The 72,089-nt window shown below is 35.7% G+C and overlaps 1 protein-coding gene and 1 long non-coding RNA gene across 5 annotated transcripts; both read right to left on the bottom strand.

The window, feature by feature from the left end:
- Nucleotides 1-16,156: 16,156 nt before the first annotated feature.
- Nucleotides 16,157-19,305, bottom strand: LOC111056261. The gene is made up of 3 exons (XR_005571737.1): nt 19,249-19,305; nt 16,879-16,993; nt 16,157-16,210 (listed from the first exon to the last, which is right to left on the bottom strand). It is a non-coding gene; the product is annotated as an uncharacterized LOC111056261 (long non-coding RNA).
- Nucleotides 19,306-21,633: 2,328 nt separating this feature from the next.
- LOC111057530 (protein gooseberry-like) lies at nt 21,634-67,348 on the bottom strand. Of its 4 annotated transcripts, none has more exons than XM_039431791.1 (7): nt 67,141-67,348; nt 57,484-57,797; nt 54,104-54,224; nt 44,346-44,535; nt 42,695-42,864; nt 26,741-26,936; nt 21,634-22,064 (listed from the first exon to the last, which is right to left on the bottom strand). In XM_039431791.1, the coding sequence occupies exons 1-7, from the start codon at nt 67,193-67,195 to the stop codon at nt 21,923-21,925; spliced, it is 1,188 nt and encodes a 395-aa protein (XP_039287725.1). In that variant the 5' UTR covers nt 67,196-67,348; the 3' UTR covers nt 21,634-21,922. The 4 variants fall into 4 exon arrangements, with proteins under 4 accessions (XP_039287725.1, XP_039287727.1, XP_039287726.1 ...); XM_039431793.1 differs by having other exon boundaries at nt 44,346-44,520; XM_039431792.1 differs by having other exon boundaries at nt 54,104-54,221.
- Nucleotides 67,349-72,089: the final 4,741 nt, after the last annotated feature.

The raw sequence follows: 72,089 nt of genomic DNA, 5'->3' as shown, positions 1-72,089 counted from the left end.
CTTGATATTTGTACATTTTAGAAATCACCCTCAATCCTATGCAACTGCACAAAGCATTAGGAGCAGTAGCATAACGTTTTTCACATATTATTTTGTCATTTTGATTTGGCCTTTCTCCTGTTTGCTTCACTTTGTATCCTCATGTATAGAAATATAACCAAGTTATTCCACAAAATCCTATAAATATCAAAAAAGACTAGGAAAATCTGTAACAACTAGACCATGAGGATGTAGACAATTTTGCTTTGAACATTCATCGGGCATGAGAATAAAATTGAATGGTTGTTATTTTTGGTTCTGAGGAAATTATTCTCGATTTCCTTTTTATTCTCTAGTTTGGAGATTTCTGTGGGGAGAGCATTCAAAATCGTTTCGATCATATTTTGTCTACTGAGGAAGTGTCTCATAGAATGTAGTTCTATGGGCCTGAATTCTCAATTTCCTTTTATTTTTAGTAGACAATAATTGAATTTACTGAGATAAGAAACTGGGTAATAGTGTGGCGCTGGTGAGACAATATTTATGTATCATCATATTTTTGCCCATTTTGATACCAAGTTCTGAACTGGTAGTCTGGTAGACATGATTCTACACATCGAAGGTTACATTAGACAAGAATCAAAATCTATCAATGAACGAAAATATAAGATGAAATGAAAATAACAATAATCCATAACTGTTTTTTTAATTGATATACAATAGGCTATCATAAATATATAGGAGATCCTAACTTATGATATTAACATCATAATATTCTCTAGTCTCAAAGACTAATATCACTTATGACAAAGTGCATATCCTATTACCGTTGTTCAACTCCATTGAAATTGAATATATGTAAAATTCAATTACCATCAAGCTGGCAACACCGAGCAAAGTCCAAAGTCTAAGCAAAGGATCTCAAGAACGATGACGCTACACACAAGCTATGCACAAAAACTATAATAAACTACCTCAGCTCGTCCGTTTGGCTCGTTCCTGGGACTGTATCGCTTCTCAACCTTTTCCAATAGCAGTCAGCAAACAAATGGAAATGGCTATTATGTTCTGCCGCTGAAATTACTTTCTTTAACACTTGGAGTCATTACAGACTCAAATTGAATGTGTTTTACTGACTAATAGATTCTTATCTGAGTCGTTTGTTGGCTTCAAAGTGCGCCGCTCGACGATCTCTGATGAAGTGGAGAATAAAGTCTAATTACTGTGTTGAAGGTGGGCTGCTTTCCACGTAAATCTCGACTTACCTTCGAATAATACGAGGGAGGTTTTCAATTTAAATGTTCCATCCATCTGTTCTATTGAATTATTATCAATCTTAATGTAATTATGATGGTTCTAGTTGCAATTCAGCCAATGAAGAAAATGAAGTCATGTCGGCTATTCGTTGGTAATGAATTTCAAAAAAAATTTAAAAAAAATATATAACCGAAATATTTTTCGTCAAAAAATGTCCAGAACTTTCAAATTCCAACAATTACGCCAACATATACGGTAAGCTGTCCAATATATCACAGTTATTTTATTGTTCAATTCATCTCGAAGTTGATAAGAGGCTACGAGAGGACATCTAAAGGTGCGTACAGATATACGCACTGCGAACATGAGCAATTCACTTTTAATCAGCTGATTATATCTTTATTTCTACAGAAACGGTAAGATACAGATATAAAAAGCTTGGCATCAGCTGATCAAAAGTGAATTGCTCATGTTCGCGGCGAGTAAATCTGTACGCACCTTAACAAATACATATTTACGTCTCTAATTTTATAATGTTCATCAATATACTTACAAATTAATATGAACAACAAATTCACATATATACAATTCTGAACACACAATTTAAAAATTTTCATCCAATATTCGATGTTAATAATTTCATAAGTTTGGCTGATCTTCATATTATCAAACGCATGAGAGTAAGGACGGGGTCAAACAGAATGTCCCAGTTAAGGGTTCTTTATTTTTCAAAAAAGTGAGCTCTAGCTTGAAATTGCTTTATTTGTGATATGTTAGTAGAATCCAAAAGTTCCATTGTTTCATCCATCATAATGATCAATTTAATGTTAATCAATAATTCGATTGAAATAGAGTAACATCTCTTCAGTCAAGTCTTAAGCTCCAATACTGTGGTTCATTGAATACCACAAAACGGGAGTAATGTTAGAAAAAAAGATTGGTAAAAATAATTCAGTATTATTAGAAATGTGGTGTCAACTTCACAAGTGGGGACGATTCGGTTTCTGGAACATTTTAGTAAATGAGTTGGAGAGACACATGCCACTCAAACATATTGGAATCTTCTTCATTAAGATAAACATCCAGATTGACATGACAAGTTGAAGTGGTAGGATACCAACATCAGGTAGACACTTTCCCTTCTCAACAGAGTGACACAATAAACCACGACCACAGACGAAGAATACAGGACACACACTTCACTGAAAACGATTTCGGACATCGGTAGGCTTTAGAAACCTTGTCCTGTTGTTTACAGCAAGGTGTTGTTCGCAACGTTATAAGTTGTCCCTATGTTGTCCCTGGACTCTCACTTTACATAAGAATGCCTAAGAATATTTCCTCCACTTTCATTCTTGCTGGTCAGATTGAAAAGTCGAAGTTGGAAATTTTCTTTCAGAATGTCTCAATTATTGAGAAGTGGTTCGAGGGTTGAGTTGACAGATCTCAAGCCTTTGTGATTGACGGGTTCATTTTGGTGCATGTTTTGAGATGTGGCTCGCTCCAAATTTATTCACATACTGACGTTTGACCACTCAATGGGGGAAATGAATTTCCACTTGACACGGCCCAATGATCACAAGTCACTCCTGAACACTGTATTTCCATGACAGACCCATGTCACTAAATGACATTATAAAAACAATCATAGTCAATACATTTTTTCCACATATATAATTTATCTAGTTACATTTGACAACTGCTATTTGAAGCTCATTATTAATTATCAGGTATCCAGCCTTCATACGATGCAATAATTTAATCTTAAGATCTGTATGATGATTATCGTTTTTCGTCTAATCTCTTCATCATAAATAAACTTTCAAATTCATTTAAGAGTGTGTGAGACACCAGGAACCTATAACAACTGATATTATATGTTTGGAATCGGAATTGGAGCACACCTAACATTTCCCGCTAGTAAGACAATTACGAGTACAATAATAACAAATGGAGCTTTTGTTAGTGCTGTAGTTGATTAGCGAAAATACCGCGAATAATTCTGTTGTTAATTTACTTTTGATACAGTTCATCTTGGAGTCGGCTTCCGAATGGCTGAAGAAAAGCGGAACCGAGGAAGAGGAGGAGGTGGAGGGGAGTGGAGAACAAAGTGATTTAAGTATAATAGAAATTAAGAAGGCGGTGAACGTCAGCGATTGGACGCAGATTAGGAGCATAGAAAGTCTATTGTGCGTTCTGCGGCGCGATTGGCCACGCTATCGCCAGACCGTGACGTCACAGTCGCGCAAAACTGAAACACGTGCGTTATTACACAGCATCGCATCAGACGCCGCTCAGATCAATTTAAGGTCTCACTTAAGACGGTAGCAATCGTTCGGAAATTAATGTGGGACTCGGCATCTCGGCAACGCCTATTTCAATTTAATTCTCTTCTCGCTGTTGTCTTATATGCTGACGCTTCGCTCTAGGCAGGCCAACAGCAATTCAATGACCAATAAAATAAGTAATAGAGAAGAAATTGCTTACTTGTATAATACTCTTTAGAATTAAGTCGCTACTGGGGTGAAATTGAAATTACATGCATTAGTTTCCGATTTTTAATTCTGAGAAATGTTGTGATGGTAAATAATTAACAATTTTGTGTGGAAGATTCTGGGTCTGGAAATGCTATTTGTCCACCATGTGCTTGAAAGTAGAATGAAATTAAGAGTTCGGTTTTCTCTATTTTCCAGGAAAGTACTACTTAGCCTTTTGAAATTCATGAAAAATGAAATTTTCTGTTTTTATTATACAAATCATTTCTCACTTATTCTCAATTAGCACAGGTCGTATTCGACTATAAGCTATTCCAGGGAAGTATTGGAAATTTTCAATATGAATAGGAAATTCAGAGCCAATATTATACTTCAATTATGTAATTCCACGTCATATTGAAATAGACAATGTCACTAGAATTAACACGTTAACAAGCATTTTTTTGAAAATATGATATAATACGAAAATGTTTAACGAATAAACTTTATTACTTCATAGACGTATCATTGAGTAACGATACTGGGATCTTAATACAGTATTATGTGGAAAATCATTTTGTAGCTCAACTCGTAGAATCGTTTGATCTCGAGATTGATACCAATATAGAAGTTCATACGAATTTTGATAATAATTTGGATATGAATGTTCAAATCCAACTTAATTCAAACTCAGAGTTTGAGAAAACCCCATGACTTCTAATCCCAACTTCAATAATATGGGATTATGAAAGATTATACAAATAACATAAAACTAGATGATGAGTAAAAATTACATTATTACTCAACAAGTCTTCAAGTTCTTCTATCCATAATGACACAAAGGAATCGAAGCATGATGGAAAAACATTAATTGCTTTACAAACCACATCCTAAAGAGAAATTGGATTTCGTTCGTAATCATTTATTAGACAGATGAGTTGGTTAGAGAGGTGCATAAAGAGCGTATTGAAGCGTAAAGGCAGTAAAAGTTGGTCATTTGGTAGGATGGTAGCTGAGTAGAGAAGGGTGCAGAGAGTCTCTGTTTCACTTGAGACAGGACCGGCGTATGAGTTTAGTACCAGCCGACAAAGCCTTAGATGGTGTTTCATTACTGGTGACGGCGAATGGTCTAATACAGCCGTGGCTGAAGCGGGGGCACGTTTCTTGCAACCGATTCAACTTCGGACATCCGCGAGACAATGTGGAAACGAGTAAACTTTTATTTCTACTCTGGGAGCTCTGTGCCCAGCTGGCTGTACTATATGGTGAACTTCACATACCACCAAGAGTAACAGCACCTATCCGCTAAACACAATATGGAAAAATGGTTTTAATGATCTCCCAGTATGTGAAATGGTTTTCCAATGATCCGCAGAGTCTGTATCATTGATAAAACTACTATTGGAATTTAGGAAATAAATACTCACCAAAGATGAGAAAAGCGTGAGGTATATTTCAAAATTCATCGTGAAATTCCATTCCATCCTTATCAGATCTTACTCATTTATTCATTAATTCATATGAAAATAATAAAATTATAATCGGGTGTGTATATTATTATAGTAACGTTTTCTAAGAAGACTTCTCATCTAAATCTTTATGTATTTCTCAGAATATTATTGCTTCCATGTATTATCATAAATTGGAATGATGTTTACCTTATCTATTGAAAATTCAAGTCATATTACAAGCGGAATATGACAGACCAGGCAGGAGTCACACTAGAGAGAAAAATGAACAATCAAGTTACTGATCTCATTTAGTGAAGAGCTTGTCAGTGGAGCGGGAAGAATTCAATTGAGCTTATCGTAAGCAAGTGAAATACATTCAAAACACGTGAATACATTTAAAGCATGCATTGAAGAATACATTTTACATGTTGAAAATACAGCACATTTAGGAGATCTTAAGGGCCCCATACACTAAGAAACTTAGATTGGCGAACTTGGTTCGGGGAACCAAGTTCATGTAGGATTTGTCCCACACACTGTAGTGGGGAGAGCGAACAACCGTTCGTTATTTGAGTGTCTTTAGGGATCTAGAGATGAGTGTGTCAAAGTTTGCAGCTGATGTGTGAAGAAAATAAATTGAATATATATAGATAGAATATTAGTCCGGGCGCAAATGTTATTCCGTGGTCATTTCAGGGTAACAGCCGTGGAAGATGTCTCAATTTCTTCGTTAGGTCTAGCATAATAAGGATCGTGATGATGATAAGTCGAAATCACAGGTAAACACTTCGGAATCAAGATGGCCGCCAAAATTTTCAGGGTTTTGCTATATCGCTTGTATTTCAATAACCGTTCAAGATATTCAACCGTTTCTCTAGACGAAAATATTTTTAAAAATCTTCATGTACAATGTTTGTGGATAAAATTTTCCTCTAAAACGCATATTTTTCTAGTTATAACTTTCAAAACCCCAAAAAAAAACTTTTCTCCAATTCTTTTTAAATTTCATTCCATTATAACCTTTTTTGTGACGATTTCTTGAAAATATACATATTTTGGCCGCCATCTTGTATTTTAATGATGACAAACATTTTTGAGATTGCCATCATAGATAATCTCTTCCTACACATCATTACAAAGAGATTGATACCATTCCCAAGTCTGTTCCTTCAAGGAGTCAAGAGTTACACGGTTTTCTAATTGTTGGTATTAGCATTTGGTGGGAAAAGCGTGTTTTCCGCTGCAAACAGAACGTTTCTCTCTTTTTCCGATGACGCTCCAGCCGTGGAATATGGACTTACAGCCTCCAACCAGATGTCATTTTGAAGATTTGGAAATATTCTAAAACACTGTACTAATGTATGTCTACGTATGTCTAATGTATGTCTATGTACTAGTGTATGTCTACTGCGAATACATTTACAGGGTGGAAAGTGAAATATTGTCCCCGAAAAATGTATGTTTCAAGTTTTTGAAGTTGGATAGAGCATGAAAAGAGTGGTCAAAATGAGACGATTCTTTCGAACATCATAGTTTGGTTAATTCTAAACACTTTGATTGTAAAACCAAACCGATATCTCCCACAATAGCTGTATAGCAAGCGATATGAACATTTCTGTCAATAATGATCGCCATCTAGAATTTTTCAATTATTTCGAATATTTTTGTTGTTTCCATCAGCAATATTCTTATCCGGCTTGTTGTAACGAAGAGATTGAGACCATTTGCAAGTCTCTATCTTGAAGTAGTCATGAAAAAATCGATTTTATAGTTCTAGCTTGTTACCTCATGCGTATGGAAAAACGCACCAGAAATCATGCAGGGTTTTCTTTGGAGGGCGCTGGAGAACTCATTTTTTGACTTACAGCGCATGAAGATATATCGTTACAAAGATGATAAAAAGCTCTAATTTACATAGATTTCAAATTTCTCTGTATCTCTCGCACAAAAAAGGTTATAATGAAATGAAATTCTAAAAAAATTAGAAAAAGTTTTTTTGGGGGTTTTGAAAGTTATAACTAGAAAAATATGCGTTTTAGAGGAAAATTTTAAAAATATTTTCGTCTTGAGAAACGATTGAATATCTTGAACGGTTATTGAAATACAAGCGATATAGAAAAACCCTGAAAATTTTGGCGGCCATTTTGTTTCCGAGGTGTTTGCCTGTGATTTCGACTTATCATCACGATCCTTATTATGCTAGACCTAACGAAGAAATTGAGACATCTTCCACGACTGTTACCCTAAAATGATCACGGAGTGCCATAAGGGCCCCACACACTAGGGAACTTGGATCGGCGAACTTGGAAAATTGCCGAACCGCGAACCAAATTATTGACGAATTTGGTCTTCAATCTGTATTAAAAACTTTGTTCGGTTCGTCCGCCAGGGCGATATATTCTATCTATATATATTCAATATATTTTATTCCCACATCAGCTGCAAACTGTGACACACTCATCTCTAGACCCCTAAAGACACTGAAATAACGAACGGTTGTTCGCTCTCCCCACTACAGTGTGTGGGCAAATCTACACGAACTTGGTTTCCCGAACCAAGTTGGCCGATCCAAGTTCCATAGTGCAAGGGGCCCTTTATTCATGACATTTGCGCCCGGACTATATATCGCCCTGGCGGACGAACCGAACAAAGTTTTCAATTCAGACAAATTTGTTACGAAATTGGTTCGCGGTTCGCCAATTTTCCACATTCATTGCAGAACTTGGTTCGCAAGACCAAGTTCGCCGATCCAAGTTCCCCAGTGTAGGGGGCCGTGTATGGGGCCCTTTAGCCGTAGACAAACTACTGTAATTACTATTAGATAGAGATTCATGTTATAAAGTCGGTGTGTATGATAAGAGCTATCTGCTTTGTCCAATGACAAACAAGGATAGCAAACCAATGTTAATCAAGTGCTGACTTTATAACATGCATCTCACTACTGAAACTAACTTGTTGGCCCTACAGTGAATGTTACCTACAATATAAACAATTACTGTAGTTGGTCCTAGCTTTTCTGATGCGATCACTTTTATTCTTTCTCCCTGACGTAATGATACAACACAACACATTTCTGTCGCACAAAAAGACGAAATGATACTATAATATTATGAAAAATCAAACTCCTTTTTTCAGTGCAACCACTTCCCGGCTGTTTGAAAATTACCTAGGAGCTCAAATCTATGAATCATCAACCTCCACAGTTTATCACAACCATTCATAGTTTACTGGTCTTCACCAGACCATCCAATGAAAATAGCTAGTGGATGAAGTAGAGTAATATCAATAAACTCGTAATAATATTGAGTAACCTGGCTGACTAATGTCTGGTATCTAGTAATTAGGTCTGACCAGTCTGACTGAGTTTTCAGGTCTTGACGACTGCATTCAAATAGCTGAGATACATCTCGTAATAGTAATACATCATCATATCTATTAAAATATGAAGAGTTCACGAGTGATCAGAATTAGTTAGAATTTTCTACAAGATGTCGATAATAATATATTTCAGCAACTGAAACTTTACTATTTTCTCAATTATTTTATGGAATGATTTAGTTGAAACAATATCAATTTTTCTATTCAAGAAAAATCACAAAGGAAAGAAGGATTCTATAATGTGCATTACTGTGCTTTTGAGGTAAGATTCACACCAACAGCAAGTATTCACATTTGAGTTGGTGGGAATATGAACATTACAATTTAGTATATTGTAATTATTACTTACCTTGCCCTATTACCATAGGTAAGGAAAGTATTGCTTTCCAAAAAAAAAAATTAAGATTCCCCAATTTCTAAATTTCTATACGTTTCAAGGTCCCCTGAGTCTAAAAAAGTGGTTTTTGGGTATTGGTCTGTATGTGTGCGTGTTTGTGTGTGTGTGTGTGTGTGTGTTGTGTGTGTGTGTGTGGTGTGTGTGTGTGTGTGTGTGTGTGTATGAGTGTATGTGCTTCTGTGTACACGATATCTCATCTCCCAATTAACGGAATGACTTGAAATTTGGAACTTAAAGTCCTTTCACTATGAGGATCCGACGCGAACAAATGTTGTCAAAGACAGGGTTTGTCGCAATTTTCTCGAAAACGGCTCTAACGATTTCGATCTAATTTATACCTAAAATAGTAATTGGAAAGCTCTATCAACTGCTATAAGTTCCATATCTCTAAAAATTTCAGGAGCTCCGCCCCATCTATGCAAAGTTTGATTTTAGATTCCCAATTATCAGGCTTCAATTTAAACAAAAAAATTCAAAAGATTGAGCATGAAAATCTCTACAATTATTGTTCAGTAGCATTTTCACCTAAAATTGAAAATAAGCTCAAAATTTGAGAAAATGTGACTATTCAATTGCAAACTGTTGGCAACTGTTGATTCTATTAAATCATTCACTATGAAGAGATAGCAGACCTCGTGTGTCTCCAGCGTTATTACCCTGTCACCAGCTGGCTCTAATCTTTGAATAGTAGACTTGAGATGCGCGGGAACACTACCGTAGCGTCAGGTGATCAATTTTCATAACGGCAAGGAAAGTTGTGTGTATGAGTGTATGTGCGTGTGTACACGATATTATCTCATCTCCCAATTAACGGAATGACTTTAAATTTGGAACGTAAGGCCCTTACAATATAAGGATCCGACACGAACAATTTCGGTCAAATGCAATTCAAGATGGCGGCTAAAATGGCGAAAATGTTGTCAAAAACAGGGTTTTTCGCGATTTTCTCAAAAACGACTCCAACGATTTTGATCAAAGGTATACCTGAAATAGTCATCGATAAGCTCTATCAACTGCCATGAGTCCTATATCTGTAAAAATTTCAGGAGCTCCACCCCATCTATGCAAAGTTTGATTTTAGATTCTCAATTATCAGGCTTCAGATACAATTCAAACAAAACATTTCGAGTGGAAAAGATTCAGCATGAGAATCTCTACAACTAATGTTCAGTAACATTTTCACCTAAAATTAAAAATAAGCTCGAAATTCGAGAAAATGTGATTATCCAATTGCAAACTATTGGCAACTGTTGATTCTTTTAAATGATTCACTATGAATATTTGGACTGTAAATTTTTGTGATCTTTATAAAAGTGTTCTCATAACCTCATTTGGACTATTCTTATCAAAATTAGGGAGAGGAACAGTTTTGGGTTTATCCTGTTGATTCTCTCCCAATCATTAATTTGATGTTGTGACTAAGGAATGTAATAAATGAAATGAAATAAATGAAGAGATAGCAGACCTCGTGTGTCTCCAGCGTTATTGTCCTGTCACCAACTGGCTCAGATCTTTGAATAGTATACTGTCTTGAGATGCGCGGGAACACTAGCGTCAGGTGATCAATTTTCATAACGGCAAGAAAAGTTGTGTGAGTGCGCCACACCAGACTTTTTATATCATAGTCCAAAGTCTTGAATAGTACCATCCAATAAATCTGGTACGAGAATAAAATCAGGATGCATAATATGAAGTTTGATCGTTTGCTTTTAAAATCAATTTGGATGCTCATCCCTGTAAAATAGCTAGACTCTTCCTAACTCAATATGAATACTGAGAGTTAGTTGATGAAAAATAATACTATTGAACGTCTTTCAGTTATACTCTGAGGACCATAGTGCACCTTTTTATTTCAACTCTAAACTAGGTTTTCATGCATGTAAGCTAGCATTTATTATAATACATCATATTCCAGGCTTCAACCTACAGCTGATCTCCGTTCAAACTGAGCTGGTGCATATTATGTTATGGCCCACATTATAAAGCAAGTTGAGACTTCGGCAAAATAACCGCGTTGCCAAATTGTGCGAGCTCATCCATGATATCCTTGCAACGACTGTGTTGTCAAATTAAATATATTAAATCAAATGGGCTTTGATGAGGTCAGGGGTTTGCACAATTTGGCAACAAGAATATTTTGTCCAAGTCTCAACTTGTTTTATTCAGGAGATAATAGTGTTGTTAAGGAGTATTATTTTCAACTTTACAAAAACCTTTTGACTGTTGAAATTTATTATTCTTGCAGTATATTATTCCAATCTTATCATCACTAGAAAAAGGTAATCCACATTTGATATGATATTATCCGTCTTATGATTCTATCATCTATTAGTAAAATAATGCACATGAATCAGCCTCCATACTCTATTAGCGGCTGCTCATACTAGCTATTTAAAGCAGCCATAGAAAGCTAGCTAAGAACTGAGAAGTCAATAAATATTCATATTGATAAGTGAATGGTGCTACTTGCTTAAATGAACTCATGTCAACAATATAGATTTTGAATTGAAATCATCAAATATCATTCTTCAGATTATGCCATTGAGACCAAATTCAGCAATAAAAAAAGTTGAGGGCAATTTCCTGTCTTTCTGCTCTAAATACTCTTTGCTATACCGTATTCAAATGGACAATTATAGATCCTTATTGATTACACATTGTGTTCATAGAGTCAGAAATGCAAGAAATTGAAAAATAATTTTGTTCGGGTATAGGAAACATTATCTTTGAACTGATTTCGTTCTCATTATAGGCGATATCCCTGCAAGCTCGATGTTACCCTGATAATTGGAAAGCTAACTTTTGCATAATTTGATAAAGTCTATTTTGGAGAATTATTCATTCCATGTATTGTATTACGAGTCCATAGACCCATAAATCTCCATGAAGTTTTTGTGAAACCAGTTGTTCTCAACAAAAACCGTCCTATTCACCAAATGTGTTTCAAGGTAAATGATAATCTGATACGATATTTGTTTTCCATTGTATTCATTCTTTGGTGTTGACAGTGGAAGCATATTATACCCATAAATCTGTCAGACTGCTAATAAATCTCCTTTGTGCAATACCAGATGTGTTTTTCCTAGCAGCATCCCTGGGTTTATCAAAATTGGAAATCACCTTTTCGGGAGAACATAACAATCGCGAGTTGATTGCTAGGATGATATCCTACTAAGCGAATGCGAATATTCTGCCCTTGCTAAAACAACTTTCTGGACCCAATATGAATAGGCGATCATTAATATTGTTCATAGTGGTAGGTGGCCTAGGGTTGTCGCTTGTTGGTTGCAGGTGCAAAAAATATCAAAATAGTCTCAGCTTCAGTTTTCTCTCACATATACCATTCCTAGTCCATAATAATATAAGAAACCAGCCTGGTTCACACAGTTTTGAACTCAAATCATGTTGTAATCTTATAAAGTTCAAACAGACCTAAAATTCTGCCTCACTTATTCCATCGATATTCTCATACTTCAATCAATATAATCTAATAATCTATAGCTATACTATAACAAAGGAAATAACTGGTTTATACACATACGGAATAGGAAAATTATGATTGACGCATCATCCCGTCTGAACTACTGGCTGATTAACTTGAAATTTTGCATAAAGATTCTCAATTAACCGAGGATGGTTCTAGACCTATTTTTAATTTTCCAAGATTTCATTACGTCAAGTTTTAAGTTTTTAAAGCTTTAAAATAGACCCTTGCGTAGCACGGGTTACCTGCTAGTTATTAATATAAATATTATTCTCATAAAATGACGTAATTTCCCCTGTATGTCCTCCTAGAAAGATTAATCTTTTTCGATGATAGTTTCAATTTATTCTGAGGTGAAATGAAAAAGATATTGTTAGTTCTACATGTAATGATGACACATGAACTGACAATATATTTCTCATTCCACCTTAATTCCACGAAATTTCTGTGTCTAGTTCCAATTCTTTATTCTGTTTGAATATGACAAATTTTTCACAGTTATAATCCCATCTTCGTTCCCTTTGATTGCTCGCAACTTTAATAATTAACGAATAGATGATTGACTGGGAAGTTCCCTCGTGACCAGATTCTGGTTGTGAATAAGGAAGACACTTTTTTATCTATCAATTTATTATACACAAACTATTTATACAATCAACAGTTGTCTAAAGCCGTAGTAGTAAAGAACACTTTTCAAACTAGGAATAAATAGGTAAGATAATACAATATTCACATGAACGGTAAGTTGGTGTTTAACTAACTTAAATCTAATGAAAAAGAATCATATTCGAGAATTAGAGAGTTATCGAGAATGGATTTGAAAAAGAACAAGAAATTGATTATGTTAACCAGAACGAAAATTATAAGTACTTTTAAAATATTTGAAGCTTTATCATCACATCAAGGATAATTATTATCATTACACATAATACTTATCATATTTTTGTGAGTTCCATAGTTCTTCGAAATTATTGTTCTCCCATGAATAAACATAATTTCTCAAATTTTGAAAAACTTGAGTTGAAAAAATATCTCTAGATAAATTTCCATAATGAATACAATGTTCAAATTATGAAAGGCTATTCGTTAAAGTAACAGTGCAATATGATCTGAGTTATATAACTATTTACAATTTTTATAATTAAAACTTTTTGAAAAATATCACAACACAAAAATCAAAATATTCAAATTGATCGACCAACCACTAGACTATGATTATAGGCACAAGATATACAGAATAGGTTACAAATTCGTCTCTTGAGCTTGTAACATATTTAAATCTGGGTAGATGAAAAGCCCTAACAGAAATAGTAATAGGTCTAAAAATAAAGTAATTGGCTAATATCGCCAAGCAGATAATAAACAAGATTAGATAGCATCAGCTTGTTCTGGCTAAATGGTACAAGAACCTAAAAGGGATTTGAAGGAAGTTTACTACTCATAAATAGATTATTTATAAAATATTTGAAGATTGAGGTTAGGTAGATGTATTCACGGATCGGTGACCTAGAGATCGATCAAACCGAAGAACGTAGAATCTGACCAAAACCCCTTGGCAGAGCTTTATTGCATTCGGATGGTGTGCAATGTGAAAAAACACCCGTCCACGTGGCTAATTATTAGGTAGCATGGAATTAATATTAATATATAGAATATTAACTAGCATGCAAAGAGCATAAATAAAAAACCAAATAAAAATAATTTAATGTATTCAGGAAATAAGAGTTACCAGGCGCATGAATACCTAATAAAATTGCATGCACCAATAGTAAAACGGCAGTTAATAGGCGGCAACTGTAGGCCAATTCAAAAATATTTATATATATTTATATAAATGTACTAGATTTTGTGTAAAATTTGTGTAATCTATGTTATCAATATGGCTCGAATGCAAAGAAATTATTAATCATATAATCTAAGCAATATTTTGGCATTTTTGTAAGATCTATTTGAATTAATGGCGGAGGATTGAGATATTTAAATTTTATGCTAATTTGAAAGTCGGAAAGAGGATCTGTAAAACTTGAGAAGGAAGAACCAGCACTCGCCAGCCAATGCCACCATAAGAGGACCCCAAATATTTTAGAGCGAAGTACCTTACTAATGATTTTGTAAAAGTTAAAGTTAAAGTAAATTATTAAATTTCTTAAAAGACTTCGTGATGCTATTGTGAAGCAGAAGTCATTTTTCATTTTTATTAAATTTATAACCCCTGGAGGAGACGATTCCGGCTACCATATTCCCGGACCACATGGAGTTGGATCGACATCGGCGGCTTACAAGAAGATTTTCGACACGTGAGTGATTAAATTTGAATTTAGTGATGGGCGCCCTAGTGCTTCGAATTAATCTGATGATCAAAGCTAGCTCGCCGAAAGGGTTATTATAAATTGAGAAATTAATAAGAGTAATACTTGCGCAAGTAAAAATTAGTATTAAAGGTATTTAATTGAAAGAAAAATATAGATCATATTTTAGAAATTTCTATTTAATCAAAGAAGTACAAAATCTAGGCTATCAAACGTATGCATACAATATTTAATTTTTTGCAATACAATTTGCGATAATTTATTATAGTTCTAATTCACTAGATGAATGGCTCTACCTATTCCGTCAGGTGCCGAATCTTGCACCCTGAGATGAAATATATATTCGATACAAATAAATCTACTAAATACTAGAGATTTTAATATATATATATATTTGGATTATTAGTGGCTAATTTATCAAGCTGATCTTAGAGCACATATTTTTGATTGAATTATCCAAGTCGACAAGTATTAGCAAGTGCATGTCGCAGCTACATGCAAAGAATGCATATGATTTTAAGATAAAGGCACATGGTAATGATTCGTGCCATAAATCTAGAATATAAAGTTTAGCCTGTGATATTTTGCTGATATAAAATTATTGTTCTATTTTTATATTATATTTTTTATCGCTCTATATATATTTTTTGCCTCGATTGATCTTTGCATTATTTATGTAATATATGTATGACTTTTCATGGTGTGCAATTTATTTTTTATTCCTCAACTCTATAGTATAAGTATCATTTATATATATATTTATTATTTATTGAATTACAAGAGTTATTGGAGAAGCCCATATCTAGGCCTATCAAGATTTTTTAAGACTGAATACTATTAGAAAACCACGACCTAATTATATAAATCTCATGCTTTACCGACTGATGCCAAGCAGGAGGCTAATCGTTATTTAAATATAAAGAATAACGTGACACAAAGACATGTCGTACCAACGTGGGACTGATGATGAGAGCCAAGCTCATTGAATAATTATTTGAAATTAGGTCAATAACCATATTGAAAATTATAGATAACTTATACGAGTTGTGAGGAAAACTGGCGAAGGAAAATTTGTATTACTTTTTGGGGAAACAAGAGCTTTAAATAGAGAGAAATTATATGTTTTAAAGAAAATATATTTTATAGAGAGAGCTATTATATTTTATGGGCCTAAACTGCTAGTCAGAAATCAATGAATAGTATTATTATATTATAAGAGCTTAAGTAATAAATAGGTTACCTGGCTTGTAATGTCCATAGGCCTATCCTCATTTGTGTCCTTATTAATGCCTTGTTGGCCAAAACTTTCACTTTTTTAACAAACACTTGACACTTAATCCATTTTTAAAATATGAGTCTCTTTTCGTCCACGCAAAGTAAGGTAGCAGACACACTGCAGACGGCGATAGTAGCGGAGATCGACGCTGAGGGGGGCGCGATGGAGTCCAACGCCCAGATCTCTTCAATCACCGCCAAGAATCCTGTGAACAGTAATAAACCGTTAAATGTCTCCCAAGAAGCAATAAGAAGGGTTATAGTAGAGGGGATGATCAAGTCATTTTCTAATAGTTTAGAAAAAACAATGACCATGGCAATGAAGGACTTGAAGGCGGAAATGAAGGAAATGCGGGAATCTTGAAGGATACATCGGTAAGAACGGGTAAGGAAACTGCGGACACAATATCAGCATCTACCGCTGAAAATCAAGAACTAATTACAACCGATTTAACAGCAAAAATAGATACTGTCACTTGTGAGTTAAACGAAAGAATAGATAACCTACCAGCACAAAACACTCGCAAATTCATGAAATAGCTCACCCAAATTCTGATATAAACCAAAACATAGTACAACTTAATTCATTGGAGACAGCCGTTGGAGAACAGCAATTATTTTCATCTGAATTAAATGCCGAAGTAGTAATAATGAAACAGAAGCTTCTAGTCATTGGAAACAGGCCCAAGAGAAGTTATACAACTTGAAAATCAAATACATCATTTCCGCACGAGAATATAGAGCCTATTCCCATAGCAACGTTTGATTCACTACACAGTTTCAATGAATTAGGCCGTTTTGACAATACAGACCGCTATCTCCAACCTAAAGAATTTATAGATCAGATAAAACTAGTTCAATCATTAACACCCACCTCTTGGAATTTTTGGCGTCTTCGATTATCCAGTTTGTTAAGCGGTGAACCTCTGATGTTCTTCCAGCTCCATAATCACGAATTCAGGACGCTAGACGAGTTCAGTGCAGCTTTCCTGGAACAATATTGGAGTAAAATACAAATGGATGCACTAGCCAATATCATTGCTTCTGAGTTTAATTCTAGGACAGACGACACATCCATCAATTTTGTTAATACCCTTAAACTGAAAAATGCTCAATTAGATGAGCCAATGTGTGATTCAGTTTTAGCAAATATAATCGTAAAAAAGCTACCTTTCCAAGTCAGAACAGCATGGGTACACAGCCAATACTAGTTGCAAACAGCTGATAGATTATTTATACAATATACAATCTATGATGGCAATATCAATCACCGTTCAGATCAAATGTATGCACAGAATCAACCTAATTCAAAAATTAATCAGTACACCAGCCAAGCCTATGAATCAGTACCATATGATTGCTCACGATCTACCCCTCAATTTAAACGCCGCTATAATCATAATCATAATAACAGCTGGAATAATAGAAGTTTTCAGAATCGTCAAACAAATCATTATCCACAGCAAACCTATGAAAGAAATTATTATTATGGCCATGATCGATTCAACACAAATAATGATTACACTCAGAATAATTATAATAGAAATTACAAACCGCCACCTCATCAAATAAGTACAAACTACACATTAGAGCATGCGTCCAGATCAAATCACCAAAACACAGAACCCAACACCCAACAACCCGCCACCAGATATACAGAAAACTACAGCTAATAAACCAGGACTATATGATACCCCCGATATAACAGCACAAGCTCAAATGAAACAAACCAAGAAAAGCAGGATATTTCAAAGTCATACACCACATTCAGAATGATTTACCGGAGATTTGTTACAAGAAACACAAGATAACCCACCACCAGACACACAGGATCCCATACAAGACAGCCTATCACAAAAAACCGCCGCCCAACATGCAATTAAGCCAGCCGCAAGCATCAGCCTCTATTAAGTTTCCTGTTCCCCACCGAAGAGCAACCTGCACCGAAGAATCATTGCTAAAATAAACAGTTGCCAGGAGAGACCGTCACCATACTACCGCTTTGACGTCTCACTCGCGCATCAAGAGACCGCCACCGCACCCGCGCATCATTTGACCCCACAGCAGACCAAGGACCCGGACCAAGAGACGACCCCGGAGGACGGACTACCGGACAAGAGGGGCGAGCACCGCAAGGCCCGGAGAAGGAAGCGCCCGAGGACACCCGACGGCATCAGGACGAGGAGAACGGACTACCGGACAAGAGGGGCGAGCACCGCAAGGCCCGGAGAAGGAAGCGCCCGAGGACACCCGCCGGTATCAGGACGAGGAGGACAGCATACAGGACCGAATGAAGAACATGCATCGCAAGGCCCGGAGGCGGAAGAAGCGACGAAGGAGGAACCGCGCGCGCCGATGGAAGCCGCATGCACGCTTCAAGAGGCCAAGGAGGATTCCGGACCGGCACCAAGGAAGACAGGAGCGGACCGACGGCATGCATCCGCGGCACATACGTTTTAAGAGGGCCAATCAACGATGTGACCGGAAGAATGGGCTAAGAATGGGATAAAACCGATCAATAAATGGGATAGAACCGAAGCTATTAGAAATGACTATTACGGATCATGCATGGCAACAACGAAATGGACTACGTATTGAGTTTGATAAAGGATAAACGGTGGCTAATAAGACTGGAAGAATTAAAAAATAATATTAAGAAAGTGAAAGTACCTGGATATTATGCTATTGAAAAGATGATAAATGTTTGGATATGGTGTTTAATATTTGTTATGATGGCTGTGATAATATTGAAAAGTGATGCTATAATTAAGACCATGTTATTGTTGAAAGAATTTATTAGTGTTGATTGGAAGTGTTATATTATTGAATTGTTTATTATGATGATGAAGCCTATAATGAATTTAAGTGGAAAGTATCGGATGAAGTTGATTGGAAGCTTTATATATAAAGTCGTTATTGGTGTAACTAGAATTATAAACAATGCCACTAAAGTGAAAATATTGAGACTCAACGGAATAAATAGGAATAACAAGGAAGAAAACAGAACCAGATCAAGGAGTTATTTGAAAGAATACACGAGATACAAGGGTTTTATATTCATGAAGATAAATTATCAATTAGGACAGCCTCACCAACGGATAGCAGATAACCTACCGGCCTAAACCATGTCAACAAGCAGAATGCAAGAGATGCAAGTAAACCACGGGATTTCTACATGCTATATCGTCAAATTGAAATAATATGATAAGAATCAAAGAAACTTATTATCAAACCGATTACTGACCTTCCTTAATAAATTTAATATTGGTATGGGACCTCGTGGCAACAATCCAATGTTTAATTTCCTTCCAGCCGTTAGAAGCCTGCAATAAGGAAAAGAACAATTTTTAAATATGTAATTAAATTATATACATCAGATAAAAAGGACACAAGCGGGGATAATAAAATTAAAATTTGTTAATTACCTTTTTAAGAGAAAAAATTGAGCAGTTAGGTTATAGTTATGAAACTCGACAGCAAATTCTGTAGAACCAGTGACCAGCTGACCAAAGCCACCCAAATCAAATGAATGTAATGTCTGTTGAACATATGTTTATAAAAAGAAGTACTGTACCCAAAGAGTTATTTATTATTGTTATTTATTATATTTATTAATGTCGATATATTTATTTATATGTTTTTATATTTATTACTTTTAATTATGCCACGTTTGTTACCTGAAAAGACTTAAAGTGAATACCAGTTACAAAAAACCAAAGAGCCATTAGCAAAGAAAGTATTGTACCTGATGTATAGAAAATTATTTATATTAAGACCTAAGAAATACTATAAGATATAAGCCCAGAAGTTTATGAATCGAAATTATTGTCTAAAAGGAATCATTTATGAGAATTATGAAATGTGTGTAGTTAAGTTGGCAGCCCTGCAAGCGGCGAATTCAAAAATTACTGTGTTGTAAATGGTGTCAGGAGGAGTACGTTTAGAAGTTTATATTTATGATATTTTATGTGTGTTGAGGAGGAGAATTTGTTATTGTTTTTGATAAAGGTATAAAGGAGATGCAGCAAATATGTCTGCGAAATGTGATAGAAGTAGGAGAGTATAATTTATAAATAAAGTATAGTGTATATCAATGTATTGAAGGGTGGGTTTTCATTAAAAACATTGTGATTCTCAAATATTTTGAATTCAAACCCAGGGGCGCGTGTAACATATTTAAATCTGGGTAGATGAAAAGCCCTAACAGAAATAGTAATAGGTCTAAAATAAAGTAATTGGCTAATATCGCCAAGCAGATAATAAACAAGATTAGATAGCATCAGCTTGTTCTGGCTAAATGGTACAAGAACTTAAAAAGGATTTGAAGGAAGTTTACTACTCATAAATAGATTATTTATAAAATATTTGAAGATTGAGGTTATGTAGATGTATTCACGGATCGGTGACCTAGAGATCGATCAAACCGAAGAACGTAGAATCTGACCAAAACCCCTTGGCAGAGCTTTATTGCATTCGGATGGTGTGCAATGTGAAAAACACCCGTCCACGTGGCTAATTATTAGTTAGCATGGAATTAATATTAATATATAGAATATTAACTAGCATGCAAAGAGCATAAATAAAAACCAAATAAAAATAATTTAATGTATTCAGGAAATAAGAGTTACCAGGCGCATGAATACCTAATAAAATTTGCATGCACCAATAGTAAAACGGCAGTTAATAGGCGGCAACTGTAGGCCAATTCAAAAATATTTATATATATTTATATAAATGTACTAGATTTTGTGTAAAAATTTGTGTAATCTATGTTATCAATATGGCTCGAATGCAAAGAAATTATTAATCATATAATCTAAGCAATATTTTGGCATTTTTTGTAAGATCTATTTGAATTAATGGCGGAGGATTGAGATATTTAAATTTTATGCTAATTTGAAAGTCGGAAAGAGATCTGTAAAACTTGAGAAGGAAGAACCAGCACTCGCCAGCCAAATGCCACCATAAGAGGACCCCAATATTTTAGAGCGAAGTACCTTATTAATAATTTTGTAAAAGTTAAAGTTAAAGTAAATTATTAAATTTCTTAAAAGACTTCGTGATGCTATTGTGAAGCAGAAGTCATTTTCATTTTAATTAAATTTATAACCCCTTGGAGGAGACGATTCCGGCTACCATATTCCCGGACCACATGGAGTTGGATCGACATCGGCGGCTTACAAGAAGATTTTCGACACGTGAGTGATTAAATTTGAATTTAGTGATGGGCGCCCTAGTGCTTCGAAATAATCTGATGATCAAAGCTAGCTCGCCGAAAGGGTTATTATAAATTGAGAAATTAATAAGAGTAATACTTGCGCAAGTAAAAATTAGTATTAAAGGTATTTAATTGAAAGAAAAATATAGATCAATATTTTAGAAATTTCTATTTAATCAAAGAAGTACGAAATCTAGGCTATCAAACATATGCATACAATATTTAATTTTTTGCAATACAATTTGCGATAATTTATTATAGTTCTAATTCACTAGATGAATGGCTCTACCTATTCCGTCAGGTGCCGAATCTTGCACCCTGAGATAAAAATATATATTCGATACAAATAAATCTACTAAATACTAGAGATTTTAATATATATATATATTTGGATTATTAGTGGCTTTGAATAAGGCAACACATTTCTATTTTCTCTACATTACATCAATGATATCTTAAATATTTTGTAAATTGGAAGCAATCTATAAAGCATTTTCCTGAGACCTTCATGCCATCATATGTGTTCAATCATAATTGATTGTTAGTTCTGTTTCTGGCTTTGAATATTACAAATATATCGTTTTTTTTTTCAAGTATTACATTAGTGGAAAGAGTAAACAGGCGTTAGCCCTAAACAAATATGTAAACATCAAGATTCAGTTAGCATTTTAGTAAAATTTGTATATCACAGTGGATATTGTCAATGAACTCTTCCACAGATTCCAGCTTCCATGCCACTCAATTGTCCAAAGTAGGGGTAGCCAGACTTCGCCTCAGATGGTGAGTGAGGGGTCAGATTGCTGGGAGGACCGTATACTTGACCAGCTCCACTCGAAAACAAACTGAAAAACACACAAAATCATCCAAATTAGCGGAAATCTCTGTGACATAGATCGGACAACCGTCAAAATAATGGATCAGTTCTAGTCAATTCAACTAATAATCAATTGAGCTACTTCATGTGTGAATCATCATTAATCCCTAAACCAAAAGTGGAAATACAGGATACAGACCTACAGATTTACAGATATTTGGCACAGATTGAATGCAATTCATTGATAGAAGGGATTAATAATATAATTCCCAACTCCAAACACTACTGTACAAAGACAGCAATTAGCATTTGAGTATAGGTCGCTACAAATTTGAGAAAATCTATTTACCGTCCATTCGCAAGGAATAAAAATTGATCTACATTGATATTCATGTTATATTGAACGGGTATATCTGGCTCTAATCATGTGTGAACATGTTAATATGTCTGAGTTATACATTGCTGAATGCTGTAATTTGGGTGTTGAATATATGAATTACTAATCTAAAAATATCTAAATAAATTCTAAAGAAATGATAAAATGTGTTCGCTATTGCGACTGAAAAGGGCATCAAATCTCAAAATTCAAGCGTAACGATTATATTAGTTTAATAGGTGGTGCCTAAGGTTCTGTATGCTATTTGCGTATAGCATTTTTCTATATGGAGATGATCGAATAATGAACAGAATAACCGATCAGAAAGCCCGGGGAAAAAGAGATACCCCTTGTCATGGTTGTTGGCATGAGTTAATATTGAATGGAAAAAATACATGTATTATTCAGGAGTATATGAGTCGTAAGAAATTAAATTACATAGGCAAAAATTAAAAACTATCTAGAATAATAAAATATTGGTGATAGTTATATCATTTATATAAGTTACACGCGCAGGATACATTGTTATAGAGAAAGGGAATGAGTGATCGTCGCAAATTTTATAGGTGATCAATGTTGTCAGGAATCAGAAATCCATTTTGAATGACAAAGGGAGGTATGACACCCGAAAGTTTACTTCGAGGAAAAATTTATAAATTTGAAGTGATGTATAAGAAGTCAAATATATAACCGCGAGTATTTGTTTTTAAAATGTATCAATTTTGGTTGTTTTGGAAAGTCCATAGGATGAAGATATCTTGATGAAAATTGGGAAGAGCACTGCATTTTATATTCAGTTATAAAACTTTGCCTCTAAATAAGGAAGGGCCGGAGACTAGAAGTAGCCTAGTACGGCTGCCGAAAGGTGAGGTCCATTATGATTCATGAGTGTAAACTTCAACCGCTATTAACAAATGGAAATCGAGCCACACATGCACGTCGTGTTTAATAACAGCGATATGTTAGCGACAGGTTTGAATATAGACAGCTCTTAAACTACGACCTCGCTAAATGTTCTTCTGCCTACTCTTCTCTTTCTCTTTTCCTAATCATTCTCTCCTTCTTCCTCAGCTTGGGTGGCGTGATGGCGATATTTGAATAAGTAGTTGGGAAGCTCTTGGCTGTGACCTATGTAGCTTGCTAGTCATCCAACGATATTCCATTCACTGGGTTACTTCAGTCACTAATACATAAGTGTAGCCAGTCTTACACCACAAAAATAATAGTCGTCCAGAAAATCTGAATACTGCATGATAGGCTACATACACATCACAATTTGTATGTTATGTAGTTATCATCTGCGGAGTAATAAATGTATTTATTCCCTTATCGATTCCCAGAGAAGCTGCATTGTTGCATTACATAAATTACTCAACACTCAATCAAAATAGTTATTCAAGTGAGAACTTCCCATTAGATAATTTTTTCTAATGGTTTATATTATCATATGTTATTGAAAAAAGCTGTTATAACAAATGAGTGAGGTGTTCGTCTCTCAAATATAGTTTATCTGTCGCTATTAAATTCTGAAATTCTTGGTTTGATGAATGAATAATCCCAAAATCATATTTGTTACAATAGAAGAATTTGAAAGACAAAACAAATTACCAGTGAATGGCATTTCGACCTGAGGTTCCGCTACAAAATTACGTCAAGAATGAATTAATGGAAGTTGTGTTGTTTTTATGCCGGCGACTTCCGTTGCCGCTTCCCTTTGGCATCGTCTCCATTCATTCATTAAAGCGAAGCTCCTGCACTTATGCTTTATTTACGTGACGCTTAAAACTTGCAGTAATTATACTATCAGCGGAGGTACATAAATGGAGCCGGCTGAGCTGACTGAGACCATTATGTTGCACTGCTTCTTTTGTTTCTATTAGGGGTAATAAGAATGGAAATCTGTTTGTTTAGGCGAGCATTGCGGGTGGCAAATTGCCATTTGGATTAACTCGTGTTGTCTTGTCTGTTGAGTGCATCCCACTCATTCTGTTTGTTTTGGTCGGAATAAGACGTACAGTAGAACAATTGGTGAGCAAGAGAGAGTTATTGCACGTTTGTACGCGTCAGATGGGGGCGGTGATGACTGCAGGATCATAGTAATGTGCTACAGATGAAAGAGCCACGAATCAAGCAAGCCTTATGAGACGAAGAGGAAGAGTTGAGATAGAGACAGGAGAAAGCCCCCACACAGAGCTCTCAGTAGCCGGCCGCCCGATTACACAGAGCTGACAGTGGTACCGACTCTCCTGCTAATGAAATGCTGCCGGTAAAAAAAGGTCTCGGATGCTGATGGGATGGGAGGAATCCCATCGGGAAGAAGATGCTTCTCATCTGGCCGTCCCCCATCACACCTCTCCCATCCCATCGTTTTAATTCGTGTCATTGTCTGCCCGGCCAACTGAAGAAACAATAGAGATAGCTAATACATGGAAGCGAGACGGCGTAATGGAGCAAGGGAGTCCCGCGTCCCGCCCTGACAGATGATGTTGTACTCAAGAAAGGATTGTAGATGCTAGGATTACAGTTTGGACTTCCTTCTTCCAGACACTATCTCAGCTACCGTTTCGTTTCGATTAATTATTGACAAGCCATTCCAATGTACTTCCAGATAGACATCACTGCTACCGTCTATGGGAAACATGCAATCGTTACTGAGAGACCGCCTGCTGGATATTCTCACTTGTTGGCTACTACATGATTTGAATTCGTCTATCTGACTGCTGAGCTTGTCTAACTGATTAGGCTTCATCTTTCAGACAACTACGGACAGACAAGAATAATAAATCTTAAAAATGCAATTAAATTCAGAATATACTCAACGTTAGACTATATGTTTCACAAAGAACAGTGGAAAACGTTTTCCTTTCTCAACTTTTTCGTTTCAAAATTTCAAGATGAAGCCAGAATTTAACATTCTACCACAGCATGAGTCAAAGTAGGAGATTGAGATAAATATTAAAGAATATTGATTGGGGAATATTTCAAAAGGAGAAGGTCTCCAATCCCTTGGTAATGGATTTTTCCAAGGGAATGTCTTTCAGAATTAGAATATTAGAATTATGAAAATCAATAAAAAGCAACATATAAACAGGAAGTGGAGTGATTTTATGGAAATTAGTTTAATCATTGATTGAGACCTAAATATTCACTATGCTATTAATGTGGAAGATTTTTTTCTTATTTATTGATCTACTGCAGAAAAGATAAATTTCTCTCAATTTACAGGAGCAGTACATTCTTTTAAATTCACAGTGAGTCTGGTATTAGAAACAAGGGAAACTAGTTACTATAGGCCAAATATCAAACAGAACAATCACTTCTAGCTACCTGTTCCTAGAAGCTGATTCCCTATCTGATAATATCTTTGATTGTTTTTCAAATGGACGAATCATGCGTGAAATTACACTCAGCATTCATTAATTGTTTTACTGTTCGTGACTTGCTTCTTTAATGACCTGCTCTGAAATTACGTTTTCATTACGAACGTTCTACGGTTACCTATTAGGATCGTGCGTGAATGAAGAGATCGAATACGCTACCGGATTTCAACGCAGCAACAGCTAATAATTTGGATTACGGTACTACAAATCCACACAAATAGATCACTGGAAATTAGAAATACTGTATTCTGTTTCTTAAGCTTTATAATTATTGGGCGTATGATTCGTGTTTATATTAATTGAGTCTGTTATTTGTATTTGAAGATTTTTCAAAAATCAGATTTATTCTTTAATTTCTCTATCATAGAGCTCTTATAAAAGCTCTCTTAATTCTAAAATATTTTCTCTAAAACTTCTTTCCCGGTGATCTTTTCATACTGATCCTCAGTTCAGGTTTGATGAAATTGAATTTTTCAATTTTAAATATGAATTTGAAATAATTTTTTCTAATAAAATACTCTCATAACTCCAAATTTTGGATAAAAGTGAATCAATCCAATAATATATGATTGGTTTGGTTATTTGGATCAAAAAATTTCTCATACCTCCTAGAACTGGACCATGATTTTATAAATTCATATTAATACATTCATAATATTGTACACCAAGTAATAAATAGCTCTTAAGGATAGTTTTTTGATATTTTCCGATTAAGAGTTGTCAGGGACATTAGACTTGATATTGATTGTTAACAAGTGAAAAAGCTGGATGAGATGACTTTTGAGATTGTTTCAGGAGATGAATTGCTGACTTGCAATAAAAGAAGGGCTTAGAAAAGAATGTTACAGAATTTCTAGTTTATCTTAAAATCTCCCTGAAATCAACATTGCTGCTTGATTGAATTATCAATAATAAGAAATGGATCAAGAATGAAAGGTATAGTCTCACCTGTAATTATCGGGCCAAGGCAGCTCAGGTGCGTGTGGTTTACTGTTGGGTGGAGGCTGATGATGCCTTGTCCACGGCGTGGCTTGTGCACATTGTTGACTCTGGTAGTATTGGGCCTCACTGGCTGCAGCGGTGTTGCTTGCGCTGCCGTATCCGCCCAGTGTGTTGTAGCCTTGTTGCCAGGCTGAACTGTGACCTGTGAACAAGCAACAACATTGAATATTGAATTAATATAGGAAATTGAATAAATATATTTTGCACACAGTTGAATCTGATTAATGTAGGTAAGTTCAGATTGACTTGATAAGTTGTGGTATTGGAAAGGAACACTCAATAATCTAGAGAAATATTGAGTGAACGCAATAATGAATGTGAGAAAGGTTACCGGCAATATTCCTCGATCGAAATCATAGGAGAGGAATAAATAATGAGATTTCCTTATTATGAGTTCTGTTATGAGACAATAAAAAGCTCTATCATCGCCATTGATGGATAATTCTCAATCAAAGTATTCCTCAATCAAATTATTGATAGATCACTACTTCATTGTGTAGTTGTTCTAGTCATTGATTTCAGTCTCGTAGTATTAATTTTATATAAAATTAACTTAAGACAAACCTCATACTGTTGGTCGTTGACCAAGGGATTAATTCTGGCAGTCTCATAGTATCATTATTTTGATTTATTGAAAAGGATGTAATAATGATGTTGACTCTGAAGACCCAGTATATTCACAGCCTGGATCTGCAAATAAATCACTTTTTTGTATCTGCCATTCATGTTCCATTTTTCCTATCAAAATGTATATTGTAGCAGTCATGTGATCCTGCCTTCTCTAGCGAGCAGTCTTTGACAAATAATGATTTATCTGATCTGAAGGATCTATCCTTAGGTGCACCAGATACAGAGCACGTTTTGATAAGAGTGATCAGTGATTGACCGACCAGGTGGTTCTCTGGCTGCAGCACGAATCTGTCCAGTCCCCCCTCCCCCAGGGGGTCCTTCCTTCCCCCCGCCAACAAGTAATTTAATTTGAGCGGCGGCGGCGGTGATCGTCCAGTCCCCCCCGGCGGCCCTCTCCGACTATTACACGGTATTAGTACACTTAATAGGTGGCGAACTGGTCGTGTAGAGCGGCCTCTAATCCCCGACGGAGATCGTTATCAGACGCGGCTCGCTCGCTCGTGTGCAGTCAGCCTACTACGTGAAGCCCCTTGTGTGTGCGATACAGGGTCGCGATACATAATAACACGCCATTAGGCCGTCTATGATCTCCTTTAGCGTGGGAATAATTACCCCCGTCCACGTCGGTGCACATCAAAGCAAATTTGGCAGCGTTCGTTCATTTTCATAACTGTTATTTTATTATAAATAGGTTAAAACATTCTCTGCCTTTCCACACAGTGTGATGGAAACAATCTCAATGGTCTAGTATGCATGCAGGAGAGAAATGGAAGAGAGAGTGTGAGTGAGTGGGTAAGAGTTTGCAAGAAGAAGATTGTGTGTATGATGGGTGAGGTGAGTGGGATGAAGAGGGTGAAATAAGGAGTGAGGGTGAATAATAAAATAGTAAGGAGGACAAAGATTAAGGAGGTGCTTGAGATTCATGGAAGTCAGATAGTGTGTTGAAAGGCAATGTGAAATAGCTTGAGAAAGAGTGAAAGAGAATGATAAATACGAAAACGAATGTTAGAATCTATATTATATTAAAGCTGCATAGTTATGAAGAATACTCGTTGGGGATGCAACTTTACCATTCGGGTATTGAGTATTTATTGTTCACGAGTATTTGAATTTGAATTCGAATTTGAGTATCTTCCTAACTTCAAGAGAATCACGAATATTGCCAAATGTGTTTAAAAAGTACATTGTGTCAAAATGGATAATCTAATTCAAGAAGCCACTGAATATATTGAATGCGCTTGTCACCCGAATGCAATTAAAATCTCCTTGAATTGTATTGAAGTCAATTGTTTTTGAAATGAGAAAGATTATAGTAAATTTGTAAATGTTTTATGATATCTCAGACAGTTTTGTAGGGCTTACAAATTTCTCAGTTATAAAGAGGAGTAACCAGAATGGTCAATATCATGGAAAACCCTGCTTTCTAAACTAACTCAGAATCTGTTTAGTTATGAAGATACGTGAGGCTTTTCATATTTGTGCAATCTAAGTCAAATTTTCAAAGTTTCAGAGTTTGATGCATTTGAAGTAGTTTGCCCGAAACCATAAGAAATGTCGTTTTGAGCATCAACCATCCTTAGCCAACAATATATCATGGTCAACAACATCAAATGCACGGCTCAGATCGCACATGGTTACTCCAGCAAGGCTATTCATCTCAAAACTCTTCAAAATATCCGTCACCAAACTCTCCACAGCTTCAATTGCTGACCGACCAGACCTGAATCCATACTGGGAAGATGTGAATATATTCTTGCTTTCAAAACATTCATACAATGCTATTGCCATACCAGTCTCAAAAACCTTTGCAAATATTGATCCTACTGATATAGGTCGAAAATTGGCAGGATCGTCCCAACTCCCTTTCTTATGAACTGGCACTGTCTTGGAATGCTTCAGAATGTGGGGAAAACTGCATCGTCAATACAGGCATTGATACAATTTGTAAGAGGAGTCATTTGCTGTTTTTCATTTTCAATACTATGTTTTCAACAGTCTTGAAAGAGAGTGGCCTGAATCTGAATGTGGAAACCGGAGCAGAACTCCTGGCAAGTAATTGCACAGCTGACACTGGAGGAGTATCAATCCTTTCACGTATATGGAGAACAGACGAGACAAAAAAATCATTGAATTCATCAGGTGTGACTGGCGTATTTCGTATTGTTTGTCTTGAAGGCTTAGATACTTCCCGGATAATGCTCCAAGCCGTAGAACACTTATTAGAAGCCCTCTCAATTTTTAGTGCATTGTACTGCAAATTAGCCTGTCTCAGTTCATGTCTGTACAGCTTACGTACAGATTTAAACACACGTTGATCATGTGGTGATTGACTCAATCTATACTTATCATATGCTATCAAGACACAATTCCTAAGAGCCAGTACAGACTGATTTATCCAATCAGGCATTCCTCTTTTTTTGTGAAACTCCTTTGCTTTGACAATCTAGCAGGAAAGAATTCATGGAAGAGCCTCATGAAAAGGTCAATGAAAGCATTGAAATTCTCCTCTCCCCCGGAGAAAATCAAAACATTGGGCCACTCAATCGCACTGAGACTATGACAGAAATTTTCAATTCTATCCTGTGTTATAGGTCTTATCAGTCTGGGGGGACAATTTGAATCATTAGGTCCACCTTCCCAACTACGTCCCTCATCATTCACAGTTACCTTGAAAGACACCGAAAAATGATCACACAAAACGTAATCCCTTACTTCCACCAAGTACAAACCAGAATCTAAGTTGGTTGCTACATTATCCAGACAGGTTTGACCCCGAGTTGGTTCAAAGTTGGTCAGGTGTAAGTCATTTGATCTTAAAGTGTTTCTGAAATTAATTGTTTTTCTAGCAGTAGAATCGATTACATTTATATTAAAGTCACCCCCCACAACAAAATCATATTCGGGTCGATATTTAGCTAGTGATGTTAAGAGCCTATCAAAGTTGGCAAAGAACAAACCCAAATGACCATTTGGTTATCGATATACAGCCAATATAACAATTCTCTGCACAGGAAGAATCACACAGGCGAATTCATTATGCAATTCTGAACAATACCCCTCAACATCAATTTCTCTAATTGGATAACAAGAAGCATCTGAAGCAAACATAGCGACACCACCATGACTTTTCTCTTTTCTACAGAAAGCAGTTATTAAGGAATAGTCACGGATTCTAGCCACTTCAAGCTCTTCAACTCGCATCCAGTGCTCTGTAAAACATATAATATCATACTCATCTTTAAAATTCAACATTTCAACATCATAAATCTTATTATTCAATGATTGAACATTACAAAAAAGAACACTCAATCTAGGAGCTTCTGTCTTATCAATCATTCTACTTGAGATTGAACCCCTAAAAAAGTCGAATCAGATGAAGTGGAAGAAGTGGCTGATTGCACAGATTCCTGCTCTACACGAGAGATAATACGATTGAATAGATATCTAAGCTTCCGGGATCCTCTCCTATTAAGATGCAACCCATCTCGCCCAATGTCCCTATCGAAAACCCAACAATTAGGATCTACAAATATTGTGCAATCAGACTGAGCACAATGCCATTCAATGACACCATTTATTGCATCAATATACCTCATGTCTATGTCACGTCTATGCAGTAAACCGCTCACCACCAGCGTAGCTGTTTGGAATGTATTCCTAGCCATTTTAATTAGAGCTTTCATTTTAATGCCCAGGTCGTCTGGAGTTCTTGTATTCCAAGCATCATTATCCCTACATTCAGTAAAACCACATTATAAACATCCTTATATAATTTCAAAGAGTTCTTCAAATCGTCATACCAATTCCCGGTGAGCTCACAATACATGTATTATCATTCAAAATATTGTCAGATTTCAGGTGTTTAATCATGGAATCCCCTATAATGAGGCTCTTGAATGCTTTCCTATTTTCATGTGCGGAATCCCCTGACCTTCCCCCGCAATGACTGGATATTCCCTCTGTATTCTCAACATTATCATTTATCAGCTGTTTTTCATCCTTCTGATACGACTCAGCTAAAGTGTTCAGACTTATGATTTTACCCTGTAACACTAAGTTGTCCATCTCCAATGTCCTTATTGTGGATATCATTTCCTTTATCTGTAACTCCATGTCAATAATTTGTTTTGTCAATTCTACCACGCGCATGTCACCTTCACGACTCCTTATTGGAGGTACATCTACACTCGTATTCCCCTCAATCAAGGAGGTATCGGGTGCTTTATCCAGTTCAAGCTCAGTAGCCTCCAGTTCAACTGATCTTTTTATCAACTTAGTCTTTATATGCTCCAACTCAACAATCTTGGAGCGTATGAAGCTCAACTCAGCTTTACTATCGTCAAATGTTGGGAGAGGGAAATATACACTTAAATCCTTATCACTACTTAGTCTCTCAGGTTCAGAATTTTCAGAATCTAGATCCAAATTTGTGCGCTGAATAAAATCATCATTATCATCATCATCATTATCACCATCATTTCGTCCACTCACAAAGGATATGCCGCTCATATTAATTGGATGGTTATGAGAATCCCCTCTCATTTCTACTAGTGTAGATTTATTTGGTGTAGTCTTCAAGGTTACAGAACAATTTTTATTAGTACAACGCCATGAAAGATTCCCGCAACTCAAAGTGTTAGATTTACGGAAGATAAATGAGTTATAAAGGAGCCCCATTTTCCCTCTTGAAGTTCTTACTTCCATGAGATCCATGACAACAATCAATATCACAACAATATTTATAATATGTCCTTAGCAACGTTAAACCCTCGCCAATGTCAAAGAATAGATCGTGATTCTGTAACTATTTTTGTTATAAAGGTTAACACGAGTGAGCTCTATTACATAACATAGAATAGAAGTAGAGAAGTGATTGGATAGAAATACTTTACAGGCTTTTATGTTGAAAGGTAAAAATGAGAGCTGAAGAAATAAACCGTTAGCCTAGTGAAGATAAGAGGCCGATGAGATTAGAGAGAAACAAGATGCAGTTGCATGATAGTACGGAAACAGTTCCGAAGCAAAATATTAATGTGCGATCATTTATCAATTATAATTACAGTAGATTTCTCTAATTATTGATATTTCTCAGAGTGTTATAGTTAGATTTATAGTCAGATTGATAGTTAGATTGATTCAAACCGCTTCTCTGCCGGAAGCGAACGCAAGAAACTCACGTGGCCTTGCTTAGCTATAATAAGTTAATTTAAAATTGAAAGCCTAACTTATGCCTCCCCTATGGATCGGGCGTATCCCGTCCAGGCCCGGGACAAGCCCGACAACATGCCCATAGCAAGGCTGCTCAGTGTTTACAAAATATATTACACCACTGCACAACGCTTACTCGAACAGAAGGGACAAAACAATCAGTAAAGTCCTTTAATGCAGCTATATAATGTAATAAGCACCCAAACAAAAGAGCGGTGTGATGAATCAATCAATGCACATTAGGTAATAAAAATTCAAACTTTATTACAATGCAAATTAAATAGCTATATTATAATTAATTGACTTTATTAAAAATTATAATTTCTCTCAATTTCCTAGTATTATACCACGTGTAAGTAGATTTACATGTAGAAACTGTCGGCTGTATTACTTAATTAGGCTGGATTATTACTGAATTCCTAAATTAAAGCTTGACAAAACTATAAATTAGAGAGCGAAAAAACGTACACCAGAAATTGACTAGGCCTAGGCCCATTTATTAACTGAAATGGTTGGGTTAAATTGAATGAAGTTAAAAATATGAATTTAAGAAATTATAAATTGAACTAAGTTATATGCGTTATACCATAGATTAATAATAGTATAATAAGTCTTTACTTTGAAGAATTATTTGAAACTTTACTATATTACGTCTTTACTTTGTGGTTACACTATAAGTTTGATGCAAGAATTATTTGAATCCAGACTGTGATTACTCTACTATATTGTTAAAAACATGACATTAGTAATAATTATTATGTATTAGTTGAGTTGATTGTGGTAGTTAACTAATTATTATTATGTTATTACGAATAATGACTGTTTTGAGGTTACAAAATGAGAGAAATCCAACAATCGCCAAAGACACAGCAATAACCCCAGCAGTAATGCAAGATCAATTTAGGGCAACTCAGCTCATAGAGCATGAAATTTTCTCTCATTTGAGACCAATCGCAAGTTTCTATCATGCATTGTACTCATTTTAGAGACTCTTTAATAACAGTAAAATCGCAAGAAAAATGAGAAATAAAGATCATCATTTAATTGGCTGTAACTTTTGAACGGTATTGAAAACAGAAGTATATTTCATGGGAGTGAAAAGAGGAGAAAATTCATCACAACCTCGACCACTTTTTGGATTTTGCATCTGAAGTGTTCCACAAGATACGCAACGTTGCATATGCGAGACTGTGAGAATGGGGAAAATATCACAAATTTCTCGCACATTCAAAGTTGCGTATCTTGTGGAACACTTCAGATATAAAATCCAAAAAGTAGTCCTGCGCGACCACTCAATTCATTGGAAATTTGTTATCTTTAATATTATATAGAGAATGCTTTTTCTCGAAAGATTCAAGGTTCTCGAGATTAAATGGAAAACTTAAAAAAATCCAAAATTTGGGGTGAAGTCGCCTTCTGGTGTGCCAGCAAATTTCAGATAAGAATTCAGCGCCCCAAAATATATATAGAACTATCAAAAAAATTATTTCGGGGCTGTTTCCTGAAAAACGACCATTTGACTGGACTATAAGTTGTTATCCTATTATAATAGCAAGCAATTTATGTATATCTGTTTATATTTTTCTATTTCTATATCTGGTTATCTGGCTATCTGGTTATTTATGTTCAACGGATCTCGGAAACGGCTCTAACGATTTTCACGAAATTCGGAATATAGAAGGTTTATGATATCAAAATTCTATTGCACTAGGTCTCATCCCTGAGAAAACTTCCTGAAGGACATGAAAAGGATAATTCATCCTTGGAAAAACAGATGATGATTTCGTCTGTGAATAAATCACAGACGAAATATATTTTTCGTAGTGAATAAATTAAAATTCGGGTAACAGTTTTGGGCTGTGCCTGATAAAACTTCCCCAATCATTTTAAGAAATGATTATCAATGAAATAAATCTGTTTATCAATGAATAAATAACGAGCAAAGCTCGGTGCCCCGATATTTGGTATTAATAGATAGAATTTACAAAATGTACTTGTTCAGATGATATCTTTATTCCAAAAACCAAACCATTCAAAGATACTTTTGTTCGACTTGTGTTATTTACTCCTGTAATGTTAAAAAGTAATACTACCAACAACACAACATCAGTGACAACCTATTCCAATTCATGATAAATATCGGGGCACCGAGCTCCGCTCTAGAGTACCTACAAAAGCATATAAAAATTATTACGAAAGAAGAAATTATAATAAATATTCATAGTTCATACAGAAAGGTTCTATTTAATCACAGTGGATTGAGATTAATTCGCAGAGGAATGCATAAATTTCTCTCACAAAAGCATGTAAAATTTTAATCCTGATTCATGTCACGTGAACCAAATCACAGAAGACCATCTCAAAAAGATAGCTTATCTGATTGGTTCTACTGGAATTAATCAGGATTAAAATTTAACCGGCTTTTGTACAACTGTCACTAAGTACCTGATTGAATTATGTACAAAGTTCAACAGCTGAGTCATAATTTTGTCTCAGTCCCACACACATGCACTCGCTCACTCACTTCCATCATCAACAGACGCCGAAATTATCAGCTGTTTTTCCAAGGATGAATAAATTATTTTAATGTCCTTCAGCGAGTTTCCCCAGGGATGAGACCTAGTGTAATCGAATTTTCATATTATAAACCTACTATGTTCTGAATTTCGTGAGAATCGTTAGAGCCGTTTTCGAGATCCGGTGAAATACAAACATATAAACATCTAAAAATTTAAACATCAAAACATCTAAAGAGAAATTGCTCGTTTAATAGTATAGGATTTAGAATACCTAAACTTGCCGACATTATATATTGTAAGAATAAAATCGTTCCAAATTGTATGAATGTTCACCAAGATTGCTATGCAATATTCTTTTGCAATAAAGAATTATCAATGATATTATTATTCAACTTTTTATAAGTAACCTTAACATTTAAAAAGCAAAGCCTCCCTTACTTATCTTTTAATATCCTATTAAAATATGTGTCATGTAGTTTTTCCTGATGTAATGAAGTTCTTTCTAGTCCTCCCGAACAAGAACGGGTGCACTGCTAGTCTCAAAAATAATATCAAAAAAATACTTTATTTCTATTTTAAAGAGATAAGAAACCATGGTATATATTTTTACAATATTATGAAAACAGAAAGAATTCCTCACAAGACCAAAGGTAAATAATGTCCTTTGGAAGATTAGAATGTAGAGGTGCGTACAGATAATCGTGCCGCGAACATGAGCAATTCACTTTTAATCAGCTGATTATATCAGTATTTTTACAGAAAATGTAAAATACAGATATAAAAAGCTTGGCATCAGCTGATTAAAAGTGAATTGCTCATGTTCGCGGCGCGTAAATCTGTAAGCACCTTAAGATGTGAATTTTATTGTCATACACTGACTAATGTTAAAAAACTAAAGAGTTGGGAGTTGGGGTACTTTGGGGGGGGGTCATTACACATGGATTGGGGGGGGGCATTACACTTGAATTGGGGGGGGGGCATGCGCCATTGGCCTTGGGGGGGCTGGGCACCCCTGAGAGGGTGAAATAAGGAGTGAGGGTGAATAATAGAATAGTTAGGAGGACAAAGATTAAGGAGGTGCTTGAGATTCATGGAAGTCAGATAGTGTGTTGAAAGGCAATGTGAAATAGCTTGAGAAAGATTGAAAGAGAATGATAAATACGAAAACGAATGTTAGAATCTATATTATATTAAAATCTGCATAATTATGAAGATGATCGTTGGAGATGTAACTTTATCATTTGGGTATTGAGTATTTATTATTCACGAGTATTTGAATTTGAATTCGAGTAACTTTCGAATTTCAAGAGAATCACGAATTTTGCCAAACGTCTTTAAAAAGTACATTGTGTCAAAATGGATAATCTTATTTAAGAAGCCACTGAATTTATTGAATGCGCTTGTCACCCGAATGCAATTAAAATCTTCTTGAATTGTATTGAAGTCAATTGTTTTTGAAATGAGAAAGATTACAGTAAATTTTTAAATTATTTATAACATCTCAGACAGTTTTTTAGGGCTTACAAATTTCTCAGTTATAAAGAGGAGTAATCAGAATGGTCAATATCATGGAAAACCCTGCTTTCTAAACTAACTCAGAATCTGTTTAGTTATGAAGATACGTGAGGCTTTTCATATTTGTGCAATCTAAGTCAAATTTTCAAAGTTTCAGAGTTTGATGCATTTGAAATCCTTTGCCAAATACCGATTAGTCCATGACGTGATGTAATCATTCTACCAACTCATATTAATGAAGACATTGAGTCTTCACAAATGAAAAATACAATAGCTGGCAGTCAGAAGGATTTCAGAGTCGAATTCAAATCATCAGAATTACCAACTAGGTTTTTACATGACAAAAGAAAGCTCATAGTATATGCAGATGCTGATAAGTAATGTATCGGTTCTGTTCACTTCTTCATTTACAGCTGAATACGGAACTTAACTTTGTTAAGACCTTTTGTAAATTCAAGAGCTTGATTCTCGCCATTCAGGCGGCATCTGGCAAAGGCTTATTCGAGCCGTCTTTTGAGAGGAGAAGTTTGTTGGTTCAAATAATATAAGCGTCAGTCTAGGTAAAGTCGGGCCTATTTGTACCTATTTTGAAGTAACGTTCATTGCAAGAAGCTTGCTTTGTTCTTTGCCGTGATCGGAATATATCTTTCATATTGGTTTAACCAAATTCAGTGAGATTTAGATTGAGCGTCCCAGAGTGCCAATGTCGATTGCCAGTTCTGTCATATGCATGCGATCAAGAGACTATTGAACGGACGCTACAATATGGTAACTGTCATAAGGCTGTTGTCATTGATAGTGGACTCTTAGTTCTTATCCATTGGAATACCAATAAATAAAATATTGAGGATCAGAGCACTCCAGTGGAACCTTGTAAATTTCACGGCATTTCTAGAATTATTCTTGTCGATAGCATGCGTATTATTCCTCAAGAATATTCACTCCATTATCTCTATGGCTTTAACCACCACTTTATCTTCATAGATAGCAAAAGACAAAAATATTTGATCCTAGATTCGAATTCGACGAATAGGTGATGAATGCCCATCCGATTCTTATATCAATCGCATCACTTGAAGTTGAAGAAGGATATTAGTTCTTTATAGAATATTGATCATTCACGGCTTGAATCAATTGGAAAAAAACTTCCTTCTAGTCAGCTTCCTTGAACGTTTTCAATGTAATACAAAATAAGCAACAAAACGACAATAATACGGTAACTATTATAATTTGTAGCAACAAAAAATAATGACTTCAATGATGGTCCCACTCTATTCGATCTTTACCTTCAACAGTGGAGCTCTCAGAATCAAAGATTATCAGGTCTTATCACAAACAAGAAATCATTTTCACAGATTGATGTGAAACGATATTGTCATAATTTATTCGAGCCAAAGTATAGTTTCGATGCACTAACGCATCATCTTCAGTGGTTTCTTTTGGTTAGAATTTTTTCACTGATTTTAACTTTTTTCATTGTTTGAATATTCTCACTGATGGCGTTTAGATAAATTCATACTGCATCGGATTTAAGTTTCAAGTGTAAACTTATTCAATGTAAATCAGACGACAGGAGAACGTCGAAACGTGCCTTTGCATCTCAAACCCCTCCAAGAACTTCAGTTGTGAAACTTAGTATGGATTAAGTACCTTGAAGAGAAACAGCGAGCGACTGGTAAAATAATAGCACTCACGCGACTTTCCAAGAACGCTGCTAGCTTGAGAGTCCTTACTCGTGATATTTGTCAGCTACACCTAGGAGAAAATTCCACTGGAATTCCTTTCGAATTATCACCATGGTAGAACTATAATTGATGAGTGAGACTGCGATTGTTTGGATTAGTCAGTCAAGGCGTCCTACATTTCAAGGTGAGCTGTACAAATTTTAATGATAATTGGAGCTGAGTGGCCCACATTCTTTCGTTAACAACTTTGACAAGATTGTTAGTTTCATGAATTATTATTGTAGATTTTGAATTGGAGTCTACAATAATTATTTATCATGGAATGTTGAGTTGAAGATCATGCTGAGGAAAAGCTCGGTCTGTCATCATGAACTCTCTCTACCCGCTATTCAGAAATATAGTAAACTAGATCTTTCAGTCTTTATATTCATTTTCCCAAAGTTTTCATTAAAGATTGCAATTTTAATCTCGTTGCTTGAACTCTTATATCAGGGACAATGACAGTGAATTGTAGCGTTTTGCATTACAACATATGGATTGTAAGGATTCACGTAGCCTGGATATAAATATTCTTCCATTCCAGTCCTATTTTCAAGGCTTCACACTGAAAGATTGATTTTCAACCTCTCTAATATGGGATAATGAAACCGTCGGATAATAATCATAACTATCATCTATCACAGTGGAGTTTAATACTGGAACTACTGACACTCTTCATAATATTTCATGTAGCCTACTCATTTATTCAAACTAAACCCTAAAAATCTGGTGTGGCGCACTCACACAACTTTCCTTGCCGTTATGAAAATTGATCACCTGACGCTAGTGTTCCCGCGCATCTCAAGTCTACTATTCAAATATTTGAGCCAGCTGGTGACAGGGCAATAACACACACACACACACACACACACACACACACACACACACACACACACACACCACACACACACACACACACACACACACACACATACAGACCAATACCCAAAAATCACTTTTTCGGACTCAGGGGACCTTGAAACGTATAGAAATTTAGAAATTTGGGTACCTTAATTTGTTTCGGAAAGCAATACTTTCCTTACCTTTGGTAATAGGGCAAGGAAAGTAAAAAATGGAATATTGTAGTCAAATTCAAAAAAGAACCAAATAAAATTGTGGGAAACAACTTTTTTATCATCTTACTGTATCTCATTCCTGTATTCTTTTATCATTCTAGCACCTAACCATTGAGATATAATAACGGATAACGTATACTAGAATAATAGCTCGAAAAGGTCAGTTCATAATAATCGTTATTCCAGGAATTCTCTTCATCATCATTCTGTAGAAAGTCGTCAAATCTAGGTGCAGAAAATATCGTGATTCTCTTATGTCTGATCAGGTTAATGTGCGGTTTATTTTGAATGGGTTCCATAAGTATTTTTACGAGTTTGTTGTGAGTAGTAAATACTCTGGGTGATCAGAGAAGACAATCGTTGTGAGAGAGCAGGAAACATTCAACCTACCTTTCACCTCTATCAAATTTCTCCGACAAATATGGCTGTCTTTGCTAGATTCTCTATTAAGGATCGACTTTCCTGAAAGGGAGTGTGTAGAAGAATAGAAGGATCCCCTCTTCTCAATCGCCTACCAACTAGAAATGACTCATTCCAATAATGCTCCCTTCTCTCCAGTGACAATTGACAGAGTACTGGAAGGAGGGCAACGATATTGTTCGTGACCCCCTCGGATTTCTTCTCATTGGCACACATTCGTTTATCACCCTCTTTTTTCTCTCCTTTCATCAGCACCCTTGCCTTTGGTTGACGGGGCCACCCGGCTGCCTCCCCATATCTATGTTAATGTGAAAAGTACACATTGAAAAGAGTCACCAGGAAACGATGTTGGTGACATTGGTTCTCTCTCTCCACCCTCCATGATATCCATTTAGTGCATACCTCCCTTCAACCCCACAAATGATGAACAAAACAAAATCAATGGATTTAAGAAGGGTGAGTGCGGTGATAGAAAATGGCGGTCTCAGACTGGTGAGTTGAAAGTAGTAAGTATTGTAAGTACTATTTTGAAACTCTACAAAAATTCTTATAAATCAATATAAATTATAATTAATTTCGTAGCCATTCTTCCATGCCACTATCATCACTAGTTCACAATGAAATTCTTCCGGAATCAGTGATTGTACAACTCAAGATGTACCATGATTTTTCTCTCGTAGATGCAATAATTGACTGCATAAACAGGAAACCGACTCAATAGATTCCTACATTAGTTAATAAGCTAAGTAGACTGTATGTGAGTTAGGTGGAACGGATGAGACCTTCAGTCAGTTAGGACGTTAATATTCAATTTGATGAATAATATCAGGTAGGTATTAAGATGAGTGAAATGAGATGTAAAAAAGAAAAAATATTTGAATAATCCCAAAACCAAGACGGCTCTATGGAGCATTACTTTTTCAGCTTATGAAAAGATGAAGTTTGATTAAGTAAATGAATCCCAGACAATAATGTTAAGGGGTAGAAAATGCATGGTCTTCTTTATTAAAAAGGTCTTTTTATCATGGTCTTTTTTATCTTCTTGAAATAGGAAATTTCAAGGAACCTCTCCATCCAATTGAAGAAGTCTGTGTTTCTTACAGAAACGATAATTTCTTTTGAATAAAAGGAGAACTATATTTGAATGTAACATTGTTGATTATATTAGTTTGAAACATCTCAACCATCTTGAATGTAGTATAGTAAATATGTGACGTGTCTATAATTATTGAGTTTGATCGCTTGTTATTAGCAATTTGCACGGAGTTTCCTCAAACATGTGATTATTCAATTATATCGATACTCCTCTGCATAGCAATCAGGTCCACATTCATCCACTCCTATGAGACTCTACGGAACGATCATTTTTTAAATTCGAAGTGGAGTTTTTCGATCACTCTTTCTACCTACGTCTTGCTTGTTCACTGCTCTATGTTCCATAATAATGTTCATTGTACAACTATCTCTAGAAACTCCTGTCCCGGTACATCTATGATCTATATGATCTATATGATCTATGATCTATGATCTATGATCTATGATCTATGATCTAATGTACTGGGGCATAACAATATAGTGTGAGACTTACTCTACATATACAATAATATAATGCCGAAATAATTTATCATATACTATATATGAACTTAAACGATCTACCTTGAAGAAGATCTATCTTGAATCGGGTCGTTCAAAAGATGGCTATTTTCAAAATAGAAAGCCGAAAGCCTAAAAGTGGCCTGAGGCTCAGAAATATTCCTGTTTCCGATAACAAATTGGACTTAATTTATTCACATAATTTTGAAATAACGGCATGTTGTAGGATATCAGTGGCAGTAGGTAACCAAATTATTCTAAATAGGCCTGAGGTTCTACTGAAACATGTTGAGTGTTCGATTGATAACACTTGGATAAAAATAATTATCATCAAGTCATGGCTATTATAATGAGAAGTGAATGAGTTTATAACGTAATTTGGCACCTCCTGTAGAATAAAATTTCATTACATGAACTTTTATGACTTTTTTAATTTGACTCAATTAACGTTCAGGTGCAACATGTAAGACATGGTATAATAATCAGCCTGAATAATAGAACATGGATTACATCAGAGGTATTGCTGATAGATATAGAATTTAGCTTTTGCCTCTAATCACAGGTTGAAAAATCATCAACTGTTTCCATTTATCAATATTGTTTCCAAGTATTAATGAAACATTACACAATGGCTGCTCTAATATCATACTACTTATTCTTAGAACGAAATTGGACTTAATTTATTCTCATAACTTTGAAATAAGGGCATGTTATAGAATATCAGATGCAGTAGATAACCAATAATCCCATTTTCAACAAATTCTTCAAGAAATTTCCACATTTTTCGAGCATTCGAATATATTTTCATAGTAATCATGAATACTCCTGAAAACCAGGATTCATTTCATTCATTCGTTTACCAAACCAATTTGTTTGGTAAACTGCGGCCTCATTCCCATCTCTTCACGATTATCTCTGTCCACATCAGAAGAATAACAGAAATGATTACAGCTTTCACAAACAAATATCCAATTAGATCAAGATTTTTCCCATTATAATCACAGTTACGAACAAGTGACGCAGCACACTGAATTGATAAATAAAAGCAAACTTCTTCCGACCAAAATACCATAGAATAACGATGCTGCAGACGAACAATGTTCCAAAGGAAACTACAATATTGAGGGAAAACAAGAATATTCCAGTCGGGAGTGGCAGTATTATTGTGAGAATAATTATTTTTGTGGAAAAAAATGTCAATCGCAAGCTACTCACTCTGTGCGTTGAAGTTGGCGCTGGGATCGTACTGCGTGTGCGCCGGGAAAGCGCCCTGAAGGGACATCGAATTGAAGGCGTTGAGTGTCTGCTGACTGTTGAGCTGCTTCCGAAGCCGCGCCCGCCTATTGCTGAACCACACTTGCACTCTTGCTTCCGTCAGCTTGGTCCTATTAACAACACACAAACACAGAATAATCTTAGAATCGTTTGAAAGTTGTAAATAGTATTTGGGAGGTAAGGGTCTTATAATCTCAGAGCCTGTTAAGATCTGTAAGCCGTGAATTTTATTTGGGAGCTAAGGGGCAAGACACTTGAGGCGTTTTTCAGACGAGTTGGCAGGGCAGGAAGCTCTCCGATTGACTAATTTTTAGCTGATTCTCGAACGCCAACCCAATCGGAGATCTTCCTACCACGCCGACTCGTCTGAAAAACGCTTCATGTACCTTAGGGTCAAGCTGCATGAAGTGAATACAAGTGTACCTGCATTCTCCAAATTGGTGCGAGAACGATGTGAAATCATGAGAAAGTATGGAAATGACTGATTCTATTAAAATCCGTAGTAGGCGTAATTATTAGAACTTGTTCAACCTTTTTTTTGAAAACTTAAAAATCTATATTACAGTAGGTTGAAGAAGGTAAGATATTGACGATTGTAAATGACTGTAATTTGATAGAGACGAATTAATAAGATTAAAAGATAGATGAGGTATATGATGAGTTGATCAGAATATGTAGAAGAAAGATGAAATGGATCAGAAATAAAGAATTGAGTAAGAAATATATAGATTGGAACTGGATGTGAATTATCTAGTGGATTATCTAATGCAATCGACAGAGAGATTTAGAAATCAATATACTGATTTTTAGATCATAATATTTTCTATGTATGATGTATGTAGCCTAAATAGTGTGATATGATGATTTAGAGATGATAAATAGAGAATCAGTTTCGATTATATCGCTATAGTCCATGTTTGTATGATTTATGTAGCCTATGTGGTGTTGATGATGATTAAGAGATAATAAAATAGAGAATTAGTTTTGATTTTATTACATGGCCTTATTTCCTACAATAATAAACCTGTCTATGCCTACTGTAGGCTATAAGAGCACAGCCTGCCAGCAATAAAATTCTCAGTTTTAATCCGAATGGAAAAGCAATTCAATAATGATAGAATCCTTTTTCCAGTAAACATTTAACTGTGTTTCAAAGAGAATGATGTATTTTCTTATATGAATCGCGTAGTCTACAATTTCATGCATTTCTATGTATGCATGAGTTACATGCTCGAGTGCGGAAATTTTTGGAGTATAGAGGCGTGCTTATTGTACGTTTCATTAAGTCGCAACGGATACGCTGGCTTGGATATGTTGAGAGGATGAGTAGAGAAAGGTTGCCAGATTGGAGGCAAGAATTGAAGGCACAAGAAGAAAAAGGAGAGCAGGGAGAAGGTGGCTGGAAGATGTGGAGAGATACCTGCGAGTGTTGGGAATTAGGGGATGGAAGGGGCTGGTGATTGATTGATTGATTGATTACAATATATACTGGTGATAGAGACAGATGGAAAGGAATTGTCATGGAAGCCAAGGTCCACATAGGACTGTAGTGCTAAAGGAAGAAGAGAAGAAGAAGAAGAGGCATGCTTACTTTTGAGCGAGTTCTTCCCTGGTGTAAACATCGGGATATTGCGTTCTCTGGAAGGCTCGTTCGAGTTCCTCGAGCTGGTCTCCGGTGAACGTGGTCCGGCTTCGGCGCTGTTTTCGTTTCAACGGAATGCCAGGCTCTGATTCCGTGTCACTCTCCTCTCCGTCGCTGGCTCCACCTGAAACACAGTCGTCTGATCTAAAATTCGAGTGATTCGAAATACGGAGGTGCCCTCTGGGCGAGGCTTGAAGCAGAATGTGTCCTGAAATTCTTGGGGGTGGGGGGCTGTCCAATTCAAGGGGAGTAGTAGCTGATAACAGTAGTATCTTTTTATAATTTAAGGGGGATGCATCCATGGACTTGGGAGGGAATAGGCACCCCTGCGAAATAAATTTCCAGTCATCTGAGCTGGACGATACTGGTGTAATTTAGCTAAGATCAAAATATTGAAATTCACTATCGTTGAAACAAAATACTGAGTAAACTTCATTCATCTATAATATTCATGAAAATTATACATTTGAGAGTTCAACTTGCCATTTCACTTAATACAACACTTCTTCAACACAATCGGGAATGTTGTGTGTGGCTGTTCTTTGGTGTTCAAAGCATGTCTGATCTTGCAAAGTGATTGTGACTGTCGAAGGTCTTCAATTATCTTGTGAATTCTATGGGAAGATATCCAGGTAGAGCTTAACCAGACAGACATAATTTTCAAAGATTGAAAGATAGAAAATTGGAGACAAGAGACTGAATGTGACATGTGGAATCTAAATGGCTTTCTTAACACGGTCCTGATAGTTCTCTTTCGGGCGCTCAAAACCACCAATGCGTTTCTCAAACTACTAAAATTTGCGGAGTATACAGCGATAGTAGAGCATATTGAAAGAGCTCATGTGCATTTTAATATGCTCAAGCTCATTTATTCATGCTCATGCCGATCATTAAGGCAACTATGAAAATCACCTGATAGATTGGAAACAGATATGAAATTGTCTCAAGTTATCAGAAGTTGAAAAATCAAGTATCACATATTGAGCAGCCTTCGAAAGAATTCCAAGCACCTGCGAGATTTCAACTATGGAATTGTATAGTGGTAAAACACGAGCAACTCTCTTATAAGTCCCTGCAAAGTGATAATCGTTAACTGTACATCCGGTACTGTTCTTACTCACGCAAAATTCACTTGATACGATTTCTTCTGTAGGATCAAACAGTATGTTACTTCAGCAATCTCAACTTGATATTATCATTAATAATTATTTATTATCTCACGCGTTTCATGAAAAAAACCAATGCAGATAATTTGTTGATACACCCCTATTAGACCATGTCATGATAATAATAATAATTATTCTCAACATGACCACCCATGAATCGAGTCTTTCCGCATGGTTATTCTTCAATATGAAGAAGTACTTTCTTGAATCATAATATTGTTTTTTATTATAAATTATATCTTTGATACCAGGTGTTGATGGTGAGATCTATATACTCTTTAATGAGTACATGAGTATTTAGAGTTGATAATACTTTTCAATAATTCTTCAATGATCCAATTAAATGTTATAACTTTGATTATATCAGTTTTTAATGCTGCTATTCATCTAAGGAAGGTTATTTGAATGCTCGATGCTGCATCTGAGTTGATAATTATTTGTTGAACGATTGACATTTTCTGAAGTACTTCTCTGAATTATCCGGTCGCATTTTCTTGACGTTCTTGTACATAATGTGAACTATCAGCATCATGAAAGCATCCATAATAAACCAGAATTTTTTTATAGAGTTCATCAAATAATTGAAGGATTGTTTCTTAATGGTATTTAAAAAATATGAAGGTTCTAGAACAAAAATATCCACAATTTAACTTTTGTTATAACGATTATAAATAATTTTAATTATCAGAGTATGAAGTGAGTTCATAATTTCCTATTTCTACCATGAAACACCGAATCCAATATTTTTATCATGCATTTCAGTATAGACCTATTCTGATTCCTATGAAATAGATAAAAACTATTATGAAATCCATCATAAGAATTTAAAGCTCCATTGCCTTTGATTGAGCTATCAGTTATAACTGTGTCAGTTTCAATTCCCACAAACTATTCTTGAGATCAAATAACAGCATGTCGCCATGTATTGATTACTCGATTACATGCGTACATGGGGCAACACTTGGCTCATAATATACGGCGTATCATTGACAAATGAAACGTAACGTTGGTTTTGGTTTCCATTTGCTGGAGACAGGAAAGAGTTGAGAGAGGTAATTGAGGAGCGGAAAACAAGATTAGAGAGCGATGAAAATTAAATTATAGGGAGTAGAAGGCGAGCATTTGATCGATGTATAGAAGAAGTTGGAGAAGAAAAAGAGTTGAAAGAAGAAGATATCATCAGACCATCTCCGGCTAGAGCACGCCTTTTTCTCAGCTTGAGTCAGAACTTAGGAATACAAGTACTTCTCAGATCTGCCACTCTTCTTTGGGACACAATCTTTTGTTGTCTGATGTATCAATCTTCAGAAAAGCTCAATTATCCACTAAATAGGCATAATAAACGATGATAATGGGTGCTTGGAATGGTGAAGAGTTTGAAGCTAATGTCTCACTGAGGGTGACAACGTAGTGGAGCGGTGAAATAGCTTCAAGCTTGAGATTGTTGAATGTAATGCACATTTTAAAATAGGTCGATATTGTTTCTTTACAATACCAGACCATGAATTTAAATTTAAATCTGTCTCGTTGAAGAAATTTAATTCTACCCGAGAGACTCAGTCCGCCGAAAAGTCATACGCATACATGAATTGCATTCTCAATTGGAAATGAATATTGATGATAATCTGAATTGTTTCGTGGATGCTGAGTTTGAAGGGACGATAAACTTTATGCTTATAAATTACTCTCCCATTATTGTTCCTGATATTTTTCATGGTAGTTTTCTAAGAGACAGAGAAGCTTCCTTTTGTTTGTTTCCCTTTATTTGATAATTTTGAATTACAAGTTTTTGGTATTTGTTTTAGAATTAGAAATCTCAGTGTGATAAATTTTTTATGAGGTTTCCACACTGAAAAAACAAATTTTCATAAATTTTGAGTATGGAATGAGCATATTCTGTATACACCAAAATGAAATAAAAAACATGTCAGATTGAGCGATAGATCTATCCAGTCCATTTTGAATTAACAGTCATTTACCTGTGTAAATGTCAAAATTTTGGACATTTATAGAAGTAGTTCTAATTCTCTCTTCCACAGAAACATAGGTAATACAATCATTGAATTCATACAGGAATCCATATCTACACGACAACTTGCTTGGTTCCTTGATTGTGAACAACTACTAAATAGTCCGGCGAAGCAGTGACATTCTTTTAGCGCACAGCACGCACTACCAACAATAAAATAGTTATTGTAAGGACGCAAGATTTATTCATATGACAGAGGTCATCTTTTGCGGGCGGAGAAGTCCTTTTAAGTTGTGTAAGATGTGTTGTAGTGGAAGTAGTTGTCGGCTTCTCCAGCCGGTTGGCGATGTGGAGAGAAGAGAGAGAAGCCACCACTCGCCGAGGGAATAGAAGCAGCCTTGGACCACCAGAGCAGCCGGCGGAGAGCAGAGAGACCAAGCCGTGCACTGAGCGCTGGCCAACGCATTTAGTCGGAGAGCACACTTTCCATCTGCACAATGAGTGGCTGGAGAGACTCTCCTCTCTCACTTGCTCACACGCTGCTCTCCGCCTGAGCAGCTAATGATGATTAATCGTCAATCCCTGAGGCAATCCACCCTTACCTCAACATCACCCTTTCTCACTCCATCTCCATCAGTTCTCTATCCACACCCACACAACCCACCTCGTACCTCATTCATTAACCAGAGAAATCCAAAACTATTAATTGCTTTTATCACCGCGTTTGACATCAATTCCTGTGTCGTATAAACAGATTTATAGCTACCGCTGTTTTATTGCGCTTGTCCTAACTCAATTGTTGCCAAATCCACCATGCCAATTTCAAGCTTGATTATTCCTGTTATTTTCATGTGGCTGGAGTTATTGTCAAGTAGTATTATTGTGGTCACAAGAAACGATAAAGTGATATTTTTGCCTAACGGCTTGTCGATAAATCCTATCTAAGCTATTGGCTTTGTCCAATGTACATCTGAGCTTAGTATTTATAGTGATGGGCTATTCTAGTATTCTAGGTACAGCATATTAGTACTGATAGTGGATTATCGTAAATATTAGTGTTTTCAATTTCTCCTGTACAATTACCTGATAATACCTTATGAAGGACATAAAATATTATTTAAAAACGATTTGTTGCTCATTTGACCCGAGGACAATCGAGTACAACAGAGCTGAAGAGAGCGAAAAATAATAATTCAATTAATTGAAGAGCTCTATTATGTTATCAGAATTTTCATTATAATTTTTTTTCTGACAGCTGAACCCACATTAGCTTTATTAGGCTTGTACGTGAGTTAAAGGAATGATGTTGATTAATGATCTTCATTTTAATTCGATGAGAGATGAGACGAACTACAGCGATAGCTTCCGATCCACTAAGAAATGATTTGAAATCTCAAAGGCATGAATGTGTTATTTTTTCTTCCATTCATAATATATTTTATAGCAGCAGAAAGTTGCCATACTACGAGAATATCAAAACTATTATATGAGGTTGATTATTCTATGGTAGCTGGCGCTTGCCTCTTATATCTGACTGACAAGATACCACGGATCCAACCGAATTTATGCTGTGACACAGCATATTTTATCCATTACAATGTTATTTGATGCGGATATTCTGGTTTTCTCGTGGAAAAAAGGTTTTAATCCATTTTATTCATTTCCCTAGTCAAAACTATCAAAAAACGTATGAAAAACGATTGGTCTGTTTTCAAAATTCTAAGCTTCCCCGATACAAGATGCACGTTTTAAAATCCTAAATCCACTTTTTCCATTGAAATTGAGAATTCTTGAAGGAGATCAGTAAGTAGTTTTACTAGCTCTTGAAATTATTTCTTGTCAGAATTGAATTTCTCCAGTTTCACTCGAGTATTTCTTTTTTTATACATAATTTACAAATCTGCGATGTCCTTGATAAAATGTCAAGCCCTCTATGATCGAAAATATTTTCACAATTCACCAAAACATTGAGCAGTTCAATGAGATGGAAAACTGGTTGAGATATTAGCACACCAAAAAATCATACAATCCAATAATTACCATATTGAATTGAATTATCAATAACTTATCCCAACTTTGAGAGATTCACCCATAGTCCATAGTGTTATAAAATATTTTTTTGTCTTATATAATAAAGATTTAATTAAAAGTTCCAAAACTCAATTCTTAATAGAGATTGAATTCAATTAATTCAGGCTGTGAACCGATCTCTTCTACCAATAAACAAGAATTATGGACTATACAATGTTCGAAGATTTTCGACCTTCGGGAGCACAAGGTTGAATTTTTATGGCGAAGAGAGCAGATGAAGTTGGGTCAAATGGTGCTCAACACGATGTTACGATCTGTGAGGTGAGGTTTCTCGTAAGTTACGATTATGGAAACGATCTCTCGTCTCTGTGTTGTTTGGCACCGAGATTGGAATATATATTCACGCTTTCTAAATAACAGGAAGAAAGACGCGTCAGAAAAATTTCCAGTCACATAAAGTAACAGACAATATCTGAATCTGCTGGCAGACTAGTCTGTTGACTGCAGACTGCTTTAATGAGGTACGGCCCTTTCGAAATTTATGAGAGTTTTTGGCATCGAACTTAGAGAAACAATGCGATTTCCCATACAAAGTTCGATTTAGTCTCTTTGATTTCCATGAAGCATATTGAAAAAAATTGAAGTTCCAAATAAGTAACAATGTGCGTTCAGAGAGTGAAGTTCCTCTTATTTCATGTTTATTTTTTATATTAATCGGTATGGATAACTATCCAATACGTTTAATCCACCCGTACTGATGAAATACATCTCATTCCCATCCTAAAACGAGGGTAATCTTTTTGTACTAATTAATTTCAATCGGAGTCAATCAACTACGATGATCATCGGAACTGAGGTTCTCATTCAAGTTGAAACACACATACTTCCAAATCAAATTCACTATTCCTATAAATTCTTGAAATCAACTGAAATCTTATTTATTGAAATATAATAGAATTTGTAAATATTCAAAAATATTTCTCGAGTTTGGTAAACTGATTGAATGAGCTCCGATGAAGACTTCATCTTCATATTTAGTGTTTTAATTCTTCTAAATTCAAAATTTCTAGCTCATATATATTTTTTGAAAAATTGAACTTTGACTTGCAACAGTAGAAACATAACCTATTTTTTCAGACAATGTTATTCATTATCAAAATTTGGAGCCAGAATAGTTTTGGGTCATGCTTGTTGTTCTCTTCCGATCATATTAATATTATTTGTCATTGTATTCACAATTGAATAAATATGTGCTCCTTTTGGTACAAACGTAAATTTCCCGAGTCTCTAAACTCCTTACTAAAGTCCTTACTTTGAGAACTAAATACCATCTAATTCCAAGCCTAAATTAAGGAATGAAGATAAAAAACATATTTTTAATCATGGACGAGTGTTGGTGTTGGGCCCTATGGAAGAAATTGGGATATTTCAAATTTGTAATTAGAAATTCTCGAGTGAGGCTATAAAAATAACCCATTTTCATAATATTCCAAATTGACAATGAATGTCAGAGTTTGAAGAGGCATTCAAACTATTTTGAAGTGCGAATAATTGAAGTTGGGGCCGAATCGTAGACATTAGTTGGCTGTATCGAGTTTCAAAGTGCGGCCTTTTAATCGAACGTAATTGCAGGGCGGTGTAATAAGTGGCCAACATAACTTTGCTTGATAGTAGGCTGTGCTCGATTTTCATCACGCCGAATGATATAATAAACAGTCATCACATCACGCACAGGGAGGTGTATTGCCAACATCTGCGCCAAACTGCTCATCCTTAGGGTTTAATCGTGGTTTCTGATCGTATTCTTCTGAACAGTAATGTCTGTAAGAGGATGGCAGAGGTTCGCAATCGTACAAAATCAATTTAAACGAAATAAGGAGTACAATTTCACGTTTGAGATTTTGGCACGCCTCAATTTTGGATCGCGTTCTCAAACAATACCGAAAAGAAGAGAAGCAGAGACCGCCGCTGCGGCCAGAGCATCATGTTTGTGTTGCTATAAAGCTCTGTTAAGCCAATTTCTTGGAGCATTCAATTTCGACTCGGATGGTAATTGAAAGAGGAGGCCGATGGAACTGGCTATTACTGGCCGAGCGGGGGTCTTCTCAATCCCCTCTCTCTCTCTCTCCTCTCACTCACTTGCCTCGCCACTCAGCTGCTTCGAGAGCGGTAATGTACCTTCTTCACGCTACACTCATGGCTCTCTAGGAGAACACGCGAAATTCTACATTTTACTTATATTTCACTTCCATTTTGATTAATTGCAAACCAGTCGGAGTTTTCTGCAGTTATTGAAAACTCAATCCTGAATTAAAATATTGAACTGTATAAAGAGTACAAGAGTACAGAGTAAGAGTGTGGGTGTTCAAAAGAAGAAATGTTAGTTTCAAATATATATGTGTTAATCTCAAAACGTGTATGAGCAGTATAAGCAGTGCTGTTTTTGTAAAAATAAATGTCCTGGTGGGGGCGGTTATTGGGAGTCCTCAGTATATTATGACATTTTTTTCGTACATGAAGAGATTACACTTTCATTATACAGCAAGATTGATTTCTAACTTTTCTTTTTTTTGGTATATTCTTCAGTATATTATGGCATTTTTTCGTACATGAAGAGATTACACTTACATTATACAGTAAGATTGATTTCTAACTTTTCTATTTGGATTTTGCGGTATTCGAGATTCAAGAAAAGCTTCTTAATAATCCATTCCAGATAGTTTTTAATTTTGGGAAGCCATCCTGGAAAATGATTCTCAGGAGTCTCGTTATAGAACTGAATAATGTGCGTTGCACTTTGGAATAGGAGTCAATCAATCAAATAAATTACTTCACATACAAAAGCACTTTTCTCATTGGCTAACGACAACAATGATAATTAATAACGAACAACAAACTGTGTCAACCTGGAGGGCATAATCTACAAAAATTGATTTCATAAATGAATGCTCTTTAGAGACAGGGTGTAGTTCAACATCAATTTCTATGCAAATACACCGGCCAGTTAGCTAGAAATTGAAACTATGACAGATAGCCCGATTTGCAAAACACAAATGATCAAAGGCAGATCAAAGGAGACCAGATCGATATTGATGGAGTGCCATTTATTATCTCACTTTTAAACTGTAATCACTGTAAATTAGCGGCCTCCTCGTTAATTTGTCATTATTTAGTGGTAACTGCTCTCTAGAAGGCTGTGAGCAGTAGTTATAGTCAAGTAGAGTAGCTTGAGTAAATTGCTGAGAGCAATAGTGTGGGTAGGAAAAGGATGGAGGATAATTTGTCAGTCCAACTGGAAATTGAATGGACGACTTTAATCGTCCTGACCACAGTTCTGATTTCCATCCATAACCGATTAGTCCAAATAGAGCCGGAATTGAAATACTTGAAGCTCAAGAAAAAGTCCCTCAATGATCCCCACACAATTTTGACACTTCCTGTTATCATTGACCCCATCATGAGAATACTGATTGCTTCTGATCTAAAAAGTATAATTGACTACCTAATCAGACTTTAATTTCTCTGTATTGACAAGTTTAATTAGGAAGAAACTTACACTATCGTAGCTTTTTTATAATGAAGACGGGAGTTGAAAAGACAAAATATGGAATGAATAGTATTGCTATTTTTAAAACATCCAGTTGTATTTAGCTTCACTTATATATAGAAAAATTAGGATTCGCGAAACTCAAGTTTTGTTCATTGTGCACTCAACTCATCATATACTCTAAATACTCCTATACTCATAATATACTCTAAAAGAGCTGTATAAACGATTTTGATCTCAATCTTTACTAAAAACACTCTGATGCCCAGCGATCAATGACAAGAAGCAATCAGAATTGTTTAATTAGCTACTGGGATTATTATTACGATCAATTCACCAAATAGATCTCCATTAAGAATTTAATCGTTTAAAAATATGGCTTTAGATCCGAGGATGGAATTGAGATTAATCAATTTTTCATTTCAGAATAGAACGAAGGTCAATGAGAAGGGAATATTCAATATTGATTGGAAAATATATCCGATTTAATAATTACCACATACATCTTGTTTATAATGCACCTAGATATATTTAAGGACCACTTGAAAATCATGCTCGTTATATCAGGAGAAGTGATAGTCAATACTTCTTCCAGCACATAAATTGGTGTCATACTATAGTTATGATAACTTCAAAAGTGAAAACCAATCAATAATTACAACAAAATAATACATCAAACATTAATATGTGCGAGTCTTGTATTGCCAGATGTCTGTATTATTCTAGTATCTTTCATTAACGAGGATAAAGTGATAGACAAAATAGCTTACTAGCATTGATCTATCGTGATGAACATAGCCCCACTCCCACTTTGGTCAATTATATATTGTTTATTATTGGACAACAATGAATTTAATCTAGGAAGAGGAGTTTTGGGCTAGCGCCTGTTTTCCTTTCCAATATTGTAATGTGTTTCATCGAATGAATGACAATAAATATGGAAAATTATAATATTTATAATATTGATGAGGTTGTAATGGAGAAATGAGCTCACCAAGAATTCCATTGATGGAGTGGTTCTTGCGTGGATCGGAGTCCTCGCGCCGCGTGCCGCGCACCAGTCGGCTGATGGAGCTCACTGACGGCGCTGAATTCGTGTCGCAGATCCCTTCCTGCTAAGAAATCCACACTCTATTAAATTTCTTCCACATTGATTGCAACCAGCTACAGTGACATTCACTTCAAATTGGCAGAATTCTTTATAAAATGGTATCAATCCTGACAGTTCGAGTCATCCAGCTATAACATATTTTTCGGTAATTGGAATACCTCGATTCAGTATTCTCTAGAATAAAAAGAATTGACAAAGTGGATGGAATTTGATGGAGATGAATTTACGTGTGAAAATAATATATACACGTTATCGAATAGTTTGAAATTACAACAATTCAGTCCACACCCTCAGGACAGAATGAACGGAACTTGGCAAACTCATGATAAGTGATACACAATATGTATCATGATATTGTCATGTGCCAAGCTATGTTCAATCTGATAGAATTTGTAAGTATGGCAAAAAATCTATGAATGTGAAACTAGCCTTAGCAGAACTCAAAACTCTCAAAATTGGAATCTTTTGGATTGTATATTCTATTTTCAAATATTCATAATTGATCCAACAATGACATTCTATTCACGAATTTCACTAATATTTTGAAATAAATCGAACTTGCAGTTTTAATTGAATGGTAGTTCAATGACAGTCCCATATCAAACGGCATTCAAGAGTGGTTTCTATGCTACTACTTATGAAGTACCTGATAGCATAAGAATAAACTAATCTATCACTTGAACTGAGATTCTACTATAAACTGTTTCATAGGAATCGGAAGCCTAGCCATATAAGTTAGTAACACTGCAGTCACGTTGACTGCAGTCACGTGCACTGTTTGTTGATTTTATTGTAGTGTGTGGATAGTTTTCCTGTATCACAGAAAAAATTGAAATTGGCTCAAAACCTTGAATCAATGAGGCTTTCATGGATGAGAATTTTAAAATATTAGGGACGTTCTCTCTCTTGATCAAAAGCTTCTGAGGAAATCCAGGGGATTTTCTGAGATCTCCTAATCTCCTGAGGAATGCTTACTTTCCATATTTTAATGTAAATCAGTTTTTTGTATTGTAAATACCGCAAAATCCATTTCATATTTATTTCATGTACCACGGAAAAATCAATCGAAAGATGAAATCAATTATTTGTATCGGATGATTAATCGCCTTCATATTATTAACAACAATGATTATCCAAAAAGATTCAATAGGTTTGTGAATATGCCTGCATTTCTTGGAAAACCAATTCCCCAACGTGATACATAGCTTAATACATCACGGAACGTAAGTGTGGTTTTTTCAACGCAGTCACCTGTCTGCAAGGTGAGTCGGTTCGAAGAAAGATATTTCCGCTGGCTTTCAAAGTGTCATAAAGGACGTGCAACAAGTAAGCTTATAAAGTAAGTACGTAATGTTTGTCCGGTTTTGGAATCGAAGGCAGACGTAATTTTATTGTTCGAGCCGGACACGTTCATTCGTTCAGTGATACAATGCTCACATTTTTGCTGCACAAAGCGAGCGCTTTGAAATTTTCATTGTCACTCCTCAAGCTCAATAACTGTTCTGTATATTCCAGGTTTTACAGCACAACCATGTCGCAAATGCCGCCGACTTTTAAAACGCTCTTAAACTTGCTACTTTGAAATGTGAATAATTTGTACAAGACATACGACTCGGATGTCATGAATGGAAGGTTGATTCAATGGACAAGAATGTTTATAATATTATTACCAGTATGACACACCTGAACTTTTAGAGTTGGAAACAAAAAATCCAGAAAAAATTAAGTGACTGGGTGGAAAGGTCTTGAAAAAACATAAAATTCATCAATATCTAATATCATATCTTCGTTTACAGGCAGTGCAGATGATATTTTTTCCAATTCATATCTTCTGTAAGTTCTTAATTACTCATATTGAATTGTATTAGCAACTCTCACCTGCGCACAGGATTTTCTTTGCAGGTGATTGGTTTCTTATATTTTTGCTGAAAGTTTTGTTTTTTTGTTTATTTATTGTTTTGAAGAACCAACAGAGAATTTTTGATTGATTGATTGATATCAACAACTTTCGTAATGAAACCAAAGATAAGGCAAATGGTGGGTATTCCAGTTTAAGATTACTTGGTAAAGATATAAAGTAAATTGTATGTATTTAAGGAGTATTCAAGTAAAAGGTTTTGCTAATTGACAAAGATATTGTGTTTATTCATGGAAGATTTTGGAATAAGGTTTGAATGCAGCATTTATAAATAATTCTTCATCAGGGACTGATATTTTTGGAAAAGCTCTAATGCAGCAGTTCCTGAGTTTTGATTAAAACACAAGCCTACATTGCAATTTATAGAAATAATGGTTATAATTCAAAATGTATCTGGTAGTCAGCACTTATATATGCCAGGTCAAGTGTTTCTTATTTTGCAAGTTGTTACATTCAATTGGAAAATTACAGTGAAATTTATTAGAATAATTTCAATTATTTGAAATTGTCAGTGACATATTCCATGTCAGTCTTTTCAAATTGTGGGATGTGTAATTGACGAAGGAAAGAAAGAATTTTCATTCCCATATCAAGTGTATCATCTTCTTCAAAGTAAAATAGCATCAAGTTCGAAAATATAAGATTCTAAATAGACAGATTTGTCGGCAACACTTTGATAAAATAATTCAGAATCTTATCTATAGTTATATGGATCCACTTATAATTATTACAAGTTGAGGATTTTAAAGATCAATACAACAGTTCATGAGCGAGTTCTCCAACCAAGGGGGTGACAAGTTTAGCTTCCAATTGCTTTCAATAAATAAAATACTGAAATAGCATTCAATATAAGCAAAGAGAATAGAAATATTATTCTATTCTCATAACAGACCTTCCAGAATAATCAGAGGAAATAAACATATTATATACCACTTAATATGTCTATTATATTATTATTCACTTTAGTATAAGCCACCATTATAAAAGATAATTGATCATTGCAAAGATAATACATGGTATATTTTTATCCACTTGTGACAAATTATAAAGTTATACTAACTTTATTAAAAGAACATCCTGTTTCTGCTCTTGTTATAACTGTCATCCTTAACGTTACATCAAGGGCCAAGCCATATGAGGCGTTTTTGAGACGAGTCGCCAGGGCAGTAAGCTTTCCCTTTGGTTGATTATCATCTGATTTTCAAACGCTAACAGCTTGCCGACTCGTCTTGAAAATGCCTCATGTGGCTTGACCCTTATAAAGGTCTGCATTATTTAATTTATATTAAATTATTATATTCAAAAGTTATAGTATGAATGATAGTTGAAATAATATTCTACTGACCTTGACCAAGCGCTCGCGTATTTCCCAGGAGAATATCCCAGGGTTGGCCTTTTTGTACTCTTCTATGCGTCGCTCGACGTCGGGCGTGGCGACACGCGGCTTGCTTCCGCCAATGACTCCGGGCCGGATGCTGCCCGTCTCCTGATAGCGATTCAGGATCTTGGACACGCATCCGTGCGACACGCGAAGCTGTCGCGATATGACACACGGTCGCACGCCGGCCGCCGCCATCTCAACGATCTTCAGCCGGATGTGGTTGGGCAGCGGACGCCCGTTTATGAACACACCGCCCAGCTGGTTTACGCGACCCTGGCCTATGAACACACAAAAATACAACAAACATTATTAATACTGTATTTTCACTCAATTAAATTTTAAATTAAATTACTATTAAAATGTTCGCTTATCATGTGGAGTTTATATGGAACCCGTCATTTGAACAAAACCTGATTTTGTTTACCGTATGTGTGATCATATTGAATATGTTCAAGTGCAATTCAGATCATGCATGAGCGATGAGCCGAAAAACAGAATCTGGAAAGTGCATTGTAACACGTTTGATCCTCACACTGAACACAACCAGCATGTGCGCGCGTTCAGTATGAGTGTTCCTATAGCTTTTTCCACATTTTGTTTCTCATCTGCGTGATTGGTCATGCATAACCAAACATGCTCTTGCAAATATTAGCATTCAATGTGATCACACCCTTAGCCATGTTGCAAATTGAGACGCGACACGACGTAACATGAAGTGACGTGAGTCTGCTAGATGAGTTAAAGTCACACTAAAGCTATCACGTGTGAACATTAGAATATGTTCATAAGAAATTAACTCATCTAGCAGATTCACGTCATGTCATGTCACGTCGCGTCGTGTCCCAATTCGCGACATGCCTTAGAGGTTCATGACTATTATAGAAAATTGTAGATTACTCAAATCGCTAAGAAAGTATATGGAGCACATCATTGGACAAAACATGATTAGTTGTGATTTCTCTGTGGATGACTATGCAGAAGATTTTAGAGGATTCTATTTTTATAAATGTCTATTCAAAAGATTTAAATTTTAACCATTAGTTATAATGAATAATTTGAATTTGAAGTTTTCTGCGTGGCTCAAGGAGTCCCTGTTCAGCTACTGGATGTTAAAACAAATTTCTTTAACACTTTCCTGCAGTCACAAACTTGAGAATATTAAGAAGTTTCTATCCAAAACACAAGTAAAAAGTATTATTCACTATAAATGATTACAGTATATCCTTCCTATTTATCAAAAACGTTTCATCACTTTTCGATTTGAACAATTGTCAGTATTATTCCAGTCAATGTTTAAAGCAGATCATAGATCATGGATCGAGGCTGTTTGCGCGCCTCGTGACAAACAATAGTTTCTCAATCAAACCATTCGCCTAATCTGTTACACCTGTACGGTGATTGAAAACAGAGCGTTCTGTATTATCAACTTTCGACGGGAAATATTGAAGTACTATTGTCACCTCAACAGCTGGTTTTCCGTTTGATCGTTGAAGTAAACAATATTACGACAATCAGTTTGCGATGGGCGAGAGGTAGACTTGTGGGTGGCGTATAATTGTGGCGCGTAGAGTCTTCACACAGCTTCATTCTTCATACATATTAACTTCAAGTGTTGAAGTACTAGAAAGTATCCACAATATTCCACTCTATGAGTGTTTCTCAAAAAGAGATAAATCAATTATTATTCTTCCCTTACATTACCTGAGTAACTATTGATTCTCAAATAAATTGATAGTATAATTTATTTCTATTGATCATCTTCTAGATTCTATGTTTTGTAATTCTTTGTCATTTTGTTTTGTCTTGTTTTGTGTGTTTTTATAAATTGAATTGAAGTGTTTTTTTTTATTCAAGTTATTGAACTATCTGTGTGTTCTTGTTGGATCAAGGAATCCTCAAAGGTAACCCACAGAAGCACTGATCTAAAAAAATCTCTGAAACTACTGGGAGTTTCAAGTGATTGTTTGTTGTTGGTACGACTGATTGAGCGCGCATCCAAGTGCGATTTGATCGGACCTGTTGCTCTGCAAGCACTCACTTCAAAGTGGGCCACTGCACCTGTGTGCGAGTGTACAAACTGGAAGATCACTCATTGTAGTTTCCAAATTGGATACTTGTTCGGGTCCAGGGACCCCCCACAGCGCCTTCGGCTTACGCAGCGCGCTCAAGCCTTACACAAATAATACGCTTCCATCAATGCACCTAGATTCAGCTCCAATTTGGCGTGTGATCCCTCTCTACTTCCCGGTCGCCGCTCCAGTCGGTTTTGCACCAGACCGACCGGTCCTATCGATATTGACCAACGCACACCACTCATGCAAAAACAGCTCTATTTCTGTTCTATATTATGTGGAGATTTCACAGAGAAACTTCCATTCCACTTGAAGAATATTTATAGTTCTGGATCATGTGAAGGATTCCACATAGAAGTTTTCTCTCGACGGAGTTCTATTGAACTGTGAGAATGGAGTGTTGATTTAATTTTCTAATAAAATACTCCGACCAGATGGACATATAATAGCTTGTAGTTCAGCTCTGTTGCATAATATTCTACATCATTGAAATGTTCTCATTGTGACGACTTTAATTGAACAAAAGATTTGGAAAGAAAACTAAGAACCAGTTCCATCTTTGAATGCATGAGGGGATAATGAGCATATTCAGATCATATTAATATCTTACCGGAAACAGTATGGAGTATAATAATCAATATGAAATTAGTGATATAAAGCAGATAAACTCAATTTGACCAGTTTATCATGTAGCTCACAGTATAGTGCTGCGTAAAGCGTAATGGAACGAAAGAAAAACTGGGTGAACAAGCTGATGAAATGTTCAAGAGAATGAAAATATTGTTCTTCATTTCTCGATCAGTTCAATTCCATCAATAATAAACACGACTAGAATCAACTAAGAAGCGGAACACCACATTCAAGCATATAAGAACCGAGAATTTTCGATTAATAAATAGAGAAAATTTTCGTGTCTACTTGATGAATATTTTTAATTTAAATACTATAGAACTTATCAAACTGGAACAATTCTGCTTCCATTTCAAACTACTATGAACTTTTTGTGGCCCACCTGTCACACTTCCCAGTAGTCCAACAAAACTAATCCAGCTATGGTGTTTATATCAAGAAATTTTTCATCAGGAGTAACGATCTACACAGAATATTTTCAAATTTTGGATTGTTTAGTGATGAAACTTCTAAACATACATCATGTTCCAGTTCGTATTTTGCTGGTTCCTTTTTCTGTCACAGTCTATGAGAATGTATTTTTCATACCCCTAGCCAGGTTGAGAATTATTATTACTACTACTACCAGAACTTAGAAAGATTTTCAGGTGATCTGTCTTACCCCCTCATTGCATAATTATTTCAAACCTCTATACCACATCATATTTTCCAGCTTCAAGTCTCAGCAAGTATAATGGACATCATAATCCGAACATTATGCAACACATTCTATTAAGCGCATGACTTTATTCCCATAATGCCCGCCTTCAACAGCAGGTAGACGTCACATCATCGATAATACATGAATGGAGTTGCCCGCCTATGCACGAGAAACAAAGGAAAATTTAGGATGTGCCGAGTTGTGGGTGGAGTGATAATATGTAAAAGGGAGATGAGCAATTCAATGGACGAAGGCGGCGAACGATATTTCAACTTTAATAGTGAATATCAGTTTTGTAAAGAGCGACGCGTTGAAATAGTTGGCCCATGGGAGAGATATTATAATCCGGAGAGCGACGGTGAGGGGCTGAAGGGGTTTGAGTGAGACGGCCTGAATCCACGCGAATTACACGGCTGTAGAGATGGTCCCCAGTCATCAGCATCATTAGGGCCCGAAGCCCGCCTCCGCGAGACACGCGGTCTTCTTTGATGTTTCCTGTTAATTCTAGGTGTTATACCTTCCCCGTAATATACTTACACGACCGGGGCCTATCCACTTGTAAATTAGAGGCTAGTCGCTGGTCGCTGTAGCCCGCGCGCCTCGGGACCCCCCTCTCCACCTCCCTACCACCCTCACCAACATCCTCCTCACCACCCAGACCCCCGCACGCGCACACTTACCGTTCCTATTTGCCCCGCTAACGGACGTCGTTTTCTTGTAATAGCGCGGTTTTTAATAATATGTAGAAGAAAAAGGCTGACCGAAAATCACCACCTCGCCTACAGATGCGTCGCCGCCGCCGGATTTCAATTTATCTCGACACTCAACATCTATCAAGCCATCTGCTTTGAATGGATTTTGCCATCGTATCGTATTCCAGTGATTTGAAGAGTCATGATAATAGAGAATTAAATAAAACTTGATTTGAAAATCTGTTGAAGTTCTCTCGCATCTCCAGGAATAAGGTACATATCGCAAGGGAAGTAATAGAATAGGGAGAGTCCACTACAACCAACATGAAAGCATCATATCAACAAGGGTTGAACCATTTTGTAATCTGTATTGGTGGAAACATTATGAATAGTCATAAAAGCGTTTAAATTAATGATAGCGAGAAATCAAATGTATTTGGAGTCGTGCAACATCTGCACCTTGCTTATCTCACTTAAAAATGAAGAGAGTAAAAATTAAATTTTTCTAAAATAATAATACAAAAACCTATCAAATAGTTGAAAATCATGATGTGTATTGGGTTACATTACGATAGAATAGGGTATTCTATTAATATTGATATTCAGGATATTAGACTTTGGAATTTGATAAATGAGTTTCATTGAAGAATTCAGAGAAGCCTTGCTTTTGAAATTAATGAATAATTTATAGGTGTTTCTTACTTATTGTGAAATTTTTGTGCATTGAACATATTTTGATCGAATTTCGTTTAATCCAGATTCCTTGTGGAATGTTGAATCTGAAAATAATTTGTCAATTCACCAAATATGAGCTGGAGGTACCAAGCAGCATTTCATCCACAATTAATCACTTGATGTAGGTCATTATTATGAATTATTAGTCATTGAACGAGTGACATAGAGAGAATAATAGTTTCCAGTCACAGCAGTCATTTATTGATTCTCGAGTATTCGTTCAACTTCGCAAATAATTTCAATTCTATGGAACGATTTCTCATCTTGGAGTGTGTTATCCACTTTCCCAACATTCGTGGCATTAACAAGAAACTAAAAACTGAATATTCTGTTGACCTTTATTACTTTCGCAAGCCTTCACCGCAAGAGCATTAACAACTCACTATATTGTGATTTTGTTAATTCTAGAGAATACGGTTGATTACTTAAAGAACTGCGTCACGACTTTTCTGCTTGAATTCTGCATTAAATAGAGCTTTTAAAGCGAATTTATAAATTAGCAAAAGCGTTTATATTATTTATATTTCTCAGATCTGGTCAGTTCTCACAGATAATTTCAAACTTGAATATGAGATTGGGATGAAAATATGTGTGGACACTGATGATATTACTATATGGAAACATTGATACATAAATGCAACACACCTGGCTTGTGTGTATGGATAATTTTGATCGATGCAATGATATATCAATAGAGATGCCTCTATCATTATCAGTATGAAAAAGGATTAATACAGAAAAACGTTGAATGTTTGGTTTGCTTAAATCTTGTCTTCCTGTAAGAGCTACTGCAGATGTTGCTTTTCTGTTTATTTTAACCCCCACCAGGTTACATCTGATTCACGCCTATGACAACTGAACTTCCAGTTATCCATCTCAACCCAAAGGTGGTCTGATGTTGCGTTGCAGACCAGAACTGATTAAAAAACTGACTATTAGGCCTTCTTGATAGCAACTATTTCAGATAGGTCAGTTCCAGCAGGACTAAACAGGATGAACCGGGTGCGAGAGTATACTTGTATGTGTGCGTGTATGAGATGAGATATTAAGATGACAGACAGCGGGAAGATGAGAGTGGACGGGGGAATATTAGCTCGTTCGTATATCTCATGCTGCTTCTTTTTCTTTGTTGTAGGCCGACAGAGGCGGCCCCACGTGGTGAGACCCTCTAAGCTGGTGTCAAAGCCCGAAATCTATAAAACTACCAACATTACTACCCGCCACTATCATTTCCCGAGCTTTCTTCCACATCATCTTCGTCTTCTTTCTCACTCTATCTCCCTCTTCCTCGAGCTCCATCCTATTCAAATTCTATTAACAGGCCAACCGTTCTATCTTTCATAATCACTCATGCTCTGGTCGTTTACACCTTCTCTTCTCGTTTCGGCAGAAAGTGTACACGTTCGAATACCAGCCGGTCTCCGAAAAAGACACGAAGGAAGATTAAAGGTGTTTAGAGCCGGTTCACACATATTTCCACGGCTTAAGTGTCGTCAGAAGCCAGAATTATTCATGTTCACACACACTCTCCTTCCCCGGCTACTTGTGCCATTCCAGGAGACTTGTCAAAAGTTCGTCAAAAGGAATTCAATTTTCAAGATTAGTGTTAAAATGCGGTTGCTTTATGATCAAAATCTGATGTTTACATTGCTTGACGGATTTTCGTTTATAGCTTTTTTTTAGACTTTGATTCCCAGTGAGAAGTGGATTCGTTTTACTATCATTGTAAGAACTATGAGCTATCAACATTATGTTGCTTGATCGATATAAGATTCCAGCGTGAATTTGATTAGAAAATACATACCGTACAGACATTTTCTTGAAGGTCGATAGAAGTGACCAATTTCGATTGGGAAAGAGTAACATAAAGCTTTCTTCTTCTATAAGAAAGCAGTTTTCTAAAAAAATAGAGGTGCATCCAGATATTATATGAAGTTGATATCACCTTATCAAGGCAAACATATAACCAGAGAGTTAAAAATGATAAAAAGATGACAGGGGGGAAAATGAAAAAGCTATTCACTAAACCTCAATTTGTTTTGAAACAGTGGTGTTCAGTAAACTATAATGGAACTGTAAGTAATGTTACTTAGTAGAATTGTATTGTATTTCACGGATTCCATCACCTTATTGTTCAGTCTTTTACACTTTAGAGCGGAGCTCGTAAGCAGACAAGAAAGCAGTGTAATTCTCGAATATTTCCATCTTTTCTACACAGATCTTAGTCGACGACTATTTGATGAAACACTGCTCATTTTTATACGAGAAGAGGCGATTCAATCCAGTTCAACCTTATATTGAGTTTCACATTTTACCTCCCCACGGTCCAGATTTAACTCATGGAACCTCTAGTCTTGTAATCCTTTAGAGCGTAGAATATAGAAATGGGTGATCGATCACATGATAACAATTCATTCTCTGTTCGATTTGAATTTGGAAGAATACAATCGATTTTCATCTTTGCATTTCATTTATGATTGGAAAAAGACAAGAAGATAGTTTACTGAAAATTCATCGATACGGTATTGAATAACAAATATAAAACTTATTTCAAGGGAAACAAATGATTGGCTCACCACAGTAATGCTGAAACATGCACTACAAAGAACATTGTAAGAATTAAACAAAATTAATCATAATCAAGCAATTTAAATATATTAACTCTGTATTCGCTTTCACACCAATTTGCATGATAGTTCATAGGCCTATGAAACAGAGAACCCTATTCTTTAAGAACATCTCATACTGATGTTGATATCTAGTTTTCCAAATTCTATGTTTTTTTATTTACAATGAAAATGACACTAATCTGATAACATTGGTAGATAGAATAATAAGGTATCCTTGTGCTATTTTTCTTCCAAATTTATAGGTGACAAAGTCCAAGATAAGGTTAGAATGTTTTGTAAAGAACACCTTCTCCATAAAACATTTACTCGCATTAGCTTCTTCTAAACCAATGGAATAGCTTCTCAAGATTTTTTATTCATTTATCAATTGGATAGAGCAAATAATACAATAGTCGAAAAAGGAAAAACAGGCTATTACCCAAAACTTCTATTTCCTAATTTTGTCTAAAATCGACCAAATATCAAATATTATGAAAAAACATTTCAGTTATATGTTTACCCATCACATCGAATGAACTAGCAAAATATTATAGAGTTCTTGATTGATATTATAATAGACTAAGTAAACAAAATCTGTGTTATTATGTTCTCCTGACTTTACAGACAGTTATTAAATGACAATTCGAAGTAAAGTTGGAAAAATTGTCTAATCCTAATCATTACTCAAAAACTTTAATTCTAATGTCACATGAAATTCGATATGAGATTGGATCTCAGTTATCCATTACATGGACGTAGATCCCGGGGGGGACACGGGGGACGCGTCCCCCCCAATATTTTATGGTATAGGCTATGTCCCCCGGAAAAATTTATTGAAGTGTTTAATTATGATAACACATTTTTATTAGTTCATTTTTTTGCACAAGAATTTAGTATGATCATCTCATTTAAGGAGTTCGTCTATTACCTAAGATTGTTACCTAAGTATTTTGTATCTGAAACTCTCTTCAAACTAGAGTTTCAATCAGAAAGATTCAAGACTTTGTTTTAAAGAATGTAATTACTCATGAGAATTTATGTTGATCTTTGTAACACAGTTTTAGCTATTAAGTAAAAATTACAGCTTTGTATGGTTTGTGAGTGGAGAACTTTTTTATGTTTATTTAGCTATCCTGCTTTGGTTGGTAATCAAAACAAACAATACAACTAATGCTGTTTTATTATGCTGTTTTTTTTGTAAATAATTTTTATTTAGTAAAACTTGAAACCATTATCTCAGAATTTTATTTATTTACCCACTAATTTACCATTGCCAAATAAGAGGATTTAAAACGGATTTGAAGTGAAATATGCTTAAAAAACCATCATTTTAATAAGCTATTTTCAAAAAAATCTTTGCTGGGGGCACCCCCCGACCCCCCAGTACGTCCCCCCCAATGTCAAACAGCTATCTACGCCAATGATTCATTACAGATATTGCATAAGGAACATGTCTTAGTTTGCTTATTCAATTGTACGAGCAATTTATGGAAATTCTCAGCAAAAGGATCATGACTTCTCTTGCCTTTTGCACACAACTGCGAATCGCATGACTGCGACAACACCAGGACGATTTCATCCATTCAACGACTTGGAAATTCTCTCATTTTCGTCGCTATCATACGATTCGCAATGGCGTGCGCAAGGCTTAATTCAGAGAGTTCACCACAAAACATATTTTAATCAGCTAGCTAGAACAAAACCCGTATAGTGTGCTATAAGCTAAGAAAAACTAAGTTTTAAAAATCAGATAGCATAAGGACCTTCTAATGTGGTTGGACCACTCCGATTCGCATGACGGTGACAGGAGTGGTAGAATTTAAAGCCCGGGGTTGAAAGAATTAAATTCATCATAATATACTATATGATTCGAACTGAATATAGGTCTACTACTCATTAAAAGATTTGTATGAAATAATCATGCAAATCAAAGTGTTGTCCACGACAAGACTTTAGTTATCCTTTAGCTGCTACAACCGCATTCACAAATTGAATATAAGGAAATGGTTCATGAAATTACTCTGAAATTCATGTTCTCAATGGCATGTCATCCAGTAGGCTACCAACAAACTATCAAGTTGAAATCCAATTTCAGATACTGTTTACAACTTCTAAAAGTTGATATTGGAAACATGAAAACTCTCCAATTTTCGATAAAAACTAGTAACGTGAAATGTAATTACCTTGAAACGGATAGCCAGTAAAGTAGGGAGGCATGTTGAGTGCCGACACAGCCATTTTTGAAACACGATTGAATAATACGCAATTGAAATTAACGATAGAAAGTTGCAATTGGATAACCGAAACAACTCATAAAGCACTTATGGAACGAAGGTGAAAATCCAGGAGAGGAACACACAACTCACGACACAGCTGACCGCGGGAGGGTCACTGACAACACTGCAAGCACCCGACCGAAACCAGACCCGTTCAGCTCCCACTCAGGGCGTGCCTCTTTTCACCTTTCCTCGCTTCCCATTGGCCAAGAACATTTCCAACCCCTAGGGGCGGAACCCACCCAAGCCCCACCTCTTGTGCAGTTGCATAAGGTTCTCCTACCAAAAAGAGAATGTAACGTGCTGTTTGCCTTAAAACGCTCTCGCGTATCAAATTTCTGGAAGACTATCAAGACTCTAGGAGGAAATTACTGTGTATGATAAGTGCCTCATCACATTTACACTGATAATAATGGAAGAAAGCAAATGCCAATAGCTTATGGCAGTGTTTCTCAACCAGTAAATGGAAGACTTCCGGTGGCCGCAAGTAAATATCGACGAAATAAAAATGGGTGGAATGAATAGCCAACTCAAAGCATCAGATTATTCAGGGAATTCTGCAACTCAACAGCCATCGATTATTTTTTTCCACGTCACCTGCACTGAACACTATGAATGGAAGGAGCATAATAGACTATATAGAAACAATATAATGTATAGAAATAGCTATATACAGGAATGGATCCTCCATTTTTCAATCATATTTCTACCACTAGGAAATGTGAAAAAAAATCAAATTCAATAGATGAAATGATGCTAGCTTCGAAGTGTTTAAAAAACTTGATGACATGACATGACATGTGACTGAATCAGCTTCTCATCATTTCCTTCTCCACTTTCCAATTACGAAGAAAATCATAAGGATATTATCGACATTTAGATGCTTGAAATTTTAATCTGAGCTTACAGTTCTACATGTCGAAAAAGAATTAAAATTAGAGCTTAAACGTCTAGTAATGTTCTAGGTCCTAATGTGAATGTAATGTTAATAATAACTGATAATAGTCATATCAATCAATAAAATTCATATTATGAGCATTCAATTTGTTCTCGGATTTGAAAGACGATATAGCATTCAACTAACATAATAGTTCATGCTAGTGATTTCTATCCCCCTATTAAGCAATTGAGATTACAGTGTTTATCAAAAGACTATAGTCTATTTGGATCAAGAACACGTATTTGAAATCATTAGCAGTTATATGAATGAATTCTAGTATTTAGTTTTATAACCTAGTTCAGCTTCTTATGAAATTGAAGTTGGTGTTTATGCTGCATATCAAAATAACTTACAAATTTGCTGTTATGTGACCTTTTGATTGAAGTTCTATGAAGAAACAATCTCATGTTCTTTTATTGAGACCTGAGAAACGACAGTAGTTTTTGAGCGAACGAACAATACTATTCTATTAACAGTTAATTAGTAACAACGGAGGTGAGTAGGCAATCTGCACAACTGTCAACGCATTCAAGGTCATTACTCATTGGTGTAACGCGGGTAGCCTACCCACAACACTGGATCAAAACAAACAATAGTTAATATTTAATTCTATCATGGAAGAACTAGACTTGATTGTATAGATACTTGATAGTATCATCTAAAAACTCATTCTTCCAAGTAGGCTACTGTTCAATTCATAGATGCCTATGTAGACATCAAACCTCACACTCTTTACTACTTGATAGCTTCCCTAATACGAGAATTGACAGATAGTGTAGTGTAGTCTTGAGTTACAAGATACTATGGACGAAAGCCTACTTAATTGGTTATTCAATGGTTCTATGAATCTGATTGAGATGCTTCATGCAAGATTGCTATACATTATACGGATCATCTTCCAATTTTCCAATTCTATTTATATAAAGTTCACAACTTTACATTTGCATTTACTTACTGTATTTTACATCCCACATACCCACTTCTAGACTTAGCCAAATCTTGTTTTAGATGATTTCAATCAATGTCAGTCTTGAGGCCGAGATATATTTATTGGAAAAAACAGTTTTGTTGGAGATTCAGGGAGAAATCTCAGAAATTAGATTAGTGACGAACTCTCAGTGGATAAGTGAACGTTCAAGGCCACCTCCTCGAACTGACAGTTATCAGTGTTAAGTTATGAGTTTTAAAATGACTTCTCGTTGTTCCGGAACACACCCGATACTGAGGGTTCAATAATTTATCAGCATCATCTCTCATAGTAACAAACCAAAGATTAGAATTCAGCCATAATCCTGATAAAAAATACCACTGAGCTTCTACGTTATTCGAATGATCCATTCGACTTCTGATAATAGCAGTTTCTCAAATAGTTCTGAAAATCAACATTAATACGTAAGTTATATTAGTAGATTCAGTAGAAAGCAATAGCTTCAAATTTGAACGGAGAAAACTAGATAACAAGTTATATTTTATATTAGTAGATTCAGTAGGAAACAATAGCTTTAAATTTGAACGAAGAAAACTGAATAAGAAGTCATATTATAATCCTTAACAATTCAGACACGTGCTGATGCTTCTCAAGAGATTTGATTCCCCAGTATTGGAATGAATTCAGATTATAGAATGAGTGTCCCATGAGCAACATTGAGTTCGAAGAATGTCGAAGAGATATCCACGACTGAGTTTGTCTCCAGATCTATGGGTCCCAGTGGACATTCTGAGGAAGCTGTAAAAACTGAATTCTCAATTGAATAAGATACAAATTTGCATTATAAACACTCATCAATCTGAACACGAGTTGCTGCTTCTGAAGAGTATTTGTGTGTATTTGTTCGAATCACAGAGCTGGAAGCAAAACCAGTAGGATGGATCGCGACCAACAATAAACAACTGTCACAAGTAATCTGTGGCCATCTGATGGATGGGATGTGATCTGTGTTGGCTGAGCAGCCCAAGGGAGTACTTGAGACCGATGAGACGTATTCACCAACTCACGAACTCGATGAATGTTTTCTGATTGGCTCCCCGGAGACTCTGTTTTCGCTTTCTGTATCACACCTGACTCACTGCTAGAATAACACCTTCACGCATCACAACATTGAGGCGATTCTTCAGTGAATAGGCTAATTTCTTCTTTGGTGAAACTTAACTCAAGTAACCAAATTGTAACGTTATTGTTTCCCAAAAATTGAAACATAAACATTGATAAGAGTATTGAGTTGTGATAATAATTTTCCTTAATATTTTGGATATTCATTATCCGTATCCGAAAATTTCCGTAAAAGGAAAGCGATCAAGAGTGTGCGGACTGATGTCCACATAGGCATTCGAAGCATCGAACAGTACTTGAAAGAATGAGTTTTTTCTAAATAAACAATAGTAATAGGCTAAACATTTCAAAAATACTGCATCAAGATTGGAAGTCTATTTCTAATTATAATTCATATTTTATGTACAGGGTTGTGCTATGGAATATGAATTATTTGAAATACTCTACCTCTTACGGACTCATTGTCAACGAGTGTGTGATAATTATTGGTATTTCAAATTATCCATTGATAATTTATGAATTTCAGAACTCTGTATAATGAAATATATATTCATTGTTCCTTTACTTCTGGTTTGCTTGTATCAACCGTGATATATTGTTGCAAATTTGAACTATTTTTTAACTCAAGTTCTGGAATATGATTATGTAGCATTGGAAAAACTGCTGTTTTTTCCTTCGCAATATTGTTTTTGATTTCTGATATAATTGATTAACAAATTACAATATTTAGTTTCAAAACTGAAGATTGATGAATTGGTGCATTTTAATATCAGGTACATTTGAAAACCTGGCTACATGTTGCCAACATCGATTATTTGATGCAATTGAGAAAAATTGTCAATCAGAAGGTCGAATCAAATTTATTCTCCTTCTTCCTCCCAAACAATACAAGTTTTAGGGGATTTTGAACGCAAAAAATCTGAATGCGAGTCAATTGCTTGAATAAATTCAATCTTTTCCTATGTGGGAGAAATTTTTATTAATGAAGTAGAGATATTGTTGAAAGAAATTCTACTTAAATGAATTTATGAAAGAAAATATTTTCTTATTTGTAAAATGAAGGAATCTGGAAGTGACCCATCATCATTGACATGATTTTAATGTATTTAAACCCTATGGAAACTATGTAATCTAACAGGAATTAGTAGGTACCTAGTGATGAAGACGGATTTACCGAATTCGCATGCGGTACCACTTTGCTTTCCTTCGTGATGTGTGGATATCGCATCAGATAGTACAGAGATCAAGTTCGATTTCAGCGGAGATAGGAGAAACGATATCGTGGGAGTTTGCTCGGAATGAATTTTCATGTTTTCATAAGCTCAATTGCCGGTATCTTGCTACGTAATGAGGCCCACATCACTGAAACGTGAGTCAAACAAAAGTAGAACGAAATCTCACCTTTTGATTAGGATGCTGTCAATGATGATGATGATGATGATGATGATGATGATGTTGATGATGATGACTATGATTCCTGTGTGAGAGCAATCACCCATGCTGCTTCTCCTCATCCAGGAGCTTCTGTGAGATAGCTACTAGATTATTGTCTAGTCCCAAGTAAAGAGTGACCACATTGAATAACTAGGTTTATTCCTGTCGGCGATCCAAAGTCAGGAAAGAAAGCAATAACTTAATTAGCAGCTGACTGCTCTTCATTTTTTTCTGTTTCTAGCCCATTTATAACTCGATGTTGTTCGCGTATCTCACAGTCGGGATTACCGTCTAGTTTTTCGTTGCCCTTCAGTTAGTTGATGCTTTCCAAGACTCAGTTTGATTAGAGATTTCTCAATTCGGTTCCCATAGGAAACAGATCTGACACTTGTTTCCACCGTAAGATATGGTTTGCGAGCTATTCCTTTCTAT

This window comes from Nilaparvata lugens, chromosome 1 (assembly GCF_014356525.2).
Source record: "Nilaparvata lugens isolate BPH chromosome 1, ASM1435652v1, whole genome shotgun sequence".
NCBI lineage: Eukaryota > Metazoa > Arthropoda > Insecta > Hemiptera > Delphacidae > Nilaparvata > Nilaparvata lugens.
Note: the sequence above shows the minus strand (reverse complement) of the source record. Positions and strands in the feature narration are given on the sequence as shown.

Excerpts from the sequence above, each read along its gene's own strand:
- LOC111057530 (XM_039431791.1), bottom strand. The coding sequence starts at position 67,195 with ATGGCTGTGTCGGCACTCAACATGCCTCCCTACTTTACTGGCTATCCG. Across the intron at positions 54,225-57,483 it reads TACGCGAGCGCTTGGTCAAG|CAGGAAGGGATCTGCGACAC; the intron begins GTCAGTAGAATA and ends TGGATTTCTTAG. Across the intron at positions 44,536-54,103 it reads CTCCATCAATGGAATTCTTG|ACGACTGTGTTTCAGGTGGA; the intron begins GTGAGCTCATTT and ends ATTTTAGATCAG.